The sequence below is a fragment of the Solanum lycopersicum genome, chromosome 9, assembly GCF_036512215.1.
Source record: "Solanum lycopersicum chromosome 9, SLM_r2.1".
Taxonomy (NCBI): domain Eukaryota; kingdom Viridiplantae; phylum Streptophyta; class Magnoliopsida; order Solanales; family Solanaceae; genus Solanum; species Solanum lycopersicum.
Window position 1 is genome coordinate 49939731 of NC_090808.1, and position 72089 is coordinate 50011819.

Genomic DNA, 72089 nt, shown 5'->3' on the forward strand with positions numbered 1-72089 from the left:
CTTGTCCACATTGATTAATTCTAATGATGAAAAAAAAGGATAACAAAAGGCAATGTGATTAATTGTTTATGTGTGATGTGTTGAGAAAGGGTTGAAGGCTTGTTGAATCATTGTTGATGTGACTTTATGTTTGTGTGGTTGTGAACTGTGCGATGTTATGAAAATGGTCATCTCCTCATTATTTGTGTGAACTTGTCATCTGCATTATTCTGAGGCATTGGTTGCGACAAGTGTTATGTGCATTGAGAAAAAATGAGTACTTAAGAGGATATACCATTTCGAGGGACGTATCGCGTGCTGCGATGGATACTATATTTCGAGGAAAATATCGCGCGCCGCGATGGTTACTATTATCGAGGGTCGTATCGTGCGCCACGACAGATGCATGGATAGATATGTCCCCCATGAGTCTCGGATTGAGAGCAACGGGTGTGTATCACTAGGTCAGACATGCATCATTATACTTGATATTGCATTCCATAATATTGCACATACTTATCATTAGTGAACTTGATATTGTGTTTTGTTGATCTTGTGATTGCCTTTTTACGAAACTTGTAATTGTTGAATACTGAGCTTGTTATTGAGGATATGTAATTTGTTGAAGTATTGTGATTGAGGATATGTAAATTGTTGAAATGTTGCTATTGAGGATATCTAATTCATTTAAGTGTTGTTGTGGAGGATATGTAATTTGTTAAAGTATTGTTGTGGAGGATATGTAATTTGTCTAAGTGTTATTTTATTGAGTTACGTGCTATGTAAACTGTGAGCTGTTAGGTTGGACTGATGTTTATGCAGGTTGTAGTTGTGGAGGTTCGGTTGGGGGTGGTAGGAGTACCCGTATTTCATCCCCTTAGCATGTGTTTAGGGATTAACTTGCTGAGTACCGTGTGGTTTTAGTACTCACCCCTTGCTCCTACAATTTTTTGTAGGTTAATAGCAGGACCTTTATGATATATTCTCTTCTTTTCTGAGGCTTCCTCGATATTTGTGAGGTAGTTGTTAGTCATCTCAGCATCTGTCCTTACTCTTGTTTATGATTTTGTTCTACTCTAGAAACAATATCATATGAAACTTATATTTTCTTTTGATTCAATTATAATACTTTAGAGGCTTGTACACGTGACAACCAGGTTTTGGGGTATACTGTAAGTTGATAGTAAATTTTCCGCATTTTATTGTAATAGTTGAGTTTTAGGCTGACTTGTCTTGGAGGGATAAGACGAGTGTCATCACGTCCATTTTTGGGTCATAACAACTTACACCCTATCCGAACCTCCACACTACAACCAGCGTAAACCAGCCCAACCTACCAGTTTACAATTCACTAAGCACACAACTCAATAACAACACTCTAACATATTATAATTCTCAATAATAGCTCAATATCCGTTAGTCACATGTTTTACAAAAAGGCACTCGCAGTATCAACAACACACAAATTTAAATTTATCAATGATCAAAATGTGTAATGCCGTGAAATGCAATGTCAAATACAGTGATAAATGTCTAACCTAATGATACACACCTGCTGTCTCTCAGTCTGGAACCCATGGGTGACAAATCTGTCCATCCATCCATTGCGGCGCGCGATACGATCCTCGATAAAAATAATCATCGCGACACACGATACATCCCTCGAAATATAGTATCCATCATGGCGCACGATACGAGCCGCGAAATGCTACATCCTCTTGTCACATAACACTCATCACAACCATATCTCAGCACCAATGGAAATGACATGTTCAAACAAATAATGAGGAAATAATTATTTTGATAACAAGGCTCAATTCACAACAATGCAACCGTAATACAACATCAACTAATAAGCAATAAGCCTCCAAATCATTCTTAAACATCGCCATTAGGAAATACATGAATTTCATACGCTTAACAAGGTTTTAGAAATTCACTTGTCTTAGACAATCAAATAATCACTCTGGGACTTGATTATTCTTTGTCCGTTGAGCTTTCAAATCAATGCTATCTATTCAAGTATATATTCACAATAAGGTTTCGAAACTAAAAGTACTCATATTTCTATATGTTTAGGCTTGACCCAGAAACTTATTCAAACAAAACCTCAAGTTCTTAAGATTCAAGCCTGGGATTAAACTTCAACTTCTCCAATAAAATGATTTCAACACCATTTTTTTCCCAAAACACAATTATGTTATATTCCAGCCCTCAATTTACGTTTTATGATTAACCCATAATCACTAACAACATGTAGAAATTCTTATAATAATAATACCAATTATGTTAGCATTGTTTTGGTCCCCTTTAAGTCTTTAAGTCGCCAGAACGTAACATACAACACATCATATAGATTATCAATTACCAACCTTCAAATCCCTATACTATCAATTGATACCCTAAAATATATAATAATAATGATAAAAATATAATAAGCATAGCGTTGAACTCACTGCCACCTTCACCTTACTATCACTACTACCACTAATTTAATAATAATAATATATAATCACTACTGCCACCTTCTATTTGTTATCACTACCACTATACTAATTTAATAATAATTAAAAAAAAAAACTAATGATTGCTTCCAATAATTCCAACACCCACGAATCACACACTAAATCAGAAAACATTAACTACTCTGTTAAACCCAATTCTCAATTCATACAACACTCCCTCTTGATGCAGAATCAATTCGATAAAACAATTACGACACATTTGCACTACTAATTGTTACCTGAAGATCAATTTTTTTTTCTTTTTTCTTTCCTTTCCTCTTTTGTGCTTCCTCTTACGTAAAGTTTCTGGCTCCCTTTCTTTTCTTAATAAACTAGGGAACATAGTCACGCTTTGCACGATTGTTAAAATATGTGTGTTAGAATTGATTTTCTTTCTATTAATTATATGTCCACTATATTATATTGTTTGATCTTATCATTATTTCTTAATTTTATTGTAGGAACAAGGGAAAAATATATTACTCAATTTTGTTTCATATACAGTTGGTTTTACCCTTAGTTATATTATCTGGTCATTCATACCGGCGATCATCTATAAACTTGTGATATGTACTCTTCAATTGGATAAAAAACCTTAGATTAAATGAAATTACTCATTTAATAAGAAATAATTCATCATTCAATATTAACTCATGCCCGACCTCTAAATATCTAAACTCAAACAAATAAAATTCATGCTCAATTCATCTACGTTTATCTTGCAATGAGTAATAATTATAGTCATGATGACCGTACTTGAACATAATGGAAGTTCATTATATTTTAGTATTTAAACAAAAAAAAATGGTGAATGTAATGAATTATGCAAAGATTTTTTATTCTCCATAAAAATGAAATACAAAAGGACGTGCTATTTCATTAATATGCAATATTAAAAGGTAAGCAAAATATTGGCAAACTCTCAACTACATATTAGCCTAATTTATTAGATTAAAAGTAATACCAAAATACATTACTATTATTTCTTAAAATTGACGAGTAATGATAGAAAGGTAAAATAAAATCTTTCATATGATAAGTTGTGACTATTTATTAACAAATCACACAAAATGGCGATATTCATATTTCTTTACACCTTTTTATTATCTTTTTTTATTGCAATAAAAATTTAAAATAAAGAAAACAATCAAAAAAGAAGAAAAGAAAAAAGACAATATAAGATTGATAATTAATATTATATCAATTTTTAGAAAGAAATCAACTTAACAAAACAAAGCAACTTTCTATAGTTCTTTCAATATCCTAATATTTTTATTGAAAGAACATGTAATTTTTTTTTCTGTTGGACATTTTTTATTATTAATTTAATTAAATTTATTTTGAAATACAGAAATAACATAAATAAATAAGTAATGAAACATATATGATAATTTGAAGATATGAGCTATAACCTACTTTTTGTTTCTAATGTCTCTTTTTGATATTTATTTGTTGATATGAATTGTGACAAACGATTTGATGAATTTATCACAACGGATATTTGACTTTTCAATTTCTCCATAGTCTAAAATTAATTATCATTTTAATTTTTTTTTCATTTTTCTCTTTTCATTTATGAGTATGACATTTCAATTGTTCATTATTAAATTCAATAATCAAGATGTAATTAGACTATTATTTTAATTTTAAAATTAGAGAATGTCAAAAAAATTAGTAAAAAAGAAGAAAAAATATAAATGGTACCCATAGAGACGTTCTACATAACCAATATATATATATATATATATATATATATATAAGAGGATATTAATGTATTCTAAATTTTGTAGGAAATATTTTTCTTACTAAATTTGAAATGTGCTTTTCAAAACTTATTTGCTTAATTAATTATGTTTAATTAATATAATATTTACCTTCAAAATTTAATTAAGACATATAACTATTATCTAAGTGTATACTTGACGAAATAGAGAGAAAGAATGATAGATTGAGAAGCCATATCCTATTCAGACAAATAAAACGAAAAAAAATAAGAAAAAGGGAAGAGATAGGACATATTAAAGAGGTCACTGTTAATTTTGTATGTTAATGACTATACAAGGTTGCAAGGGTAACGGAGATGTTTGGATATCATTTTTAAAAATGATGGACATTACAATATTAACAATTTAGTAATCAGCTACCTTTACAAAACTAAATTATCATGTATTTTGTAATGGTGAAAAACAATGAAAATATGAGGCGTTTGGAAGAGATAATTACTCTCTTAATTAAATGTCTCATTATTCTTGCTCGTTGGGAATTCATATACAATCAGAATACAATGTGGACACCCAATATAATATAGAAAATCAAAAAATATAGATAAATTATAAGAACATTATATAACTTTGCATGATAATCAAAGTTGACGTTGTTCTCACCTTCACAATATTCCATAATAATTGATATAATTTCCATAGGAAGATCTTATCAATTCATTTTGAACTTTCTGCTAAAATTAGACTATATAAAGTTAGACATTTTTTCCATTAACTATTAAAATAGTATTAGCAAATCATCGAATCAAATCCAAATAAATTCCAAAGAAATTTATAAAGATGATAAAAGATTAATGAAAATATACTATATAAAGTTAGACGTCTTTTTTATTAACAATTAAAATAGTATTAGCAAAGCATCAAATCAAATCCAAACAAAATTATAAAGAGAATGAAAAGATTAATGGAAAATTAAATCGTAAAGTACCAATTTATAGGACCATAACATTTTGGATGTGGAAAACCATTAGTTCTGAATTTAAAATTGTAAACATTGTCACCAATTATTATAGTCTTAATTCAACGAAACAATTAAGAGCTAATAATCAAAATTAAAAATTAGAATTTTGAACGATCTCTTTCACAAAATTTAAATAATTAAACCCATTATTTAAGGAAACATTCAAGAGCTGCTAATACGTTCTCTTTCTCAAAATTTAATTAATTAAAATCCATTAATTATTATAACCCTAAATTGCGGAAATTAAACAATGTCTTATTAAAAATCAATTTACGTCGATAAATAGAGGGAAATTCTCCAAAAATATGAGTCCATTCATTAAGATGAATTATTCAAAAAACATTTCATGATATACATAGTATATAAATATTTCTGTCCTATAAATAATTTGACCTTTAAATTTTTTTTATCAAATTATATATTATAAAACTCTCGTAAGCCAAAAAAAAAGAAGGAAAAGAACATATATCTTTACATTTGTATAAGTATTTTTCTTCAAAACTATTGATCATGACCAAGTAAAGAGTGTAATTAAGATAACTAAAAGAGTACTCTTTTATCACAATTCTCTATAAATTTAGGAAGAGCATATATGGGAAAACAATTATATATGACTATTTATGGAACAAATTATAGATGAAGGACTATTTATGAAACAAAATGAATTATTATTTAAAAATTATACTTTAATTTCGTCATTACATGGAGTCATTTTTTGATAATGTTTTCCTTGACAACTCTATAATTATATTTTCCATATTTCTCTTTCTTTGTTATAGTGTTTTTTCCCTCCTAGTATGCCTTGTAATTCTCATTTTTTATCATTTCCTAATTTTATGCACAATCCAAAATATTGAAATTTTCCTTCAATATCGTCAATTTTTGCCTCATATAAATTTAAAATATTTCAATGCATCGAAGATGGACAACATACGATAAGAAAAATAGCTACATGAAATTGAAAAGTAAATCAAATTAATTGTAGATTATGGCTGAAAATTTCTTCAAGTTTTAATCCTGCTACTTCTTTCTTCTGTCTTCTTCTTCATCTTCTTCCAACCTTCGAATATCAACAAAATGTTATATGCTAAGAAAAATTCTGGTATTTTGAAATTTATCAAAAAATATTTTTTTATATAATGTTTGTTGATCAAACATTATTACATGAGCACAAGACTGTTCCGGTGCTAATACTTCGAACTTACAAAATAATTTTTGAATTGCTATAGCCTCCTATCTTTTTGGCCTCATTCTTATCATCCTTCCTACTTCTTGCAAAAAAATTTAAACTTGTTTCATGTAAATGTGAGAAGGTGAATGCATATTATAGGCCTATTTATATAGGAGTAGTTGTGTTTAAAAGTGTGTTTAGTAGGAAGGAAAACATTTTCTGAAAAATGTTTTTCAATTTTTGTCATGTTTGGTTGGGACAAATGTTTTGAATTTTTTTTTTTTTTAAAATCAACTCATTTTTCTCAAAATTAAGGAAAATTCTCTTGAAAAATGAAGGAAAACATTTTCCAAAACCCTCCTTTATTTCAAAGTACAATTTTTTTTTTGGGAAAACGTCAATTTAAAAAAAAAGTATTTTCAATTAAAATTTTATTTTTTCACCCGATCTTTAACCTCATCTCACCCCCACCCACCACCGGCCACCCCCCAACCCACCCCCTCTCAGAAAGATTAATTTTACTTTTTAAAAATATTTTCAATTTTCAATTTTTATTTTCAAACTCCTACACCCCTCCTGCCAGTTGCTACCCCCCCAACCCCCCCCCCCCCACCCCCCAAAGAATTTTTTTTTTAAATATTATCAAGTTCGAATTTTTATTTTTTCATTCCTATTCCCTCTCCATGCGCTCCACCCCAAAAAATGATAATTCTGTTTTTAAAAAATATTTTAAATTTCATAAATTATTTTATATTCTAGTAAAAATAAAAGATGTCTTTAAAAAATATTTTTGATCCATAAGTCAAACATTAAACATAATTTTCGGAAACTATTTTCTACTTACCAACCAAACATGAGAAAATAAGTCAAAAATCCACTTGTTTTCCAAGAATACATTTTCTAGGAAGACATTTTCCATAGAAAACATTTTCTTTCATACCAAACGCACCCCAAATCTTAATATTGCAAAACTTTTTGAATTGTCTTATCTAGTAATAGTGAATAAATAATAAAATTGCAACTTAAAAAATTCATTTAAATAAAAATAAAAGTCATTTATGGGGTGAGTTATACCTTTTAATATAATATAGAGAAGAGCAAAAGTTTTGAATTAGGATAGTAGAATAGTATTTTTTTGAAATCGTAATTCTCTTTCAAATCCCAATTACTGTATATATTTCTCTTTCCCTAATTGTAATTAAACCTTATTTTCCATGAAGGGTAACTTTTTCTTTGGTGATTTTTAATTAAAACTTTATTTTCCATAAAGGAAGATTGTCTTTTCATTACGATGCAATTAATGCTATACATATTAAATATACTATTATAACGCATATTGTATTTATTATGGGATTTTTTTTTTAAATATTGAGATGGTAGGTAAATAGGAATCCTGTCTTCTAAGAGGTGCCACATCACCGTTTTGAGATTCAGCTTTATATATATATATATATATATATATATATATATATATACACACACAGAGAGAGAGATTGATTCAAAATTTTCAAAATGACATTTCGTGTGATTACATTATCCATCACTAAAAATCATGTTCGTCCTCACACATAAGGTAAAAGAAAGTACCTGAAGCTTATAAAATTTGAGGATATTTGGCACGCATATCAGAATCTATCTCTTAAGTTGCCTATCCCACTGATCAGTTCTTCCACTACACCTTCACTGAAGCAATCTGCTTAGTCTTACGCTTTCAAACCTACCTATCCAAGATAGATATAGGCTCCTCCTCAACTGTCAAGTCTGGAACCAGCTCCACAGAATTGAGTGAAAGCACATGAGATTCATACGAAATATACTTTCGAAGCATAGAGATATGGATTTTAGGATGAACTGCGGATAAAATAGGTGGCAAGGCCAACTTATAGGCTACCTCTCCCACTAGAATCATAATCTCAAAAGATCCAATGAATCTTGGGTTAAGCTTTCTCTTCTTGTTGAACCGCATCACACCCTTCATGGGTGACACTCTAAGCAAAACATGATTGCCCTCCATAAGCACTAAGGCTCTAACACTTCGGTCTCCATAGCTTTTCTGTCGACTCTGGGTTATCAACAGTCTATACTGAATTATACCAACTTACTCTATAGCATCTCTAAGCAAGTCTGTATCCAAAGAGTCCATCTCCACTCGAATCGAACCAATCGATCGGAGATCTACACCGTCTTCCATACAACGCCTCAAATGGGTCCATCTGAATATTGGAGTGATCTGTTATTGTAGGCACACTATGCTAAGGACAGATATTGATCACATCAAGCACCGAAATCGATCAGAAACACTTGAATCATGTCATTCAGTACCTAAATTGTTCGCTTGGACTGACATCTATATGAGGGTGAAAAGCTATACTCATATCTAATTAAGTATCCAGACCATTTTGTAATGACTTCCAAAAGTGAGAAGTAAATAGTGAACCTTGGTATGATATAATAGAAACAGGAACCCATGTAATCGCATAATCTGATTAATATACAGCTTGACTAACTTCTCTGTCGTATACTTCACCCAAAACAAAATCAAGTGGGAAGAATTGGTCATCCTGTCAATAACAACCCAAATATAGTCATAACCACCCACTTTGGTAGGAAAACCCACCATAAAGTCCATAGTAATATGCACTCACTTCGAAGTAGGAATAGGCATCCTCTATGATACACCCCCGGGTCGCTGGTGCTCAAACTTGACCTGCTGGCAAGTCAAACACCTTGAAAAAAATTCTGAAATATCCCTGTTCATCCCACACCACCAGTAACGTTGACTTAGATCATGATAAATCTTCACCACTCTCGAATGGATGAAATATCAAGAACAATGGGCCTCCTTAAGAATCAATCTAATCAACTCTCCCGTCTTGGGAACACAAATTCTACCTCTGATCTTCAAGACACCATCAGAATCTAGGACAACCTCCTTGGCTTTCCCTCTTAATACTTTGTCTCGAATGAGAAATAACTTCTCATCATCAAACTGGGGAGCACGGATCAGTTCGATTAAAGAAGACTGACCCTCAATAAAAACAATCATCCATCATTATCCTTTGAAATATGCAACTTGACAAGAATATTAGCTAACATTTGAACATCTCTGGCCAATGGTCTCTCCTTAATACTAGGTGTTGCAAGACTACCCTTTCTAGGAGTCTTCTTACTAAAAGCATCGTCCACAACATTGGTCTTCCCCGGATGATATAGAATGGTCACATCATAGTCCTTCAACAACTCAATCCATCTACGTTGCCTTAAGTTTAGATCCCTATGACTGAAGATATATTGACGACTCCGATGATTAGTGAATATCTCAAAATGCACCTCATAAAAATAATAACGTCATAACTTAAGTACAAATACCATAACCGCTAACTCCAAATCATGAGTACGATAGTTCTTCTCATGGGACTTAATTGTTAAAAGCATAAGCAATCACTTTCCCCTTCTGCATCAACACTTCACCCAATCAAACTCCTGAAGCATCATAATACACTGTAAATTCTACACCCTCCTCAAGTCGAGTCAACATAGGAGTCGAAGTCAACAAAGTCTTGAGCTTTTTAAAGCTCTCTTCACACTCATCAGACCAATGAAAACCCATATCATGTCGAGTCAATCTAGTAAACGGAGCTCCAATAGAAAAGAAACTCTGAAAAAATCATCGGTAATAGCCTGTCAATCCCACAATACTCCGAATCTCAGTAGGTGAAGTAGGTCGCGTCCAGCCTCTGACTACCTCAATCTTGGATGGATCTACTCTAATACCGTCCTTGGACACTACATGTCCCAAGAATGCCATAGAACTAAGCCAAAACTCATACTTTGATTACTTGGCATACAAATTCTCTTCTCTCAACCTCTGAAGTGTAATCCTCAAATGTCAAACATGGTCCTCCTCAGTCTTAGAGTATACCAAAATGTCATCGATTAAGACAATAAAAAAGAATTCAGGTATGGTCAAAACACCCGTTCACGAAATTCATGAATGTTGCAGGGACATTAGTCAACCCAAATGATATCACCAGGAACTCATGATGTCCATACCGAGTCCGAAAAGATCTCTTAAGGATATCTGATGCCCAAATCTTCAACCGATGATACTCGGACCTTAAATCAATCTTAGAGAATAATTATACTTTTTGTAGCTGATCAAAAAAGTTACCAATACACGGAAGATGACACTTGTTCTTCATTGTTACCTTGTTCAACTGTTTGTAATCAATACACATCCTCATAGTCCTATCTTTCTTCTTCACAAACAACACTGGGTCACCCCAAGGTGACACACTAGGGTGAATAAAACCTTTACTCAACAAATCCTACAATTGATTCTTCAACTCTTTCAACTCTGCTAGAGTCATACGGTTAGTTCCCAGCTCCAAATCATAGCAAAATCAATATCCCTATCTGGAGGAACACCTGGAAGATCAAAAAGGAATACATCGGAAAACTTCTAAACCACGGGAGGTGGTTCAACGCTAGTATACCTAATAAAAACTAAGTAAGAAAAACACTCTCTCGCCACCAATCACTAAGCACATATAAAAGAGATGATTTTTTGAGGATAAGAACCAACAACACCCTCCCACCCAATCCTTGGAATTCCAGGCATTGCTAAGGTCACAGTCTTATCATTGTAATCAAGGACAACATGATAAGGAGAAAGTAAATTCATACCCAAGAAAACATCAAATTCTACCATCCCTAGAATGATTAAGTCTACCCAAGTGTCATACCCATCCAAAGAAACAAGATAGGATCGATACACTCGATCCACCACTAAGGGCTCACCCAGAGGTGTAGAAACACGAATAGGTACAGTCATGCTATCACATATGTTATCAAGTTAAGAAGCAAAATAGGTAGAAAAATAAGAGAATGTATACCCTGGATCAAACAATACAGACGCAGGTCGATGACATACTTTTATGATACCTCTAATAATAACATCAGAGGTCTTCGCCTCAGGTCTCCCCATGAAAGCATAACACTGGCCTCTTCGTCCACCTCCAGGGTGGTACCTCTACCCCCTCTCTATTGAGCTGCAATACCACTAATACATACTACACATCAACATGGACACGATAAAGATAATGCCTCCATATTTTCAAGGAAAACACCATGGCCGCTAACTCAAGATCTTGAGTTGGGTAGTTCTTCTCATGAACCTTGAGTTGCCTAGAGGAATAAGCTATAACCTTACCATGTTGCATAAGGACAAAACCTAAACAAATTCAATAAGCATCATAATATACTACAAGCCTTCGGTACCCTCCGGTAAGGTCAACACCGAAGCGGAGGTAAGCCTATCTTTCAACACTTGGAAGCTTCTTTCACAAGACTCCAACCACTTAAATTTCACATTCTTTTTGGTTAAGGTTGTAAAAGGAGATGCAATAGAGGCAAACCCATAAACAAACCTTATATATTAACATGCTAGACCCAAGAAACTTCTTGTATCTGTTGGAGCCAAAGGTCTAGGCCAATTTTTGATCGCTTTGTAATTTCTTGGATCGGCCTCTAGTCCCACACTAGAGATGATATGACCAAGAAACGCAATCGATCTTAACCAAAATTCACATTCTCTATACTTGGTACAAAGTTGGTGTTCCTTAAGAAATTTCAATACCACCCTCAAATGGTCCATATGATCACCCTCATTCTTCGAGTATACCAAGATATCGTCGATGAAAATAATGAAAAAAGAAATCTAGGTTGTTTCAAAACACCCTATTCATTAAGTTCATGAAACCCGTTAGGGCATTTTTCAACCCATATGACATTACTAGAAACTCATAGTGACCATACCTACTTTGAAAAGCCGTTTAAGGTAATCTTCACCTCTTACCCTAGTTGGTGTTAACCCTACCTCAAATCAATCTTAGAAAATTAAATCTCACCTTGGAGTTGATCAAATAAATCATCAATCCTAGGAGAGGATACAGTGACCTTATTGAGTTGTCGATAATTAATATACATCCTAAGAGACCCATTCTTTTTCTTGACAAACAACACCAGAGCACCCCATGGAGAAATACTAGGACGAATGAAACCTTATCTAACAAGTCCTTGAGTTGAGCCTTAAACTATTTCAATTCGACCGGAGCTATCCGATAAGGAGGAATTGAAATGGGGTTCGTATCTGATAGCAATTCAATACCAAAATCAATTTCTCGTTCGTGATGGATTCTGAGAAGATAATTAGGAAAGACCTATGAAATTCCCTCACTACGGGGACTAACTCAATGGGAGAAATTTAGAGTCTAAATCTTTGGCTGTTACAATATGGTATAAATGCCTTTTAGAGATCATCTTACAAGAAATAATACGAACTCTAGAAATAAAATTTCCACCCTCCACTCTAAGACTGGTTCATTAGGAAAATTGAAATTAAAAACTCTAGTTCTACAATAAATGAAAGCAAAACAATCATGCAACCAATCCATTCTGAATATGACATCAAAATTCACCATATCAATTTCTATTAGTTCAACATAAGTAACTCTATTAAGCAACATTGTAGAACATTTTCTCTACACCCTCCTTGCAACCATTGAATCACCTACCGGGGTAGTCACCATAAAATGTTCATTAAGGATATCCAACGAAATATCAAATTTTCTAGCTACTAAAGGAGTAACAAAAGACAATGTAGCACCCGTATCAAGTAAAGTATAAACTTCAATAGAGAAGACTTGCAACATACCTGTCGCCACATCGGGAAAACTCTCTTGTTCACCCTTAGAGCGAAGAGCATAAAAGTGATTCTTTCTTAGAGCATCCACATTAGAGCCACTAGCTTGAGCTTTCCCACTTCCTTTCTCTTGCCTCTTCACATTAGGGCAATACCTAACCTTGTGACCACTTTTTATAACCCAAAGAAATTGTTCGTCCCAACTAGAAATTCACCGATATGCTTCTTGCCACACTTTCCACAAGTAGGCTTCTTTCTCGGTGAACTAGTACCTCTTTCATTTTGAGACCTAGAGTTAGAAACCTTATTATCACGAGTCTTGGGGAACTTAGAAGAAAATTGGTTGGAAAACATCTTCTTGAACCTAGGCCTGTCTTAAATTTCCAACCTTCCCCTTGAAGAACAATTTTAATAAGACTTGGCCCTCTTGACCTCTATATTCATCCTCCTTAGTCTACCTTAATCCACTTGTTGGGCATGAACCATTAGACGAGAGATATTTAAATTATCATGAATCATAATTAAACAACATTCTTATACCATGTCTCCGGACACTCTCACAAGAATAAGACTTATCTCATACCTTGAGTTAGATACCAAGGATGGAGCATACTTCGACAATTTAGTAAACTTCAACGAGTAATCAGGTACACTCATACCTTCTTGACGAAGGTTGATGAATTCTTCCACTTTATCCTCCCTATATTCTCCAATAAAGAACCTATCAAGGAAAGGCCTCTTGAAAATCTCCCAAGTTACCGGACCACCTCTTAGCACCCTATTATCCCTCCTTTGTGTGTACCAAGTTTTGGCCACATCTTTTAGTTGATAGGCTGCCAACTTGGCCTTCTCATTCCAAGTCATACCTATAGAAAATAAGATCTTGTAGACCTCATCAAGAAAGTCTTGGGGGACTTCACCCGCATCTGACCCGAAGAACATAGGAGGGTTCATCCTAGTAAAGTGTTTCGAACGAGAAGCCATAGTGCTAGAGTATTGAGGCATACGGGGTCCAAATTCCTAATTCACTTTTTCTGTCATAGCTTGGACTTGAGAAGTTATGACATTAGCTTAACAGGTCATAGCTTGAGCCAAGTTGAGAAAATCCGACCTTATCTCTCCATCCATCATAGGTGGAGGAATAACTGGAACTTGATCACCCATATGAACTTGCTCAAGTGGAGGCACTTGATTGTCTTGAAGAGGAGCTTGGCTGTCTTTTGCTCCCGCATTAGCAATCCCTTCTTCGGCCCTTCTTGCAGCTTTCCTTCTAGTAGTTATACTTATAACAACTATACTAGGTTTAGGTGAAAGAACACATAATGTAAGACTCTAGTGACACGAGCTAGGAATAACAAGAAGATGAGAATTTCCTAGGTATCACATAGTCTCTCATTTATAAGTATGACGCGCTTCACAATTATGAATAAACATCTACATAGACGTGGTTTTAATGAGACATCGATCCTAGGGATATTAAACATCATGCTCTGTTACAAAGTTTTCCACATCCGATAAGCACCCTCTAGACATAACCAACATCTTCATCCTCGGAGAGAACTAAAACTAGCCTCTTAGAATTCGTCATTTTATTCATAGGTTAAAAATTCTGAAAAATTAAAACTTTTCATCTTCATCTACATCATGAGGTTTACGTAAACCTCTTTCTTACACATCATATATATACATAGGGTGTTTAGTTAGACTCCTTTCATAAGAAGCTTACATAGGCTTCTAATTTTATGCCACATATACAATTTGCACAATATAGTCTTAATATGGATGTCTCATATAAAACCATCTAAATAGAATAGAACAATTCGGGCATAACCCTTACACAAATGTATAATTGATACTTGGGGCTTACAATAATTTCTCGAACAATAAGGGTGAAATGAATGTCTTTGGACTATAACAAGTAACATAGGTAAAGTGATAAAGGCATCATGCTCATATCTTGAGTACATACCCACACTTAGATAAATCATTTAAGTCTTCGTTGCAATTTGTCCATGGATCCTTTAAAGATTGAAAGCTAAAATGTTTGGGAAAAAGGGAGAAATATGGGTTCGTAAACCACTTGTACTAAGTATGGAAACACATGCACACATAAACTTAGAAATCATGCTAAAGGGGACATTTGATCAAAAGTATGCAAAGTTACTTTGAAAATCCTTATTCACAATCAAGAACCCATATAAGATAATAATCACATAATCCTTAAGTCAAGACCATGTACAACCAAGACCAACATCATCAAGTATAGTCAAGTTATAATAACCTTGTTAAGTAAATGCCCAAAACAACTCCAACATAATGTCATAACAACAAAAAATGTATAAGAGTTCATGACATTACAACATATGCAAGACCCTTACTCATAACCCCCCTTAAAGCCTATAAGTACAATGACCAAGTAAAGTCCCATAACCTTACTCAACCAAGTAAAACAAACAAAGAATTACAAATATTTCCTAACTTCACATAACATATTATAAATAGTAGACATCAACATATTTAGCAATATAGACCAATAGCATGTTCATAAGTGAATCAAACATCATATAGGATCATCAACATGTAAATTCAATATATACATAACATTTAATTTATAAGCACATTAGAACAACCTTCTAGGACTTTCCTCAAGGCCAACTAGCACAATGTGTAGGTAGAGTCACATGCCCCTACCTAGACAAAGTCAAAACCCTTGAGTCGCCCTAGTATGTATTTACATCGTTACTTTATTTTACTTTCAGGAACACATGCCTTAACCGGCATACACCACAAGAGCTCAATGTGGAATCTGGTGTCATGAAAACCCTACATTGATAGAAAGTGGTACATTTGTTAAAGTAGAGCCAACATGAACATAGTATCTAGGTGTATCCACTAGCTAGAATACCTATGGAGGCAATATAGTTCAAGAACTAGGAAACACTTTTGATACCAAGTTTATTCCGTAGACATTATATATCTATCTCATGAGTTCAATAGTGAAACTATCTTCCCTAAGTGGGAAGAGAAACTCATCACTACTAGTTCAGTCGGTGCTAAGCTAGAGTTCTTTTTGAAATGTCTTTCTTTAACAGTCAGAACTTAGTTTAGGTCATAGGGGACTTCCCTTATATAGTCATAGTAGTTATATCAGTAGGAATTTTATGATAATTCCCTTTAAATACAACCCTCATATGTCATATTAGCACATTAACATTGTCATATCATAGTAAGGCACATAGTCAATTCATACCCAACCTTATATCATTACATCTTAGTAAATAATCTCACAAGTCACGTAATAAGGACATTTCAATTGCATCATTCTATGAACCATACATAATCTAATCATAAGTTACACTTCAATTGAACTTCATCACCAAGTACAAGTCATCATAATTGAAGTAAAGGTTTAAGATCACAAAGACTTACCCAATCTCCTTCACAATCCATCATTCCATGGTTTTCTATCAACCATCCAGTTCTACCTAACGTGTAATATCATCATACAATAGTATATAACACAACTACTAAGTCAATTGTAACAATACTAATCAATTCAACAAGATTTCATAATCTAGGGTTAGGGAATGGGGTCAAATTCATCATCCCTACCACATACAAGGTATAATCATCAAAATTTAACACAATTAAGCAATAACATCTCATAATATAACCATAATAACAAATAGAAATGAATAACCACAAAATTGAAAAGATTAATCCCGGATTAGGAAGAAACCCATATGAAATTCATCTTTTTGAAACCAATTTTGAAAGAACCCTTTGGGGAAAGGAATACCAAAGGTGAAAGGTTCCCATATCTTGATATTTCTTGAAGATAGATGGATGAAACTGGTGTTCTTGAAGCCCTACAACCCTTTACCTTGACCTCCTATGGATTTTTTCTTTGGGAGAGAGAGAATGTAGAGAGAAGGAAGAGTGATTTGAATTTGGGAATTGGGAGGTGCTAAGTTGGGTTTACGCTTAGGGTAGTTTATATAGTCACTTAACTAACTTAATTAACCACCACTTAACCACTAATTAAACCCCTAATTAATTAATTAATTAAATTAAATCACTTAAACTTAATAGTAAAATTGCATGCCTTACCTATGAGACCCCGACCTACGGTCCGTAGATCAGTCAACGCCCTTGCCCCCACGGTCATGCACATCGTCATTTGTGTCAGAGTCTATGCATTTTGGCCATTTTTGAAAATATATAAGTGTTGGTCGACGGAGGCATCGACGCCATGTCACCCATGTGATGCCCGTCGTTGTCAAGCGTAGGTGTTGCTGTCTTTTGACAGCTTTTTGGTCATTTAGAAGGGTCCTCTCCAAGGACCCTTAGGGTTGTTCTTGGGGAGTCGTACCTGACGTTTCAACCTCAAACATATTATAATATATGTTTGACACCTTCTTACTAATTTTGTCAATTATTGACTCCTAAAACACCGTGAAATAGGCTAACACACACTAGCACCTCTTCCACAAATCTCCGGATGTCATGGACGTTCCCTGACATCTTGACTTCAAAACTTCCTAAATGGATAATAAACATTATTTTAGGTCTTATAACAATGCTTCAAGTCTTAGGTACTCATGTGAGTCTCTAAATTAGGTCTTGAACTTTCAGAGTGATACAACGACCCCTCTAAGAAGTACACTGCCACATCACGTGATCGGGATGTCCACAAGTAAAGCACAATCTGACTTGGGAAAGCTCTGCGGTCCCTGAAAACCCACTATAATTACTTCACCCTCTAGGTCGCTACTATGAACCGTACGATCCCTAACCCAAGCTATAAGAGCCTCAAGATATCTCACCACCCTCAAATGTCGGCACATATGCGTGAACGGGTCCTTGATGCTGAAATGAACCACTCCCTCTATGTAATTCCCTGCCTCTAGATGAGGCACCATGAAACTGACCTGATGTACGAGCCAAGGGTCCCCAAACTCCTCTCTCTCCATCATTTTTTCTTCTTTGGTGGCGCTCACAATGGACTAGAAAGAAGCCCCCTTTCTATATGCTCTAAACACAGCTGATCTGATAGAGAAAGTCAGCCCCCTCACAAATCTGTGGATGCTCTTTGTTTCATCTAGAATAATGTCCAAAGCATGCCTAGAAAACTGTAAAAAAACGCGCCTCATACTCTTTAATAAATAAGTCGTCATGTCTCATATTCTCAAACCTCAAGCGACTCTCCTCTCTCACGCTCCAAGCGATAAAACAATAATGGAATGCACTAGATAACTTCTCCCAAGTCATTCGAGGAGATCCAATTGTAAAAGCCCTTGAATAAGTCATGCACCACTGTTCCACTAGCCCACACAGCTGGAATTTAGCATATCGCACCCCACTTTACTGAGCTAATCCAACTACCTCTAGCAACTCTCAGCACGTAGCCAGGAACTCATGAGCATCCTAGTTCATCTTTCAGAATCTCTCATACCGACGCTGCTCATCTTGTTTCATAACAACCAACGGTGCACCTTGATCCTCAACTGCTGGTACAAGATCATTCTCAACCATGAGATCCACTGATAGCTTCCCCACTACATCCTGAATAATTGGAGATCCCTAATGACCTTGGGCCTAAGTCGTCTCTCTACGTTGAGAGTCATGTGATGTGGCGGTCGCACGACTACCTTGAGTAAAGCTCTCAAGCACACTTATCACCCTCAATAATGTATCCTGAAGAAAAGGTGTTACTGAAGGCTTTGGAGGAACCTGATCCCCCTGTCATCAATCCGAGGCTCTAGAGAAACCTCTCTAGCATGACCGCTTACTGGTGCGGCTCCACGACCATGACTTATGGCTAGTTACATTCCACGAGTATGACCTCTAGCTCAGGATCTACCCCTACCCGTAGCTGGGGCATCAACAACCTCCTCGGGAAGTGTCTCCCCTCTACCACTAGTAACATTAGATCTAGTCATCATCATCTATCAAAATAGTATGCAATAACACAATACAAAAAATAAGTAACCACGCACGATGAGAAAGAATGAACAAAAGGAAGTTTTATAATAGTCCCTATAGCCTTTAAGAGATAAGTAGAGACGCGTCCGTACTGATCCTTGAGACTACGTAAATCGTTTTGTATACACATGAGACCTATAAACCTGGGGCTCTGATACTATTTTGTCACGAACCAAAAATGGGTATGATGACACTCGTCTTATCCCACCAAGATAAGTCAGCCTACATCCAATCATCAAGTTAAGTGCGTAAATAAAACAAAGTCCAATAACAATTCAACTTAATTTATTCCCCGAAACCTGGTTGTCACGTGTACAAACCTCTAATGTAACTACTAGTATTGAAGTAAAACACATAAATCTAAAATGACGTTATATTTCAAATAAACAAAATCATAAACAGGAGTTCGCTGAGATGCCAAATAGCTACCTCACAATTCTCCACAAAAAGCCTCAGAAATGAAGAGAATGGAAGGTATCACAAAGATCCGGGCTCGTAACCTACAAAAATTTGTAGAAGCAAGGGGTGAGTAAAAAATCACATGTATCCAACAAACAAACTTCTAAACACAAGATAAATGAACAAAATACATGTACTCCAAAGGTATTCACAATAAGATTTCGAAACTAAAAAAAAACTCATATATCTATATTTTTAGGCTTTACCCAAAAACTCATTCAAACAAACAATCAAGTTCTTAAGTTTCAACCATAGGGTTAAGCTTCAACTTTTCCAATATAACAATTCCAACACCATTTTTTCCCAAAACACTATTATGTTATATTCCAACCCTTTATCCACATCTTATGGTTAACCTATAATCACTAACATCACGTAGAAATTATTATAATAAAAATACTAATAATGTTAGCATTATTTTTGTCCCCTCAAGTCTTAAAGCCGCCAGAACGTAACATACAACACATAACATAGCTTATCAATTACCAACCTTCAATTCCCTATACTATCAATTGATACCTAAAATATATAATAATAATAATAATAATAATAATAATAAAAACATAATAACCATAGCGTTGCACTCACTGCCACCTTCACCTTACTATCACTGTTACTACAAATTTAATAATAATAATAATATATAATCACCACTGCCGCCTTTAATTTGTTATGACTACCACTAGACTAATTTAATAATAATAATAATAAAACTAATGATTGCTTCCAATAATTCCAAGACCCACGAATCGCACAAACTAAATTAGAAAACATTAACTACTTTGTTAAACCCAATTCTCAGTTCATACAAAATTCCCTCTTGACACAAAAATCAATTCGATAAAACAATCAACTAATTGTTACCTGTAGATCGATTTTTTTTCTGCTCTTGTGCGTCCGCTTAAGTAAATTTTCTGACTTCCTTTCTTTTCTTAATAAATTGTTTATTAAAAGTAACAAAATCCACTAACTTACTTTTAATACATGGTATTGACATTCAATTTTAGCCAAACATTTTTAAAATTCGTGACTATTTATTTAGTGTAATTTTTTTTTTATAATTTTAAATAAATTTATCGATAATTATTCTTATTTATTATAATTTAGAACTTCTTATTAGTTAATTTTGAAACTTGCATCTTTACATATCGTTAGTTACATTCATTAAGTTTTTTCTTTAATATTTTGAACAATCTTAAAAAAGTATATTCAAATACGGATAAAATTTGCACCGATAATTTTGGGCTACAATCCAAGCCCACACATTTGGACTCATCGCATTTTTTCTATCTAGATTTAGATTAGGCCAAAATAGGAAGTAGTGAATAAATAATAGATTCGAAAAAGGATCAAAATTATCCTTTAACTATTTGAAATAGAGCACATATACCCTTCAACTATGTTTTGATTCAAAATTACCTTCATGTCTTACTATGGAATAACTTCTACCCTTCTATTTAATGGAATAAGATGTGGCATTCAAACTTATAATTATGATGCCACGTAGAAGCCCACCTAATAACACCCACCCTACCCATATGATTCAGTCTTCCCCCTTCACTTCCACCATCAACTCGACAAACTATAATTTCTCCGGCACAATTTTAGCCCCAACTGACTTTGTTTTCTCCTCCAAAATTTGCACATCCCCGCCAGACCCTTCTTCTCTTCTCATTCGTTACCACAGTCCGAAAACCCCTCTCACTTGGTTCAGCCTTTTATCCAATGTCAATGGCTTTGAGATTAGCCCAACTTTGTTCAATAAAAATTGTCTTTTCTTCTTCAAAAGTTGTACTAGAAATATATCGATTTCTTGGACAAAGAATTCAATTGGGTTTGTTAAAATCAGGATCTCCCTATTCATGGAATCGATGGTGTATTGGACCAAAAAATCTCTTCTTGATCACACAATCAGAGCATTGAAAAGACGATGATTTCACTATTGTTGCTATTGCGTGAACCATCAAACGATCAGAGTTGTATATTTTTTCTTCTGTTTCCATTTCTTTCACCTTCAGATATAGCTTTATTCTCACAACCTGATGATTTTTGTTACGATTACCCTTACCATATTGTTCTTTGACGATACCGATTTAGGAGTCTTGCTAGAAATGCCAAAGGTTTATGATTTTGCAGATCATTGCTCAGAACAAGCCTCTAATTGTTAATTTCATCTATGACAATTTATCTACTAGCAGCGTTATTATTGATAGTACGGCGTTTTATAGAGTTGATGGTGTAAGTGAAGGGGGAAGATTGAATCATTTGGGTAGGATGGGCGTGATTAGTTGGATATCTACGTGGCATCATGATTAAACTTTAAATACCACATTTTATTCCGTGAAATGAAAGGGTAGATGTGATCCGATAGTAAGATATGAAGGGTAATTTTGAATCAAAACATAGTTGAAGGGTATAAGATATGATGTCTTGAGTTTCAAGTCATGATTTTATTTTTAAAAAAATGTTAAAACTTAACCTATAAGTTTATATTTTGTAAACCATCATTTCGAATTTTGCAAAAACACTCATGTTTTGCATGAAGAGATTATTCTATCATGTGATAGAACTATATTAAAGAATAACTAACTACTACTACTATACTATTGACCATTAAATCAATATAAAATCATGAAGATTTGAAAGTTTGTAATCATAAAATATATATTTATAAAAAAATGATAAGTAATTTATCGACGAGGCAACTTAGACTATTTCAATATCAAATCATGATTTCACATTGCATAACCGAATCGTCCATATTAAAATATTTAATTCAATGTGGTATGTATATTGATTTATTTACTTAATTCAATGTGGTACTAATTAATCATATATTACATTTGCTGATATGATTTAAATATATATTATGAATAAAAGTTCATTTTTTTATTTATTCATGGATAACTTTCTTGTACTGCAATTAGTGAATATCTCATCTAAAAGGTTAAATTCTTTAAAAATACTTATCTTTTATTTAGTTAATTATACCAAACACTGCTACACACAAGTCTAATCATTTACTAAGCTAAACTCGAATATAATACAATTAAAGATACAACAGATTACTACTTTTTCTTTATTTGTAAATGTAATAACAAGAAAATGTTCACCTATTACCATATAGGACAAACAAACTTAAATATAATAGGTCATCATACATTTTTCAAAATATATAGAAAAATTTGGAATTTTCTTTTATTTTAAAAAATGCTTGTGGGAAAAAATTATTTATGACTTAAGCAATTGAATTTGTGGGTTTTAGTATAAATAACCACTTTAACGAAATAGATATGTAGTATCAACAAAGTTTCATTTTAGCAAAAATATTTATAGCCATAAAAATATATAGTGATAATTGAGTTAATGTTATTGCATCCAGAATAGCTAAAACCTTTAATAATTTTTGCATAGAGTGTTAAATATAAATACTCATATTTATTATTGTGGCTCAAATATCATATGACGATAATTATATTATCATCGTTAAATAATTGTCTCGCAATCATTAATTTATCATATTTAACTAAGGTTTGAAAGTAACAAATTAAAGTCTAAGTTTGGGATATATTCATCTTAGCAATAAGATTTTCCTTCTTTGTACCCACAATCAAATATTATCATTACAACATTATCAATATTCATGTTTCCTTCTTTATTATATTTGTTTTTTTTTTTTAATTTTTGCCACTTATAACCAAGCACAACAAAACCAATATAATTATCACCACCACCAAATAAAAAAACTCCAAAATTTCTTTAACAAGATAAAAAAAAAGAAAAAGAAAAAAGAAGAAAAAAATTTGATTCCTTTAACAAAATTCAAATCAATTTTTTCCAAATCATAGGAACGATGCACAAGTACCCCCTCAACCTATGCCCGAAATCTCAGAGACACATTTATATTATACTAAGGTCCTATTACCCCACTTAATAGGTAATAGTATAAGTGTGCCTCTATGATTTAAGACATAGGTTGAGGGGGTACTTGTGCATTTTCCCCAAATCATAAAAAAAGATATACTTTATTGAATTGTTGTTGTGTTCAAAGATAATTAAACGTTACAACTTAAATTAAGAAGTTACTAAGAATCCACGTAGAGAACACCAATTTTTTAATATAAAAGAATCTAGAATTTTTCATCAACTTCATTGAAATAAATTCAATTTGTTATGAATTTCATCTAGCTAGACTTCTTCTTTTTTGAAGAATATCAAGATTCAAAATGGAGGAAAGCAAAGCTTGCACTTAATTTAAATATGCGTCTTTATTTTCTAAAAAACACTTGAAGAAGATTCACGAAATGGTGGCGGAGCCGGATGGAGGTCTTTCAAAAGTGATTGATTGCCTTTGACGATCCCTAAAAAATTCTGACATGACGTTGATAGGCCCAAACCCTCTCCATCATCGTCTAGGTATTGTTTCTCTAAACATCATAGCTTCAAAATTTTCAAGCTTCAAAACATACTGGCTCCAAAATGGTACAAAATTACACTCCATCCACGTATTGGCTCCAAAATGCCCTTCTCATCTACCTATTGGCTAAAATATACCCTTGTTTTATCCACCTTTGGGTTCAAAATTATCCACTTATTTAATTTTTTTAAAATTAAACTCTTTAAATATTTTTTAAAATACTTGGCGTTCAACTATTGGTTATAGTTTCATTTATTAATATAATTCCTAAATGAACCCACTACTCACTAATTACAAACTAAAACCCACCCAATTAATCATCCAATTATAATTTAAAAATCGCCATAAACACTACCAAAACACGATGAAATTATAGATTACTGAAAAATGACATCAAAAATTATTCGAGTCTGAATCGCAGTCCCAATTAAATTTAGGTTGAATCACTTATTTAGGACGACACTTTCAATAGAATTCTCTTTCAAGATTTAATTAAAAATTTATGATTAAAGGTAAAGAAGTAATACATCCCTAATTAATTTATTCATTTTTTAATTATAATTTTATAAATATTTATGATTTGTTTATAACCTTTAATATATTATTTTGAAAAAAATTTACATACGAAATAACATCACATAATTGAGACGTAAGAATAATTAAGATGAACATAGTCAGACTCTTATGTTTATCGGTAATTTTTGTTTAGAAACTTGAATGTATGATAATTTACTTCTATAGATATTTTTACCTCAAATTTTTAAAAACACTCAATTGGTAGTAGCTTTTCTGTTGTTGCATTAATAATGTGACAGATTTATTAATTTAGAGGGGTTTAATTAATAATGAGTGAGTAGTGAATTGATTTATAAATTATAATAATAAGTTAACTTATAACAAATAATTTAGCACCACGTATTTAAAAAAATATATAAATAATTTAAATTTAAAACCGTTAAATAAGTGGTCAATTTTGAACCAAAAGCTGGATGACACGGCTATTTTGGAGCCAATAGGTAGGTGGGAAGGGTATTTTGGAGCCAATAGGTGGATGGAGGGTAATTTGTACCATTTCCTATACTTTAAGGGTATTTTAGGCCCTTTTTCGATTGAATTATTATTATTTTTCCATTTATTTAGATTAATTTTATACAACATTAACCTGATTTCGAGTGAAAAAGAAATTGTACTTTAAAGTTGTGGTGAAAAATAAAGAATTGTGACGAAAATTAAAGAATAAAGAAAAAGAGGCTAGTGAGTGCGGTGTGAGTAGAGGAGGAGGGTAGAGTGAGAGAAGAAATGTTGAGGGTGGGCATAAGGAAAATTTTGATGTTTTTGATGTTTTTTTTTTTGACATATGTTTATATTTTTTTGTCATGTTAGTTTTAATAAATAAATAATTTTGTCTTAAATAGTAAAAGTGTGTGATATATAAATACTCCCCATGCTAATTTAAACGTGTAATTGATTTGTCCGAACAAGTTAAGAAAAAAATCTATCTTTTTTTAACTATTTGAAACATGTGATATCACGTGGAAATTATGACATAAAATATTGTAAAATAATAAATAAAAAAAGTAAAAAAATAAATTAATATAAGAAACTCAATGCTTTACATTATTAAATTATATGAATCAAACACATGAGAAAAAAGAAACCAACATATTAAACAAGCAGAGAAGACATAAAGACTTATTATAAGTAAGTAATCCTTATTCCTTAGATGCACATTTTTTCTAAGGGCCTTATTCTGCATATGTGTTGTTAATTTAGTTCTTCAAGAATTTGGGAGTGATGCCAATTTCATCACAAAAGGGGATAATTTTATCATGGCTCTTTTTCCATTTCCATCCCATGATCTTGTTTGCAAAAATTGAATCCTCTCTCTTTGGTAAGGATCCAACCTTATTCTCAATGAAGAGAGCTCATATTTCTACACATGATGATCTCACGAATCACATTTGACCTATAAAAAAATCAAATCAACAAGTGAGAGATATATGTGTTGAAAAAAAGTATGATTGATCTTTGTGATTTCAACAAGTATCGTGGCTAGGATGATTAATAAAAAGGATAGGACTCTCTGCCCCATCCTCTAACTCCACCTCAACTTTTTTATGAAAATTAAATTGGCAATGACCAGCAACGCAGATGGAGGGTTCAAGGGTTTCACGTGCACCAGTAGGACAAAATTCATCAACACCATCAAGTACATAGCCATTAGATCTAGCTGCAAAGTTATCCGTACGCTCAAGATATTTCACAAGAAAGTTCTTGTTGTTGGTAGAAGCCTTAAGAAAGAGAGTAATCAATTAAAGGGGAGTTATCTAGGAAACTAGTCTAGCGGTGAGGGAAAATAGGCAAATTAGTTAGTAGATCATATAGATGGGAGGAATATTGAGTTGTCTGCTTACTAGGGCTGCATTGATTGATCAAATGTCATTTGAAATTTTTCACGACCCCAAAATCACAAGTCGTGACGGCACCTATGTTCCCAACTGATAGGTAAGCCAACTCAATACTTTTATCGATTCAATTCAATGTTTTAAGTAGAAAATATGCAAAACCATAATATCTAATCACTAAGTTATTTACAAGTATGAAATGCGGAAACCACAATCTCTACCCCAAGATTTAGTGTCATGAGTACAAAATCTTCTAAACTATGATAAAAGTTTAGAACTAAATGACAAACCTAGATGAGAAAAATATCATGTCTAAATAATAAATTAAAATGATAACGTCTAAAGACATAGAAGGTGGTGTGGGCCACTGAACAACTAGTAGCTCACCACAACTCCACGATAATTCAAAACTCAGGTTTGAAAAATCCACGATATGCACTTGAAATTGAAATCCAATCTGCACCACAAAAGAGTGCAGCAAGTGTAGTATGAGTACGAAACCACGTGTACCCAGATATCACATTGACCGACAACGAAGAAGTAGTGACGGAAGTTTATATAAGAAAAATAAATTCTTTAATTATAGAAGTCTATATTACAATTATCAGTCAAGTTTCATCAAATACAGGTAATCAAACATCAAGTAACTTTCAACCACCAAATATACATGCTACTCATCAGAAATACATCGAGAGTTCATGACTCATGGGGGACTCGCGAGGTCCATATACTGACGCAGATGATCTTCATGTGTCTGTGCGGACGATCTCAACACACTATCATATAATCAACTAATCCCCAGCACGGACGATCTCCACGTGCCCAACTTATAATCATAATCAATTACTCACACGGACAATCTCTACGTGCCCAAATTATAATCACAACTCGATCTCAACACAGACGATCTGCACGTGTTAGACCTTTACTCATACTCAATCTCATGTGAATGCAAATACACAATATGATATCAATTAATGGGGATGATACAACATCTCAATAAATCAAATGTCTTTGTGACATATAATCACTTCAGTCATCACAATTACACGGGTTAAATAAAGGAACACAACCACACACAAAAATCCAAGTCACTAAATACTTCAGCTAATACCCATATGCTTTGGCATTCTCAAATTACAGTATACATATTATAGCTATAGATTTTCCCTTTTATAACATTGGTACTCGTATCAATGCCCATCAAATCATTGATACGAGACGCCCACATCTTTCGCCCTTATCCCTTTGTATATTTCATTTTTAATCTTTAATAAGGAAAACTTCCTTCAACAAGTCTGAAAGTCTTAACATACCTCGAATGGTGAACATGTGTCATAAATCCTCAAGATTATGTCCTTCCCTTTCGCAAAGCCTCAACACGTTCACAATCTATCACATATGCATGTTTCTTAAGTAAGTCGTTATATAGAAATTCATATTGATATACATCTAGCCTAGATCCCGGAATCATTCTAAAATCATAGAGCACGAATCTATAGTCAAGTTTCTAATCTTGTACCAACCAATATACCAAGTTTCATATTTTCTAACTTTCAAGTCTATGACTAAGTCCTAATTTCATAAAATATCAAAATTTTAATAGTATTGATTTAATACAATAAATCTAATATTTAATTACTTGTCTTAATATATCAAAACCTAATAATGATGTAATGAGAATAAAGATAATTCAACGAGAAATCATATTCCTACCTTGGATGATGAACCAAGGTGAAAAACATAACAAAACTATACTAATCCATCATAAATAATGTCCTTAATAATTAACACTATCACTGAACATCAACAACATCTTAATACTACTTGCCGTCAATGCTTGTTGTGACTAAAATTTTGTCTTCTTGATTGTGGGGCCTATTTTAAGTCAATTATTTTACAACAGAAACACTTAATGGCTAAAGCCACTTCCACCAATTAATGCTAATGTACAAATATATATATATATATATATATATATATATATATATATATATATATATATATATATATATATATATATATATATATATATATATATATATATATATATATATAATATAGCATCTCAAAGATCTCTTGAAAAGTTGAATTTGATATAATGGCCAAAATATAAATGCAAACCAAACTAATTCACCAAAATTAATATCGTGGTTGGTCAAACAATTGAACTCCTCTAGATTATGAATTTATATTACTATATTAAATGTATAAATCAACTTATTAACCAAAAATAATAATAATATAGAATCTCTACTCAATAATAAGTCAATATTAAGTGTAATTCTAAAGAATTTTCATAGAACCGACAATTTCCAACAACACCCAACAAGTTTTTCCTTTAAAATAATAGTAAATTAAAGTATATCTACTAATTAGGATTTATTCTAGTAAGACAAAAAGTTGAACCACTTTACCTGAAGAATTTTTTGTTTAATTGTTGTCAATGTTGAGATCGACTTTTCTTCGAAAATATCAGCCGCAATGGATTTGCGTTAGAAGCAAAGAAGAAAATAAGAATAAAATTTTTAGTTAATTTAATTTTATACCTGGGCCAAATAAGGGTTTTAAATGATTTTCAGATTTTGCCCATTTACTATATATCAATAAATTAACCATTTAACGAATTAATGTTGATTAATAACCATAGTTAAACGAATTATTCAAAATTTCGATTTAATATTTTAAGGAAGGACTCTATTACGAAAACCGAACGTCTAGTGCTCAAAATGACATAGCGGGTCGTGACAAAATTAGTTACTAAACCAAAACTTTGTACTTTATTGAAGTAATTCATGATTTTTGGAGTACTCCAGATATTAATTGTCATCTACTTTCTGTTTCTGCATTATCAAGTACTTGCTTTGTAAATTCATATATGGAATTAATTCTATCAGAGTTTTTACAAGACTAGCTAAAAACTATTTTGTTATCGATTAACCAGGGATTACTGAAAAAAATTATGTACCTAATTTTATATTTTCTAGTATGAAAAGGATGACATATTTAGTACTCAATAAATGACTAAGTTAATTAATAAAAATACATTTTCTATGTTCATAAGTTGCCGTCCAAATTCACATAAAATTAAGCTGATATTTTTCCTATCTCTTCGCACAACACAATATACCATATATTTTTATTAATTAAGTTTGATATATGTATTGATAGTTGACCTGCCAACAGATATTGTGGGAGATTACTCTCATCATTATCAGAAAATGTTGCTTTAGAGGTAAACTTGAAATAGGATAAAATTTCTTATTAGCAAAAATTCTAAATCTATTTTTAGTGGCTTCTTTAGCGATAGAAATTGAAACATGTTTAAGTTGAGTGATGTGCTTATATTGGTGTTCAATGTTGAGCTTATCGAGCCTTATGTGTACGTTTTTCAAAATCATTATTTAAGATAGCGAAATGATATTTTTTTATACAATTAAAATCATGAATAATATTGAAATTGTGATTAATTTCAATTTACTTCATCCTGGTTACCGGCATCTGGATCAACGAAGCACCGCGTGCTGATCCTGTTTACCTCTGTCTGCATCATAAAATGATATAGACTAACTGACATCAGTACATTGAATGTACAAGTATACGAGTTGGAATGCTAAGTACAATTATAAATCTTGAAATTAAGTAAGGAGGAACTTACCTTTGCTCTGCTCAAGTCATAATATAACGACTCAATGTAAAGCATTACGAAAATATGCAATATATAAATATAAAACTGATAAAACTGTGCAACTCTTGGTTCATTAAAGATATAAAAATAGTAAACTCAACTTTACTTACATATGAAAGTTTTTGTGGAAGTTTCTCTAACCGCCAACCACCACTATGAGCCTAAGTGGTGATACTATGTCTTGCCCACGCTACCAAAACTGTCCTATACTTTGTCATCGCATAGAACATCCTCTACCTAGTGGATCCACTAGCTAACCTTACGTGATTATCTAAAAAGTATGATACCTTAATACCCATGATGGTACACGGCTTACATGGGGACTTGAGTTATCTGAATTCTCATACTCACATCGGTGCTCAATACTACTCCCAAAACATACTTTAGCTCATAGTTTTAAATAAAACTTCATTCCTATGGGTTGAGATAATTTAGTGAACCCTTTAGCTTTAAAAAACTCCTTTTGGAAACAATGTTCCCCTCTTTTAGTTCAAAACTCTTTGAAACATCTTAGTTTCCTTTTTAACTTAAATGTGAAACATTTCACAACCTTTGAGGAGTACTTAGTCCCCTTCATAACTTTAGAGAAGTGAACTCAACTATTGATCTTTACTTAACTTGAACCTTTAACTTATAGGGAATACTTAGTTTCCTTATACCTTTTTGACAAAAGAACTCACCTTTTACTCTTTTCCTTAAATTGAAATTGAGCCTTAAAACGAAGTTAAACATTTAAGTAAGACACTGAGAAATTTATAACCTTTCCTTTTACTCACTTCATAACTTTAAACTTGACTTCTTACTTTCTTGACTTTGATTCTAACTTCCCTTAAATTTGAATTATGGATTCAAGGTTCATGATTTGAGTTCTTGGATAATTTCTAGGTGTTTAGAAATCATTTGAAGTGATTAGAATCACTGAAAGATGGTAATGTGCCTTTGAAAGACTTAAAAAGGCTAAACTACAAAAACTGAATGAAAAACACTAGGTTGGGCGTAATGCTGGCGCGCTTCGCCAGTCCTTGCTTCACTGAGGACATTTTTAGTGTACTGTAGGTGCGCCTTTCCCACCCCTACCGAGGTGTGTGTGACGACTTTTTCAACTCGTTTTTGCAGCTTCAGATCTCCAAAACTTCCTAGTTCTTTCACTAAATGCTGGGAACCCTTAGTACTATCAAAATTTACTAAATTCCGCTCAAAATACCTCAAAAAAACAAGAATGTCACCAACAATGGCAGCGAACAATCCAATCAATAAGAAAACAAAACTTTCCTTCAAGATCTTGACTTCTAACTTGAGATAACCCATAAATTTGCTGAATTTAGTAAATTGGTGTGTAGGTGTAGTAACCCAACACAACAACATATCTCACATACCTGATAGGGATCACCCCCGATGAAATCCATGCAACGAATTCTTGGCCTTCTTGCGTCTTCTACTTCCTTCTCCTCTTTTTTCCTTTCTTTCAAAGCCCTAACTTATTTTCTAAATGTGTAAACTGATTGGGATCAGTTTAGGTATCAAACTTATTACCCCAAAAACGTAATTAATAATTTATTTAGGAAAAGACCAAAATACCCTTAACAAATTTGAATTTGGACTTTCCCTTGTCTAACAGTTCAACTTCCAAAGGTCATATATTCCTTATATGACCTTGGAATTTAGCAACGTGGCTTCGTTGGAAAGATCTTCCCAAGAGATTTCCATAAATATAAAGAAATCATCCAAACTTCTCTTGAGATGGAAGTTATGATCATTTGAAAATTACCAAAAAATCACTTTTAAAATCTGGAAGTTTTCTCGATTTCCTTACTTATTTTCAAAACTAATTATTCTTGGTTTCTTAGCTTATTCTTAGTTAATTTTGGTTACGAGATGTTACAATATCTCACCCTTGGGAACACTCGTCCTCGAATGAGAATTTTTTCACTAAGCTAAGGGTAACATCATTTCAGCACTCAACAAACAAAAGCAAGTAATAACTTGCTTATACATATCCTTAGAAAGAGATAAGAAGAGAATTTAGTACCTTGATCTACATTCTCTCCAAATTCAAAGAGATGTGCATATCTCTTCTTCATATCCGTATCAGCTTCCTAAATAACTTCTTTAATGAATTGGCCAAAGGACCTTGACTAAAGCAATTTCCTTTGTCTTGAATTTGCGAACTTGATGATTCAAAATCTGAACTGGAATTTCTTCATAAGATATGTTGTCCTTAATTTCAACATTCTCTGTTGTTACTATAAATGAAGGGTCACACAAGCTCTTCTTCAACATAGAAATATGGAATTCAAGATGAACTGCTTAGAAATATGGAATACAACATGAACTGCTTCAAACTCTTGGGGTATCTCCAGCTCATAAGTTACATTACCCACTCTCTTGGAGATTCTGTAAGGACTAATATATCGGGGTGTAAGTTTCCCCTTCTTACCAAAAATCATAACTCCATTCATAGGTTAAACCTTAAGATACAACCAATCATCTACCTCAAACTCTAATGGTCTTATCCTAACATTTGTGTAGGACTTTTGGCGACTCTGTGTCGTCTTCAAACTTTCTTGAATTACATTTACCTTCTCCATAGCTTGGTGAACTATATCTTGTCCTATCAACCCTTCTTCACCAACTTTGAACCACTCAATAGGAGATCTGCATCTTCTCCTATAAAGAGCTTCATATGGAACCATTTGGATACTCGAATGATAACTATTGTTATACGCGAACTCAATGAAAGGTAAGTGATCATCCCAATATCCCTTAAAGTCGATCACACGATCTCTCAACACATCTTATAAGGTTTGGATAGTACGCTCTGCTTTTCCATTTGTTTGAGAATGAAAAGCATTACTCAAGTTCACCTATGAACCCAAACCTTTCTGGAAAGATTTCCAGAATTGCATAGTAAGTTGTGCACCTCTATCTAAAATAATGGATACTGGAACTCCATGAAGTCTTACCACTTCTTGAAGGTACAACTTAGGATAATCTTCGGCCAAATAGGTAGTATTTACCGGCAAGAAATAAGTTGACTTTGTCATTTTATTGCTAATCACCCAAATGGAATTATGTTGCCTTCGAAACCTTGGCAAGCCTGTGATGAAGTCCATATTAATCATACTGAGCTAAACCTTAATGCTTTTGGTGTTCCACTTTCACTTTGTGATAATTTGAACACTTGCCAACAAACTGAATAATATCTTTCTTCATGTCTTCCCACCAATACACCTCGTTCAAATCACAGTACATTTTGGTGGAACCCAGATGAATTGAATATCTGTACCAATGAGTCTCCTCCATGACTGTCTCTTGGAGTCCATCTACTTTAGGTATACATAATCTACCTTGATACTTCAACACACCATCTCCACATTGCTCAAAATCCAATACTCTTTGGTTATGGACACTTGCCTTCAAATCAAGGAAAATAGGGTCTTGATCTTTCTTCTCTTTCACCTATGACACTTATAATGATTCAGCCCCATTAATCACCATTATGCCTCCTTCGTTGGAATCCATAAGCTGACTCCCAAAATTGCAAGTCTGTGCACATCTTTTGCCAACTACATTTTTTCTTCCTTGACATGGGGTAAGGCATCAACATCCACATTTGCCTTACATGAGTGGTAATGAATACTAATGTCATAATCTTTGAGTAATTCCAACCACCCCCTCTATCTAAGATTGATCTCTTTCTAAGTGAACACCATACTGGAGGCTCTTATGATAAGTGAATATATCCACATGAGCACCAAACAAATACTGATGCCATATCTTCAAAGCAAACACTATTGCAGCCAATTCTAAGTCATGATTTGGATAATTTTTCTCATGATTCTTCACCTGTCTAGAGGCATAAGCTATAACCTTGTCACTCTGCATTAACACACAGCACATGACAACTCTTTATGCATCACAGTACACCATGAAGACTTGAGTACCCTCTAGTAAGATCTAAATCGAAGCAATAGTCAATCTCTTTTTCAACTCCTAAATTTTTTTTCACAAGCTTAAGACCATTGAAGATTGATTGTCTTCTAAGTTAACTTGGTCAAAGGAGAAGATATAAATGAGAATCCTTCAGAAAATCATCTATAATACCCAACCAAGCCCAAGAAACTCTTTATATCTGTTCGAGATTTGGGTCTAGGAAAACTCTGAACTACCACAATCGTTTGAGTGTCAAGTCTAATACCTTCACCAAAAACAATGTGGCCTAAGAATGCCACATACTGAAGCCAAAAATCAACTTGGAGAACTTGAAATATAGTTCTTTTATATCTCAAAGTCTAAAGAACAATCGTCAGGTGAGTACCATGATGTTCTTCATTCCTTGAATAAACCATTATGTCATCGATGAAGACGATAACAAACTGATCTAAATAAGTTTTGAACACTCTATATATAAGATCCATGAACGCCGCAGGTGCATTTGTCAAACTAAAGGACATAACCCAAAATTAATAATGACCATACGTTGTTCTAAAAGTTTTCTTGGGAATTTCACATTCCCTTAGTTTCAACTGATGATAGCCTGATGTGAGGTCAATCTTGGAAAAGCAAGAAGCACCCTGAAGTTGATCGAAAAGATCATCTATCCTTGGAAGAGGATATTTATTCTTGATGCTCACTTTATTCAACTTACGGTAGTATATACACATTCTAAGAGACCCATCCTTCTTCCTAAAAGCAAGATCGGAGCGCCCCAAGGTGAGCCACTTGGACGAATGACACCTTTGTCGAACATATCTTTTAATTTCATTTTATCTCTTTGAACTATGTTGGTGTCATTCTATATGGCAGAATATAGATAGGACAAGTATATGCGACGACGTCTATTTCAAACTTTATCTCTCTTTTAGGAGGGACTCCGGGTAGATCATTAGGAAAGAATTCTGGAAACTTAATGACTGTAGGAACTGACTGAAGAATAGGTACCTCAACACTTAAGTCATTAACTCGGACTAAGTGATAGATATATCCCTTAGAAATTAAATTCTTTGCCTTAAGATACGAAATGAAATGACCCTCAACACTAGATTGCTGAACTACTAGCCCACTCTATGACCGAATCGCTTGGAATTTGAAACTTGACGACTCAAGTTACGCAATCTAGTGATGTATAAAAAACATGGATCCAATCCATACTTAGAATGATATCTAAGTCTACCATGTCCAATTATACTAGATTAGTCATGGTGTTCTTATGATTGATAGAAACTTGACAATCATGATAGACTCTTTCCGCTAAAATAGACTCCCCAACAGGCATAAAAACACAAAAGGGTTCACAAAGCTTTTTAGGGAGAATTTTAAACTGATTTGCATCATAAGGAGTTTCAAAGGATAAACTTGTTCCTGAGTCTAATAAAGCATAAACATAAAAAATAAAGATTTTGATCATACCCGTAACAACATCTGGAGAGTTCTCTTACTTTTGGCGGCTAGTGATTGCAGAGAGCACTTTGCCCCTCCACGTGTACAAGAAGTGGCTCCTCTAGGTGCAACTTTATTTGGCGGAGCAAGTGATGGCTCTATTACCCAAATTTTGCACCACACTGCTTGTCCTTGGGGCACTCTCTCATAAAGTGACCCTCTTAACCACACTTTCAACACTGTATCTGGCCATCACGACAATTTACTGGGTATTGTTTACCACACTTAGTACATGCATGATCCCTACTTCCTCCTTGTGCCACACTACCATGAGACTGAGTCGGTCTATCCTTGAAGTGCTGCGAGTTCTAGCCACTATACTCACCTCGATTTCTGAGTACAAGTGCACTAGCAAATGATCGTGCATGCTCCTTTGGTTTCTTGAATTGTAGTCTACTTGAAGCACCATTTTGTTGGCCATACTCTTTCTCGGTCTTTGCTTTCTTGTTTTGGTACTCCTCTATGTCTTTCAGATTCTCTTTTTCAACTTTTTGCACATATACCATCATCCTAAATATGTCCATGTCACCTAATAATATGGCAACCCTACCTTCCTTACTTGAAGCATGACCAAACCAGGCAACAAATAAGATCATTCTCTCCCCATGTCCTTCACCATCCCTGGGGCATATTGAGACTCATGAACACTCATGGAGTCTTGATTCATAGTAAGGAACTCCCTTACCCTTGCTTCCTTCAGTTCGCGATAAAAGAACCTCCCCAAGAAGGCTTTTTCAAAACAAGCCTAACTTGGATGTGGTGCACCCTCAGCTCTACCTTCCTTTCATTGATAAAAAAATGTTATATCTACATCCTTCAATAAAATGCAGCCAGTTAGACCCTCTCAGCATTCAACACATGCATCACCTTAAATACCTTCTTCAACTCTTCCACAAAGTTCTCCGAATCCTCAGTAGTGCTTGATCTGGTGAAACCGGGAGGATTCATTCTTACAAAATTGTGAACCCTTGAGGTGTTGTCCCCCTCCTGTCGAGATCCTCTATGGGGCCTGACTTAGGTAGCAACTACTTGAGTTAACATCCGGATAGCTTCTCAGAATTCGGCATTTGTAACCTCTCCTTCGGGTTTGCACATCCAGTGCATTCAGATTCTTTTGTTCATCAACATTCCTTCGGGCTGGTCGACTTGTGACTGATCTTCATGGACGCAGGATAATCTATAAGTACATGTAAGAACAAATTAGAGAGAGAGACTTTAGAGATAAACTTTTCTCATGAAAAGATCAGGAAAGAAGGAAAATATTCGTAAATGTTGTAGCCTTTTAATGATGACAAACACTCTACAAACACAGATTTATAGATTTCTTAGTACTTTTGAACTTTGTGCTCTAATACCAAGTTTTTCACGCTGGAGCCTACATCCTAGATGTGGCTGGCACTCGAAGACCATAGCTGGACCCAAAGCGAACTCATGGTCTAGCTTACTTAACTCAGCAGAAGAGTAAACTCAACTTAAACAAGAATAAAATATATTTAACGAAATACTTCATATAATTAATCTGACAAAATGGCATTTAAGTATCCATAACTGAAAATATTCAAAACTATACTATTAAATGTCTACGAAACCTATAAAATGTCTGAGATGGATGTTGGGACAGAACCCACAACATCCTAAAAACTAAACTACTACATCAAATGAAATAGATGTCCTCCTGAATGCAACGAAGCTCACCACTTACTCTATACCTAAATCTGGATCAACGAGCGTTGCGTGTTGATCCTGGTTACCTACGTTTGAATCATAAAATGATGCAGGTCAACTGGCATCTGTACATTGATTGTACGAGTGTGCGAGTTGGAATGCTAAGTACAATTATAAAGCTTGAAATAGAGTAAGGAGGAACTTACCTTGGCTCTACTAAATTAATAATATAACAAATCAATATAAAGCATTACGAACATAAGCAATATATAAATATACAAAACTCATAAAATTGTGCAAATCTTGGTTCATTAAAGATATAACAATAATAAACTCAACTTTACTTACATATGAAATAAATATGTTTTTTGTGGAAATTTCTCTAATCGAAAACCACCACTATGAGTTTAAATGTTGATACAACATCTTGTCCACACTGCTAGAACAGTCCTATACTTTTTGTTTCCATAGAACACCCTCTACCTAATGAATCCACTGGATAACCTTACGTGATCATCTAAAAAGTACGACATATTAATACCCATGATGGCTACATGGTTTACATGGAATTTGAGTTATCTGAACTCTCATTTTCACATCGGTGCTCAATACTACTCCCAAAACATAGTTTAGCTCATATAAATAAAACTTCATTCCTTTGGGTTAAGATAATTTACTGAACCTTTTAACTCTAAAAGGCTCCTTATGGAAACAATGTTCCCCTCTTTTAGTTCAAACTCTTTTGAAACTTCTTAATTTTCTTTCTAGCTTAATTGTGAAACATTTAACAACCTTTAGGGAGTACTTAGTACCCTTTATAACTTTAGAGAAATGAACTCGACTCTTGCTCTTTACTTAACTTGAAACTTTAACTCTTAGTGAGTACTTAGTTCCCTTATACCTTTTTGAGAAAAAGAACTCAACCTCTATTCTTTTCCTTAAGTTGAAATTGAGCCTTAAAATTAAGTTAAAATGTGTAAGTAAAACTGAGAACTTTGAAAACTTTTCGTTTACTGACTTCATAGCTTCAGACTTGACTTCTTACTTTCTTGACATTGATCCTAACTCCCTTGAATTTAAATTATGGATTCAAGGATTATGATTTGAGTTCTTGGATGCTTTCTAGGTGTTTAGAAATCATTTGAAGTGATTAGAATCACTGGAAGATGTTAATGTACCTTCGAAGGACACTAAAAGGCTAAAATATGAAAACTGGACAAAAAACGCTGGGTTGGGGCACTGCTGCCGGGCCCTAGTTGACCGAGGCCATTTTTTGACGTACTCGTGCCTGCCCCTACCCATGTATATTTCACGAATTTAACAACTCGTTTTTCCATCTCCAAACACTTCAAACTTCCTAATTCTTTCATCAAACGCTGGGAACCCTTAGTTCTATAAAAATCTAATGAATTCCACTCAAAATAACTAAAGAAACAAGAAGCACACCAACAATGGAAGACAATAATCCAATCATTAAGAAAATGAAACTTTCTTTCAAGATCTTGACTTCTAACATGAGATAACCCATAAATTTGATGAATTGAATAAAATGGTGTGTGGGTTATGTAATCCAACACAAAGTATCTCACATACCTGATAGGGATCACCCACGACGAAATCCACGCAACGAATTCTTGGCGTTCTTACGTCTTCTTCTTCCTTCTTCTGTTTTCTCCTTTCTTTCAAAACCCTAAATTATTTTCTAAATGTGTAAACTGATTGGATCAGCTTAGAGCTCAAACTTATTACCCAAAAAACGTAATTAATAATTGATTTTGGAAAAGACCAAAACACCCTTAACAAATTTGGATTTGGACTTTTCCCTGTCCAAAAACCCAATTTCCGAAGGTCATATCTCCCTTATATGACCTCAAAAATTAGTAAACTTGGCGTCCATGAAATTATCTTCCCAAAAGCTTTCCATCCATATAAAGAAATAATCCAAACTCCTCCTAAAATGGAACTCATGGTCATTTGAAAATGACCAAAACTCACTTTTGAAATCTTAAGAAATTTTCCAGATTTCCTTACTTTTTTCAAAAAATAATTATTCTTGATTTCTTAGCTTATTCTTAGTTAATTCTTGTCACGAGATGTTACAAGAGTGTCAGAAGATGTTGCTTATCTGGCTTGAGCAAGGTGTAACCTTTTGATAGCTTTGCCCTTGGTTTTGGTATACATCTCAAAACCAACTTGGCTTCTCATCTTCATCCTTTTTTATCATCTTATTCTTCCTTTTTCTGGTCTCATGTTTAAAGTACATTCTAGTTGGTTAGTCAGTATTTACGGTTTTTTTCTCATATTCTTTAAAAATATATTTATCCCATGACTTCTTTCTCTTGTTTCTGTCAGCATATTTGTTACTATACACCATGTTTTGAGTAGCTCTAGCCATAATGGATTCCGCCAGTACAATTGAAATTCTCGGAGAATCAAATATTTGTGTAGGTATATGATGGAGATGACTAGTATTTTTGGTGTTTGATAATTGCTTCGTCTTCACATCCCTTTGGGGTTACAGTCTGGTAAAGAGTAGATGCATAAACTTATTATCAAATGACATATATATTTAAATCTTTAAGTATATGGTGAAATTTTTTTATTAGAGAGATAATGGTCTAAAACCCTTCAAATTTATACTTGTATTCCAACTAGACACTACAAATTTAAGGGTATCCTATACCCACCTGAACTTTATATTTTTCTATTTTCTACACACTTAAGTGCTGCCCTCAACACATAAACCAAACAAATAGTCCACGTGATTGCACGCATGGGTCCTCCCACCTCTTCAACTCCCAATTCATGTTTTTCCCAAATTTCCTCTTAACACGTAAAAGACCTGAAAAATATATACTTTCTCCTCTTCATTTCCTTCACCATTTGCATATGAATTTCTACAGATGATCGAAGGAACCCATACTAATCTTATTCAAGTTTTCATTTGCCATTTTTAATGAATTTTGAGAAAATTAAAAATTTAAATTAGAGACCTAAATAAGAAATTAGAGCACATTACAAATCCCGGATTCATGATTTCAAGTATAATAACATTAACAATAAGCCCTACTAAATTTTGAGAGGAAATCGTGTTTTTTTTATTATAAAAGGAACAAGGGTTAATGTGGGGAAGAAGAAACAATGATTTATTTAAGGGTGGGACAAATGATTGTTGGAGAAAGAGGTTTTTTTAAATTAAAATTACCTTCTAACGTGCCTAGAGGAGGTGAGAACACCTCCCATGACAGGTCAACACTTATGTGTGTAGAAAATAGAGAAATATAAAGTTTAGGCGGGTAATACAAAATAAAACTTGCTTGGCTTAGAGGCACGTTAATACGTTTCTTGAAGATAGTTGGAGTCACTCCCACGAGCAATCGGAAGAATAAATAACAACTCTATCTTCGGGATTCAACTAAGACACAAAACAAGTAGCATTAAAGAATGTTGCTCTTCTATTCTTGAATTGGTGATTTCACCTTTTGATCAATGTCTCACAAGTGTTTTCAAGGGAAAGTACTTTTTGTTTTAAATGTTCAACCAAAAGAAACTCTATTGATAGGATAACAAGTTTTGCAAGAAAAGATTTTTAATTAATAGAATTTATTAGGTTCATGAATTGGAAACAAAAAACTTATCTTTCAAAAACCCATAATGTAGAATTAAAAAAAAACTTCTTGCAAATGTTTATAACATAGAATTAAAGTAAATGAATGTTACAACTCACATTCATGTATTTGTTAATTCAAAACGGATGAATTTGTTTCAAAATTAATTGAAACACTAACTCTTCCAATTCCACACTTGTTTCAAGAAATTTTATCTTTGAAAAATCCAAAAAATATTTATTAATCTAGCAACATGCATCAATAATGTTGTCTTTTGGACTTGAACCATTAACTAGTGAACATATTTTGAACCAAGTGCATCATTGAATGAAGTTAGAAAAATACTACACGCATATCACTATGTTCCGGTGAAAATCGAAATCCTTTGACACCTTACGGCCATGTGTCCTGAATTCTTTTTAGCCAAGTGATTTAAGATTTTCCTGTTAAAATCTTACTGAAGCAACCTCCACTTCGCACTTAGTGCGGTGAATTCATCAAGAGTAACTTTGCATAATCCGACCAAATAGTCTATGAACTCCATTAAGAGAAATTAATCACATCCGCCTTTACACATAGTATCGGTAAATCTATGAAGAGTATTCCTACACACTCCAATCGAAATTGATTTATAGACTTATTAAGAGAATATAATCTCATCCTTCTCTTCAGAATATCGAAAAAAAATATGCTATAAATGATAATAACTAAAGAATATATTTAAAGTAAGTAATTGTTTTTTAAAAGAAATTCACTCAAGTAATTAATCCATGTAATTTTTAATAGAAGAAAATAATAGTTTATATCTTTAACAATGATTAAATGTTCGAGGAAACTTACCAATTTTTTAGTATTCTAATATAATAAATAATGGGTAAATTACTTTTATGACTGTTACAAGGTTTTTAATTGATTTTAGCACTTATACTTATTGTTATAATAATATGTTTGATCTCTATTAGTTTTGGTTACTCACAGAAAAATAATACTTACTACAATTTTATTTTTTATTATTAATGTAGAGATCTTGAACACACATAATAATTATTCTAATGTTCTATGAATAATAATGACAAAAATAATTTATGATCCATTTATAAAAAAGGAATTTTTAAAATTTGAATAGATCTTATTCTTTCTTCTTTTTTTTTTTTAATTACAATCATTATTATTGTTATTATTTGATATTGTTGTTGCTATATAACCACATGAATTCCAACTAATTTGCTATATGATGTAATAGTTTTTTTAATTTCATAATACCAATAATCTAGTTATTTTAACGTCGAAAGTTAAGTTTGATAGATTTTTATTTTTAAAAATAATTAATTAAGTCTCTTAATAACAAACCAGTTTGATACTTTTATTTATGAAATCGAAAAGGAAAAAAATAGATTGCAGTATCCATTAAATAATTTATTTGATTATAATTCAAAGAAATAATATTTATTTTATAGTTGTAATTGTTGAAATTACACATGATGTTAAGTTTCTGCTGCACTTACTTTCAAAAAAAAAAATTTAATGGGTCTTTCATTAGTTATACTTACAAAAAGTGATTAGACAATTTTTTTACAAATATATCATATACTTTTGCATTCAATCAAATGATTTAGAAGGAAGATAGATTCTATTGGTTTGAACATAACATTACAAATATCAGTTCGCTATAAATACAACTGATACTTTGTGTTTGAAGAATATGATTAGATATTGAGAAAATAGAGAAGTTAAATAAATTGGTTGCGAAATCTTAGGGATGATTTAGGATAGTTGATAAATTTTTGAGTCTTTATCTTTTGATTATTCTCATTTATTGGTATTTTATATTTCTTCTTCTTTTTTTTTCGATTGACATTTGTCGAAAAAAAATTTACCATTATAATTTTAAAATAGTTTCATCTTAACTTTATTGGAAAAATAATTCTAGTTTCTCAAAAAAAATATTCTCTTGATTTATTCCTTAAATAAGTGTTTGATATGCTTATTATATCAAATAGGGGAAAGACGTTTTTAGTCACTGTGTTATTGCCTAATTCTATTTTTAGTCCTTGTGATATTTGACTATGCACATTTAACCTTGAATTAACTAAGCTGAGCGATTTTGATCTAATCACTAAGGAATGTTAACTTTATTAACAGGTCTTTTATTAACGAAAAGGGCAATTCTGGTATTATTAAGTATTTGCTATCCTACTTTATTTATTGTCTATTAAAATAATTCTGGTTCATGTGTTAGCATACTGTTTGAACTATTGTAGTTTGCATTTACTTTTACTTTTTTTATTCATTTTTAATTTCTCTTTCTCTCTCTTAGAATGACATGAAAGTATATCAGTGTGTTGTTCTCTCCCTTCTTATCTCTTTCACTCTCTTAAAAATCAAATGGAGAGCTCCTAAAAATTGGTTTACCTAAAGGAAAATATATGATGGAGCTCATCTTGGAATAATTTTTGTTTCAATTTTTGAGATTTCTTCACAGTTCTTCGCAACTCAAGATATGAGCCAAGTCTTTTCCATTTTGCCTTATCGATTCGATCAAGCGATTTTGGTTCTTCAACTCTACATTTTCACTTATATTTGCTTAAGCTTTCAAATTCAGGTAATATACTTACATAATTAAGGTTATATTTTCTTCTAAAGTATAAATGATGTGTGTATGACAATTCTAATTTAGTTGATGTGATTGAGTATGGGTGTGATGAATTAGTTTGGGGGATTTATTTTGCCTAAATCTATTTGTATCCCATTTAAAGTTGTTGTAACCGCTTTTTAAGATGCTGAAAATGAAAGGTCTGAGCCTGCAGGTCCAATAATTGCTTTATCTCTTGATCTTTAACTGGATCTTTGTCGTTTACGAAGGTATCTTTCCCTTTGTAGTATTGAAGATTGATTAATAGTGAACTAATAGTTATTAACATTCAAATGTCCTATCTCACTAAAAATAAGTAAATGTGCTCGAGTGAAATTATTTATCTTGATTTTGAAGAGACAATATGCATTTCAAAGTGTTGGTACTATAATTGCTTGTAAAGTGTGATAGTGAAATAAACTTATTCTAGATATTAACTTAATGGGTTGTTTGATGTAAGATTGTTATATGAATTTTGCATTAACTTAAATGGTGTGTAAATGCGGGAGACGAAATCAATGGCTATGATATCGGAGTCAGATCCCGGGCTTCATATCCAATGAAAGCCAATAAGAAAGGTATTGGAGAGAAGCACGTTCCCATTACCCTTTTCAGGACTAGAATCTATGATGGTGAGTGACTTTATGCAGATATCATTGACAATCTGATTTCTCAAATGGAGCTATGTGTTTGAGAACATATATACACCATGCCTTAAGTGCATTTCAGTTGTGAACTTATTTTTATGGAGCTTATAGTCTAACTACTACTTTTTTTATATGTTATGGGAATCGCGAGCTTCATTAATCTATTGTATGTTATAAGACAAACTCGTTGTGAAAATGTTTTAAGTCTACTCTTTTTTTCCTTAAAAAAGTGATAGGAGTTTCCTTCTTGCTCAAGGTTTGAAGAGTACTGAAAATTGATTTGTTTGCATCTCTGATATGGGAGATGAGCAGCCAGGAGTTGCAAAGAAAAGCAGCTGTAATTTTGCCGAAAAACCTACATAATCTTTGACTATTGAAGAGAATAATCATGCATAGATGAAACTTCCAACATTGAAGCGTGAAGATAATGGTTTTCATCCTGCTAAGTTATGTGAACAGAATGCTTTGGGTATGAATAATATAATGAAAGTGGTTCTTTTGAGACAGATTCTGCGGAAGATACTAATGACGAGTTGGCCACAATCTCAGGTTTCTCCCTTTTCACTCTTGTACAAGCCACCTTACATGTAGATGCCGAAACATAAATTAGGAGAGAGAAGGTTCAAGTTTTAGTCTGTGAATATACTCCAGTGATCTTTTAAAAAATATTTATATATGTAGAAATATAACAATCTTTTTATTGTTAAAACAATGAATTGATGCATGTGATCTTTTTATAGCCATCTGCAAAAGGTTCAAATCAAGAACTAAACCAAATTGTTTAAGTTACATCTAGTTTTAAAAGGAAACAAAAACATGTCACCAAATAAACAACTTCAAAGTCAATAGGAAAGAGAACAATCTAAACTCATGCACCCATTATCATGAGAAAATGTTTGGCTTGTATTCAAGGAACATTTTTCTTCTTAGTATATGCTCTATTTCCAACTCTCTTGCTAGTTTGAGAAAGCGCACCATGTAAGCTTGACAATGGGTAAAATTGTTTTCCCATTCTCTGGATGAAATGTTGTCTTGTATCTTCTCTAGAATGCTCATTAATTTATTTTAAATGAATGAGAACTCCTCATTGGGATTTGAGGTTGCGCCCTTGGCTTGTTAAGTTGACTGGCCTATAGTACACAATAAAATAAACTAAGTTAGTGAAGTTCAATACAGACAACATAAATAGACAATGTCAATGATAATTACGATTTGTTTAGTCACAAATGAGAAGTTAGACTGTACTGATGTCATACTATCAATAAGAGTGCTTGAAACCTACATTGAAATAAAATTTTTAGTAATGCTATTCTTGATATATAGTGAAGGGAATCAACTTATTTTGAAAACTTACTTCTGTTTCATTATAAAGTGTAGATGAACCTTCTTTGTTGACTTCCTGGTGAACTTGTTATTGTTGAACCTTCGATTGATTGGTTTTTATAAGAATAAGAAGTTTTCTACTATTATGTCCTGTTTTTCCACACAATCCACATTTCTTTTTATTTGCCTTTCTTGACAATTTTAAAAGGATAATATTTCCAGAATCTGATTCTTTTTGAATTGTCTCATCATTTCCTTACTTTCTTAGTTTTCTTGGTCTATCTGGCTGAGCTTTATATATGGGTGGCAGTGGTGGCTCTTTCCCGTCTTAGACCATTGCTCAGAGTTATTAATTGACAAAATATATGGATAATAACTCTTCATATACTACTCAATCATGTAATAGTCATGAACATACTTTTCAGGTTCATCCTTCTTAACGCATATAGCTGTGATTGAATGATTACAAGGTATCCCCGTTAAGTCCCATCTCTTACAAGGACATGTCCTCTCTTTAAGATCAACAGAGAATAATCTTAGATGAATGTCCTCAATTTGAATAATGAAATTCATCAGATTTAATGGCAATACACTCAACAGCCTTATGCATATTTTTCTCTGGCTTCAATAAGATTTGTGGGCAGATTATGTGTCTATGGTTTATCATTTAATCTCTATTATTCTGAAGTCTTGACATCATATAAATCCTTATTGGTTCAAGCATCATCATGATATGTTGGTCTCCTGCTGGTAGAAGTACGCTTTTAAATTACTCACACATAGTATTCAATAACATGTCACACTTTGTGAATGAATAGAAAAAGCTCTTGACCAGTGAATGGGCGGCTTATTCATGAACCACTTAGGGGCATCTATATCTATCTTTGACATTTCTTCCATATGCTTGGAAAATTCAGGTTCTATAGTTGCCCTAACAGCTTTCCATAGGACTTTTTTCAATGCTTGTCCTCCAAACCCTTCAGCTTTGTAATTATTATGCAGATGCCTCACGCAAAACCTGTGTGCAACATCTGGAATTATCTCATAAAATGATGGAATTATCTCATCAACCCCTATTATAGGTCAACATCCAGCTAAGAATCCTTGTCTGCAAGCTGCAAAACACACATAGAGTCTTTAAAATCTTTTCTATCTTTGACCATTGTTGTTGGATATCATCCAACTTCAAAATACATGTAGCCTTGAGTTACTCCTTAACTCTGCAAAATAGTCCCACAACATATCGAATTGTTCTTCTCTAGTCGTTGTAATCAGATCTAAGGCCTTCTTTTTTGCGCTATAAGATTGATGCCTATCGAATGTGCAACTATACTTCCTCATCACATGAGCTTGAAATTCTTTCACACCCCAACTTGGATTAATTATGAACTCATTTTCATATTTCTTAGCCATAAATCTAGAGTCAAAGGTTTTGTTTTCTCTTTGTTTGCCATATGAATGATCAGGGCTATTGTTTTGATCATGAAAGGTTCATCTTCATTAGCCTTTGATGCGTATATAAACCGTTTGCAGCTTGATACGTTACAAATTGCTCTTTCCCTCCTACTTCCATTTTTCTTGAACTTGATGTCTTTTTTCATCATCACAGCACGCACTTCCACTGCCCATTTGAACTCTTTACTACTACTGAAAATCATATTAAGTGTAAACTTGAAATTTGGATCTTCTAGATCTCTTTTTGCATTAAAAATGAATCTTTTTGAATCATGATCATCTGAATCTCCTTGGAAACTCATTAGTTCATCATCTGATGCATCACAAACATCTTTTTGACTGTAATGAGTATCTTAGCCATGTCGGAGGCAACACCTAACTCATTAGTATTTTCTTTAAGTCGGTTGTCTCTGATTTTTTTTTCATTAGCACCAATCCACTCACAGTAGAGTCGACAATTTTATTACAAATCTTGTCATCTCCTTCCAAGGAAAAATAAGAGCCATGAAATTACTCATATTTGTCACTTGTGGCATCACTTCCCTATGTTACATCAACATCTACCAAGATCTCTTCACCTTGAAGTCAAGCCCCTTCAATATTAACCACATCGTAGGTCCATTGATCTTCATCTGTGTGTTCCACAAATATTTTCACCTCTCTACTGTCAGGAACTTTGTGGATAATATTGTTTATATCTATATCAGTTGACAAAAGTCCTAAGGTTATATCAAAATAAGGTCCAAACTTAAACCAAAATTTCACTTTTCTATCATGGACTTTCAACTTTTTCATACATTGTCTCATTTGAATGATAGAATTTTCACCTCCCTTACAGTAGTTGTAGTAGGCTATCCGTCCACCAACATAGTGTTAGATTGTGAAGTCTGATTAATACTCTCCATTTATTCTCTATAACCTAAAATACTCTTAATAATTAATATATATACCCCACTGCCGTGGAAGTTTACTCACGGGGTGTTACCCGGAAGTATTGATTTTTCTCTTTCTCTCTCTAGATCTCTCATCTTTTTCTCTCTAAAGTTCATGTGTTCTTCATTCATCAAGTGTGTGTGTGTGTGAATTCGATCCTAACAACTGGTATCAGAGCTAAGGAGATTTAACATGATCACTGAAGATGGATAGTTCGAAGCTTGGAATCAAGAAGTTTGATGGATCCGATTTCAGTTTCTGGAGGATGCAGATCAAAGATTATCTGTACTAGAAAGATCATCACGAACCGTTGACCGGAATGAAGCTGGAATCCATGACGAAGGAGAAGTGGAAGCTCAAGGATCGCCAGACTCTAGGGTTGATCCGGTTGACTTTGTCAAGAAACGTGGCGTTCAACATCGTGAAGGATAAGACTACGTCCGATATGTTGAAGGCACTATCAAACATGTATGAAAAACCATCGGCGATGAACAAGGTATATTTGATGCGTAGATTGTTCAATTTATAGATGTCTGAGAATGGATCTGTTTTTGATCATATAAACGAGTTCAATATGATTGTGAGTCAAATCAATTCTGTGGATATTAATTTTGAAGATAAAATTAAGGCATTGATTTTGATGTCATCTCTACCCGAGTCTTGGGATACTGTTGTTGCTGCGATTAGCAGTTCCCGTGGATCTGAAAAACTGAAGTTTGATGAAATCCGTGATGTTGTTCTTAACAAAAGTATTTGCAAACGAGAAGTGAGAGATTCATCGGGCAGTGCTCTCAATATTGACCAAAGGGGGAGAAGTAAGATGAAAGGCCAAAATCAACATGGTTGATCAAAATCAAAGAATTGAGGAAAATTCCCAAACAGATCAAACGTGACTTGTTGGAACTGTGGAGAAAAAGGGAAATTTTGGACGAGCTGTACAAATCCAAAGAAGAAACAGAATCAGAAATCTGGAGATGACAATGATTCTATAAATTCAGCAGAGGACATTGGGGATTCTCTAATCCTTAGTGTTAATAGCCCGGTTGAATCATGAATTTTGAATTCTGGTGCATCTTTTCATTCGTCTCCAAGCAAGCAAGTGTTCCAAAATTTCAAATCTTAAAATTTTGGAAAGGTGTATCTTGTTGACAATAAAGCCTTAGAGATTGAAGGAAAGGGGGATGTTTGCATAAAGACTACCTCAGGAAACTAGTGGACATTGGAGGATGTCAGATATATTTCAAGGCTCAAAAAAAATATGATCTCTGTTGGTCAGTTGGATAGACCGGGATATGCAACAGAGTTTGGGAAAGGTTCGTGGAAGATTGTGAAAGGTGCTATGGTAGTAGCTGTGGCACAAAATCTGGAACCTTGTACACCACTGCAGGGTGTATTAACATGGTCGTTGTTGCTGAAGGTGCTTCCGGTTCATGTCTGTGGCACAGCAGACTTGGACACATGAGTGCTAAAGGAATGAAGATGTTGGTTGCAAAAGGAGCATTAGAGGGCCTGAAGTCTGTTGATATGGGTCTTTGCGAGAGTTGTGTTATGGGCAAACAAAAAAGAGTAAGGTTCACAAAGACTCCGGAGAGCCAAAGAAAGTGAGGTTGGAAATGGTCCATACAGATGTTTGGGGACCATATCCATTATCATCACTTGAAAGATCCAGATTCTATATTACCTTCATTGATGATTCCAGCAGGAAGGTATGGGTTTACTTCTTGAAGCATAAGTCAGATGTGTTTGCAACTTTCAAGAAGTGGAAAGCTAAAGTTGAGAATCAAACCGGAAAGTCAAATGCCTAAGGTCTAATAATGGAGGAGAGTATGACAAATCAGAGTTTAAGGAATTTTGTGCAGCTGAGGGAATCAGATTGATGAGAACAGTTCCTGGTAAGGCAAGGCAAAATGGAATTGCTGAGAGGATGAACAAAACTTGGAATGAGCGTGCAAGGAGTATGAGGATACACTGTGGGCTGCCGAAAATATTTTGGGCGGATGCTGTGATCACAGCTGCATACTTGATCAACAGGGGACCATCAATTCCTTTAGGGTTCAAGATTCCAAAGGAGGCGTGGATAGGAAAGAACTCAAGTACTCACACTTAAGGACTTTTGGTTGCACTGATTATGTTCATGTTGATCCAGAAAAGAGAGACAAGCTTGATGCCAAGGCGGTGAAGTGTTACTTCATAGGCTATGGTTCTGATTTGTTTGGTTACAGGCTTCGGGATGACAAAAACAGAAAGATCCTGAGCATTGTGATGTGACATTTGATGAGTCTGTCATGTACAAGGACAGAAAGCAGAAGGTTCTAGAAATTACAAAGCAAGCGGGAGTTGAGGTTGAGTTGGAGAGGAGTAACCCTAGAGATGTCGAAGCAAATACTCAACCAACTCCTACTGAAGAATCTAAAGTGGAGCAAGTTACACCTAAGCAGGTGTTAAGTATATCATCCAGAACCACCATGGCACCAGATAGGTATTCACCTTCATTACACTATCTATTGCTGACTAATGAGGGGGAACAAGAGTCCTTTGATTAGGCCCTATAGGTGGAGGATTCGATCAAGTGGGAGCAAGCCGTGGAAGATAAGATGAGGTCACTTGAGAAGAACGACACAAGGGTATTGACTGAGTTACCTGCAGGGAAGAGAGCTTTGCTGAACAAGTGGGTGTTCAGAATCAAGACTGAACCAGATGGCAAAAGAAGATTCGAAACTCGTTTAGTGGTTTAAGGATATTCATAAAGGAAAGGTATTGAGTATGCTGAAATATTTTCTCCTGTTATGAAATTAACCTCTATTCGAATTTTGTTGACTATTGTTGCATCGGAGAATTTGCATCTAGAGCAAATGGATGTAAAAATAGCATTTTTACATAGAGATCTGGACAAAGAGATCTATATGCAGCAACCGGAAGGATTTGTGGTTTCAGGCAAGGAACACATGGTGTGCAAGCTCACCAGGAGCTTGTATGGACTAAAGCAAGCACCAAGGAAGTGGTACAAGAAGTTTGACTACTTCATGACCAAGAGTGGATTCTGCAAAGCTGAAAAGGATCGTGTTGTTACTTCAAGAAATACACTGATTCATAAGTCTTTCTACTCTTGTATGTGGATGATATGTTGATTGCAAGATCTAGTATGAGGGAGATTAATAATCTTAAGACAAGGTTGTCTGCAGCGTTAGAGATGAAAGATTTAGGTCTAGCGAAGTAGATTTTGGGTATAAGGATTTCTCGGGATAGATTTGCTGGCACTTTAAATCTATCTCAAGAGTTGTACATTGAGAAGGTGTTGAGAAGATTCAGGGTTAATGATGCTAAGCCCAGGACTACTCAATTGTCAAATCACTTTAAATTGTCAAAGGAGGAGTCACACAAGACAGCCGAGGACCGTGAGCATATGTCACTTGTTCCATATGCTTCAGCAGTTGGAAGTTTGATGTATGCTATGATATGCACTAGACCTGATATAGCATATGCAGTGGGAGTTGTTAGCAGGTACGTGGCGAACCCGAGGAAAGAGAATTGGGAAGTTGTGAAGTGGCTTCTGAGATATATGAGAGGTACATCCAGTACTTCACTATGTTTTGGCAAAGGCAATGTGACTCTACAAGGTTTTGTGGATGTTGATTTTGGTGGGGATATAGACTCGAGCAAGAGTACATCCGGGTACATTTACACCATAGGTTGAACAACAGTGAGTTGGATGTCCAGACTTCAGAAATGTGTTTCTATTTCATCTACTGAAGCTGAGCATGTGGAAATAGTTGAAGCTGGGAAAGAGATGATATGGCCGGAAGATTATCTAGAGGAATTGGGCAAAAAGCATAGCTAGAAGATTCTTTACTCAGATAGCCAGAGTGTCATACAGTTGGTGAAAAATCTAGTCTATCATTCGAAGACAAAGCACATCAGAAGGCGGTACCATTTCGCTCGCAGGGCAGTGGAGGATGGTGATATGTGTTTGGAGAAGATAGAGGGTGCAAAGAACCCGGAAGACATGTTGACGAAATGTGTTGATGTTGGGAAACTGGGTTTATGAAAAACCTCGATTGGTCTTCTGTAGTTGTTGCTACAGATGTTGCGGTGCGGTAAAGATGTTGATTATGAAGAGATTTTTTGTGAGAATGTATTTTTTGGATGACTGAATCAGTCTCCAAGTGGGAGAATTGTTAGGTTGTGGAGTCTGATTAATATTTAATGTATTGTCATATATTAATGTTCTCGCGGTTCAACCAAATTTTAGGTTGTACTATTTATTCTCCATTTATTCTTTGTAGTTTAAAATACTCTGAATAAAAAATATATATACCCCACCGTCGTGAAAGTTTACTCACGGGGTGTTACCTCGAAGTATTGATTTCTCTCTTTCTCTCTCTAGATCTCTCATCTCTTTCTCTCTAGTGTTCTTGTGTTCTTCATTCATCAAATGTGTGTGTGTGGATTCGATCTTAACACATAGTTCATCTCGTGATTGAACACCCACTAACCATTATAGTGCAATTTAAGACCGTATATTTCTGGATCTTCTGATAATAAAAAATATGATATTTAGTGTTAATGTAACAAACATCACCAATACAGAAAATACAAAAAGAAACATATAAATCCAACAACAAAATGTAACTAGTCATTTCAAGATCAAATATTTGTTGAATTTGAATTATTAAGTAATTGTGCAACTAATGTCCTTAAAGAAGGAGTTGTCAACTTGTACTTTTTTGTATTGCTATTTAACTTTTGAAAACTTCTTTTTATATACTTTTTTTCAAAAAACATGAAGGTGGGACAGTGTTAGGAGTGAATTAGGCCTTGACTCTCACTTGAATATTTCATAAAAAATAAGACTTTGAATATTGACATAAATTTTAGCATCCACTACGAGGGGTGTGAATGTTGTAACTATGTAGCAAAGTTGAGATCAAAATGAGAGAGTTTATAGGACTCATTCTCCTTTACAAATTGATCACTAGGCATTGTCCAAAGTAACCAGAACACCAAAAAGAATATGTTCCTGCTATAATCTAAAGTAAACTTTTCTCTTTGTGTGTTCTCCTATATTAGCCATATTAGCAGTACTAGTATTCACTTTTATCCATATAAGTAGTACTAGTATTCACTTTTATCCATATAAGTAGTACTAGTATTCACTTTTATCTATAGTGAGATGAAAATATTTCATTGTATAGCTCTAATAAATAGCATCAATATAAAAAATGTGAGTAATCATTCAAGTTTAGAATATATATTATAAACATGTTAATTTTTATGCTTTCTAATACTAGTATAACGCAACTGATTGTTGATCAGTAATTTTGCTTTTCGTCGTAGTTTGTTGATATTATTTGTTTTCAATCTAGTACTAAAGACCCATATACCTTTAATTATGTATATTAAATAATATATATATCAATATAACTACAGAGAACATCTTCTAATTAGTTATAATGAGTATGTATTTATGTATTTATGTTTTGATTTGCCACATCAATCTTAAATCTTTTTCTTGATCAATAATTATCAAAGTTATAGAATAATTAAATAGATAGAGTATTTACATGTTGGTGTGAATTGTAGTCCATTCTTATAACGCAATTTCATCGTCATTTTTTTTTAGGAGGTACAATAAGCAAACTTTGAATGCCCTAAAATTGTTCTCACACAAGAGAAAATCAACCAAAGAGAAGTTATCATCAAGATATATGAATACTTTCAATTATTCATGATCTAACCATTAATTTTCATCAAAGCGAAAGAAGTATGAAGATAACATATGATTATGAGGCAAGGATGCGACAGAAATACTTTTAAATTTTTGTACAATTAGGTTTTTTCAAATATTTTACCTAATAGTACCAGAATTGTCCTTTCCGTTAGTAAAAGATATGTTAACAAAGTTAACGTTTCTTAGTGATTAGATCAAAATCACTTAGGCTAGTTAATTCAAGGTTAAATATGCACAGTCAAATATCACAAGGACCAAAAGTGAAAAATATAGGTAATAACACAGGGATTAAAAATGTCATTTCCCCTATCAAATATAATCAAATATTATTCTCTACACAAAATCACAATTGACATAATTATTGGCCAATTATGGTAAATGTTATATGTTGTTTTAATAGCATTGATTGGCTAGTAAATTGCTTTTGATCTAACGTTAAACTTTTGACAATTGACTCACTTTCATTATTGTCAATAACTCCTAATTATAAGCCTTTTATTGTCTTGTCTTCATAACCGGTGGAGGATTGAAGCTTTTCTACAATGTTTCTCATATTTCCATTATATAAAATCCTAAAGTGTTGAGGGAGTAGTAGGTAGAGAAGATGAGAGCAATTGAAATTCCCCTTATACTGGGTTTTATATGAAAAAAATATTTGTTAGTTTCTGGCTCCTAATTTTTATTCTAGAAGAGATTGTTGAATCTTGGAGGATACACTCATATCCGGGTGATATATTCTTAAGGACAGTGTCATTCGATACTCCTCGTGCTATGAGAATAACCTAGAAGAGTTTGTGGCGAAGTAAGCATTGGTGAATTCGGTAAGTGTTCGTGATGAAGATATTTTTTGTAAGAATTTACAACAATCTTAAGGATATTTATACTTTAGCTTTACAAAAAATACTACTAAAAAATTTGGGGAAAATAAAAAAAATGAAAGGAAAGGCAACAAGTTGGATTTGGATGTGTATGGAGGAAAGTTCAAGTAATAAGGTATGTGATATATTATATGTTCAGATTTTAATAGAATTTGTGTTTGATAAATTAAGTAATCATACTGTCAATATAGAAGAAGATTTGGAGAATGATAATCCCTCTTACTAAAATATAAATTTGTGTAAGCGGATGATATAAATTATTGTGGTCATTTCTCAAGCGAATCTTGTAGCTAATATGTGAAAGTAAGAAATTGGGTGTTAGATTTTTTGTGTTGTTGAATACATTTGTGCTAACTAAAATTTATGTGTCTTACACCCAAATTGGAGAAGAAAAAATTATATATTGGTTATTCTAAAACCATGCAAGTTCTTATATAGAATGGAAAAACTCTTCTTATTAAACTACATAGTAAATATTGACACTATTTGAGATGGTACATGTTTTAATATGTGTACTAGATTGATGCTTATGCATTTATAAAAATAAAATAAAATTTGAATGAATATTTATTTTAATATAATATGATGTCAACTTCGATGGTATGTATTTTCAATGTTTTATTTTTCTATGCTTTCAGGGACCTTAGATTATCATTTTTGTGAATATTTTCTGTACATATATAAAAGTGTTTGTAGACAAATAAAGAGATGAAGTTTTTGATATTTAATCTATAAATTTGTATGTTACAAATGAGAATTATATTAAAAGTTTATTCCCCTACTATGAAATTTTTGGAAGTGTAGGGGTGTCTTGTGAAATGGATTGTGATATATGATTCTGTGGACCAATCTAAGTTTATTTTTATTATATGTTTTTGTAATATTGCATATACATTAGTGATTCAATGCAACATTTATAGTTGAAAATATATATATATATATATGATTTCGTTTGGTTATTAATGACTTTTATACTTTACTAAAGGATACAATTGTGCCATGTGAATCTAACAATTCACTAGTAATTATGAGTTATTTTTTTGTGGTGGTGCCATAAAATAAAAATCAACTAATAGAGTTGTTGCGGAAACTAATTGGTGCGGAAACTAATTGGTGATAAGACCAAGTAGTTAAGATAATTTTTAGTGTGTATTTTAATTGGAATAAAATTAATTTTATGTGACTAAATTAGAACATGTGTTTGCGATATAATTTGATGAGAATATTATACTGAAATGAACTATTTATGTAAATAAATAAATAATGTGTAGTCGAAGGTGAATCTGATCAATTATTGACTAATTAAACATCGAGGGGAGTAAGACTTAAGTCAATTTGAGAAGATCAGCAATGATGGTACCCAACCTATGTGATTAGATATTCCATGAATTAGGTCCATATGAGTAACAACAAGTCATTAGTTGATCAAGTAAACACTGTAAAGTTATGTCCCTCCTATGATGTGTGAATATATAGTGTAATAATTTGCAAAGAAAAGTGAGGCAAAGTTAGAGCTCTTAATCCAAGTCAAATCCTTTATAGGTGGTGTATTGCTATGCAGAATACACTTGATGATTAGACTTATATGAGTGTGAACTGGTGCCGCTTCTATGAAATTTTGACAGATTTCTAGAGCACTCATGAATACTAGGACACGTGCATGGCTTCTTAGTGCAAAACTGTGATAACGACAAAGATTGTGGGAGTATAATGTGATAGAATAAGACGCTAAACTTATAAAAGACTTATTCGTTCATAAAAAATTCTAAATTTCACCGATTATTCTGTAAGTTTAATCTTGTTTTATCTAGGTCTGACTCAAAGTCTATGGACACCAGATTTGATGCATTAGACTCATAAGTGAAAATCCATCAAAAACTTTTCATTTCATTTTATTCCTTAAAATATCTTTTGAGATATGTAGGAAATTGTTGGAAAAATAATTCTAGTATCTAAAGAAAATATTTTCTTGATTTATTCCTTAAATAAGTATTTGATATGCTTAATATATCAAATATAATCAGTTATTATTCTCTAAACAAAATCACAATTGACATAATTATTGGCCAATTATGGTAAATGTTATATGTTGCTTTAATAGAATTGATTGGCTATTAAATTGCTTTTGATCTAACAATAACTTTTGACAATTGACTCACTTTCATTATTGTCATTAACTCCTAATTATAAGGCCTTTTATTGTCTTGTCTTCATAACCGTTGGAGGATTGAAGCTTTTCTACAATGTTTCTCATATTTACATTATATAAAATCCTAAAGTGTTGAGGGAGTAATAGGTACAGAAGATGAGAGCAATTGAAATTCCCTTTCTTCCATTTATATTATGCTGGATTTTATATAAAAAAAAAATTTGTTAGTTTGATTCCTAGTTTTTATATTAGAAGAGCTAGTTGAGTTATGGGGGATACACTCATACCGGGTGAAATATCTTTAAGGACAGTGGCTCAAGCTATGAGAATTTCCTAGAAGAATTTGTGATGAAATATAAGTTTTGGTGAATTCAATAAGTGTTCGTGATGAAGATACTTTTCGTAATAATTTATAAAAAAATTAAAATAAATTTGCATTTATATATTTTTTATTAAATATTGTAATTTAAAATTAACTTAAAATTCTACTTCAACCCTCCTTAGAAATCACTTATAATCTTATCCTCGAAAGCACCTCCTTAGATATTTATCACTTATAATAAAAGAAAAAATATAATTTATTTATTTTTTAATTTTTTAATTTAAATTAATTATTTTATTATAAAAATATATTTATTTATTTATACAAATAAATATTTTATCAATGAAAGAAAATTTATATAAAAAAAACTCTCAATATTTTTTTCTATTTGTTTTTCTCACTTTTAATCATGAAATCATAATTATTATTTTTTACATTTTAAGTATTTTTATTTTTGTTTTTGTTTTTTAATTTATCACTAGGAGTAACACATGACTTTCCCCTCTTAAATTTGTATTTTTAATAATATTCATAACTTTCATAATTTTTATGTCCATAACCTCCAAATTAAATTTATAAGTTTATGATGTATGATAATATTTTTTTACTTTGCCTATAAATTCATATTATTTTCATGAGGATTCACATTCACAATTATCCATCTCTAAATTAAATTTATATGTTTATGATGTCTTATGATATTCTTTTATTTTGCCTAACATTCACAATTATTCTTTCTCTTTTCATCATATAAGTTTGGTTTGTAACAATAAAGAAGTATACGAAGGTAATAAATATTTCATTGCAAATTTTTAATTTGTATTTCCTCTATTTTTGTCTATATAAATTCTTGTTTGTTTTGTGAATAAAATAAACATGTAACAAAAAAAAAGAACATAAAGTTATTAAATATATAATTCTCAAGTTCTTATATTTTCATTTCTTTTATTTTATCTATACTTGTTTGTGAATTAACTAACATGTGGATAAATTGTTAAATTACGATACCTTAATTACAAAGTGAAAGATATATGATATATTTATTGTACAAATCCAAAATATTTAGATTACACGAAAATTTCTATTTTCCAATGCTACAACGTAAAGAGCGCTAAAATTTTACATTTATTTTTTCAACTTCCATTTTTGATATGTACCAAATATGAAAGGCATCAAAATTTGCATTTGTATTTCTAAAAATAATTCTGTAATGACTTTCACCATATATTGATATTGTTTTTAAATAAAAATTACTGATTATACTATAAATTTAGATAAATATAAATATAGAAAATAAAGAAAAGGGAAGAGCAAAAAAAACTACTATTTAGCCACTAAAAAGAAGGTGCTTTCGAGGATAAGATCGGTTACTTATTTTTTAAAATTCAAATTCATATTTAAAATTAATTATTTAAATAATTTTGATATTGTTTTATTAATTATCAGAGTCGCCACTTGGAATTGAGTTTTGGTGTTTCAAGTCACCTTATTTAAATCCCTAATCAAAAGGAAATTTGACTCTATTTTTTATTGGTCTGCGAACTAGAAATTCGGGTAAGGAATTCTGTTGACCGAGCGGAAGGTGTTAGGCACCCCTCGAGTCCCGTGGTTCTAGCACGGTCGCTTTATTGACTTTGATATGACTTGAGTTAATTTTGGATATTATATTTTTTAAACTTAATAATAAATATGTTTTTAAAAAAAATTTATTCTCTCATTTATTTTAAACCTTTTAAAAATCGTCTTATTTATTTTAAATCTAGTGAAAATTATTTTATTATTTTTGGTGTGTGTCCGTTAATTCAAAATTTGAAACATTCATATTTATTTATATATTTATTATTTATTATTTATTATTTATTTATTTATTTTGCTTTTAAATTTTTTAATATTTTTTTCATGTTATTATGGGGATGAATTTATTTAAGTGTTTAATAATTAGGAATTAGAATTTGTGTAGGAAAAAGATTTTTAGAGTTGAAGTTAATTTAGAATTGTATTTTTTAAAAAAATTAGATCTAAAATAAGAGGTAAATTTTATGAAATTTATAATTAATTCTAGCAAAAAAAAAAATCTAAAGAGATTAAGACAATTTCTTTTTTTAAAAAAAAAGTTTTTTTTATCCTTTTATTTTACTTTTTTTCCTTTCATTTTTCCTTTTGTACGTTTTTACTTACCCATTTTTTTTAACAACATTCTGTTTCTTTTTATTATTATTATTTTACTTTTTTATTTTTTAATTAGCTCTGTTTTTCTTTTGTTTTTCTTTTTTTTGGAATATTTGTTTTACTTTCTTTTAGAAAGTTTATTTTAATTATATTTAAAATAAATAAAAATAAATAAATTATAAATTAGTTTAATAATAAAAAAATTATAAATTTATGGTATTTGTTTTAAATCTTCAACTTTTAATTAGTTTAAAAATAATGGTAGAAGAAAAAATAAAAAAATAAAAAAAGAAAGAAAAAAAAGAAGAAGAATCCTAGATTTTCAAATTACCTTCCCTCAAACTCCCAAAAATTAATTTTCCTATTATTGTTATTTAGTAGGATAATTATTTAATTATTTCTCAACCATAATTCCCTCAATAATATTTTAAATTAAATCCTAATCTCACTCTATTAGGTTCCTTTTAATTAGCACCAGACTCTCGGTCAAAAGAATTATAAAAGACACGTTCAGTAAAAAGTTCAGTTGAAAATACAGAGAAAGATGTAAAAAGAGAGAGAGGGGACAAAGGATACATAGAGAAGACACAGATACAGAGAAATACAGATAGAGAGCAAATAAAAAGAGTGAAAAGTGAGTTTTATCTGGTAATCTGAGGTTTTGTTCGCGGTTTCGATCTTGCGGCTCTTTAAAGTTAATTAACAATTATTAACTTTGGAAATAAGTAGATCTTAGCAGTTGTTGTTGTGGTATCAATTTTCGCAGCGAGGTAATTATAAATTCTCACGTGATTTAAATAATATTATTTCAATGAAAGGTTGATTCCAATAGCATGAAATACTTCAAATCACATGTATTATATTGATTATTGTTACGTTATTATTATTATTATTATTATGTTTTTTTAGATAGATTTTGCAACTTATGTCGCTTCATGATATTGAATTGTTAAATTTAAATAGATTAATATATCTTTCCGTCTATTTTCACTTTAGAAGATATTTATTGAATTTATTGTAGGCTTGTTAGATTAGGATATATAAATAATTAGTAATTTTTTTATCTAAGTAGAATTGTAAATTTCATCTAGAGATTGATGATAAAATAGTGATAATTACTATAAATAATTATAATAAAAAAATAAAATTTGAGAAATTGTATAAAGAGAACAAAAGAATAAAAAAATAATAAAAAATAAAAAATAAAAAACAAGAAAGCATAAAACAATAAAAAAAACAACGAAAAAAAGAAGGAAAAATAACATATTTTCTTTTTAAAAAACACAAAATAAAAAAAATAATAAAAAAACGTGAAAAATGAAAAAAGAAAAAAAGAAAACAAATAAAAAGAGAGAGAAGTAGAAAGAAAGAAAAAAAAAAATAAAACAAAAAGGGTAAAAAAAAAAAGAAAGAAAAGAACGTAAAAAAAATATTTTGGTAAAAAATTAGGTGTTAAGAGAAACAAAATAACAATATCTCCTTTGTTTCTCTCGCTACACAATTCTAAATTGTAGCATCATATTTATATCTATCAGATATTTTGCGTAAATATATTTACCAAAAAATAAACATAAATGTTTGCTCTTGAATTTTAGCAACCAGTGCAGTTATATATGTATTTTTCAGATTTTATTTTTCATGTTTTATTTTTCTTACCCACTTAAAATTAGTTTTTAAAAAAATTTCACATGACTACGTATATGCAGGCAGAAAAAAGTAAATACTAATTTATTATGAGCAATGTTACTTGAAAAAATATAACTCACAACAAAAAAAGCATAAAATAATTTTATAAAAACTATTCATAGCCTTTTTGCTCATAAAAATTACGTCATTGACATACATTATTATATATTCTAAATGTCTTTTTATGGAAACATCAATTGATTTGAATGTATCAATGAACATTTGCAAAAATAAATTGATACCACAATCAATTTTGGAAGTATTTTATAAAATTAACTAAAGTTAACCATTAAAAGTATATTTTGAAATAAATAGAATAAAATAAAGCACAAAAAATTATAGATATTGCATGTTAAATATAAAAAAAAAAACATATTATTAGTTAGTGGTCAATGATAACAATAAAAAACTATTATTTTGATAAATCTAATTGGAATTGAGTTTAGTTTAGAAATTTAGAAACACACATAATATTTCACATATAACCAAGTAACCAAAATTAATTTGTTATATGTTCAATGCGACTTCTCAGATACTGAATATTTTTCAATAATTAAAGGTATAATTTTGCTTTAATCAGTTATCTTAATTACACGAATTCATTCATCATTATCTTGTCCTTTTACATATGTCAATATTTAATATAATAAACGCAATAAGATAAAATGGGGTAAAGTAAAACTAAAAAATCTATCTTAATTTAAACAAAAACAAATCAATTTAACACATGTAGGAGATGAAATTGATAGTTCTTAATTTGCTAAAAATTGGGGTAAAAAAAGAAGCGTGACTTTATTTATTTTGTGGTATAGCTATTTTAGAGTGTGTACTCTTATAATTTTGTTTGTTAATTTTTTTTTTTGAATTTACCATTTATAAATTAAAAATACTTGGAGTTATGAATTATTTCAAGAAAAAAAATCAAATGAAATTTTTGCATAAAATGTTATTTCCTAATTTTCTATTATAAAATTTTAAAAATTATTCGTATGCAAATAATTTATAACAGTAGTGTATATACTATAAATGATGTGTATATATATTGTAAATTATTTTTTAATTTAAATAATTAATATGAAATTCTTACATAAATCAAATAAAAGAAAGAAGAAAAGGTATAGACATGCATTGATTTATGGTTACACATTTTTAGGACTCCAACACGAAGGACTGATATGTAGTAAACTTTAAATTCTTAAATTCTATTTGAATATACTGTTCATAAGTAAAAGAAAAAGCATTGTTGAATCCATATCTAGAGAATGCTTTGATTGTTTTTCGATTCATTTATCTCTAAGAGAACTACTTGATCTAAGAAGAACTACTTGATCAAGCGCTTTCTTTTTTTCCTTTAGAGTTTTATAATAGAGAGAGTCGGTTAATGTCAATTTAAATAATATTTATATTTACAATTAAACATGGGAATGGTACAATTATATTTTTGTTGGATTTTATTTTTAAAAAAAGGTGTGAATGGAAAATGAAGAGTTGCGACTTTTATGAAGAGTTGTGACTTTTATGAAATGTTGCGACTTTGATGAAAAGTCGTGACTTTTATGAAAAGTTGCATTTTTTATGAAAAGTTGTGACTTTTATGGAAAGTTGTGACTTTTATGAAAGGTGACGACCTTTCTGAAAGATTGTGACTTTTCCAAAGGTTTGTGACCTTTTCGGTAAGGCACAATAAGAACCTTTTCGCACTATCCTCTGTTTTCTATAAATTGAGGGATTTCCTCTCATTTTAAAAAGAATTTTTTATGAACTTCTTCTTCAACTAATACATTTAGTATTCTAAGTGTACTTTACTGCCGTTGAGTGGTTCGCTGACACCGGAGTTTTTGGTATCTATACTCTGGTGATTGAGATCATTTTACCCTGGGAGGTCATATTCCAAATCAAACCTCGGATACTAGAGGGGAATAATTTCCTTAAGAGGACACTGTGAATTCAGTGGACTTGATCTTTTTCTTATTAAAAATTTCTAGATTCTGGTACGTGTTTTACAAATTTTAGATTTGTGAATTAATTTCAGTTCTTCTATTCTTCACTGGTTCATTAAACTTGGTAACTTCGTGTTTCTGCAAAGTTTGTTGGAATCAGTAAGATTCATTAGACACATGTTAACAACAATTCTTCTTTAAGAAAAATATTTCGTATTTTTTTTTAAAAAAAAATATGTTTCTGATTCTAGTTTCGCTACTAGTTTTAATTTTCTAGTTGTGAAAATGTTCTTAAACTTTGTTTTTTCTTACAAAGATGTTCAAAGTTTTGTTCTACGTATGTTTGGAATACAATATGAACAACAATCTTAAGGAAATTATTATATTGTTAGTATTTTTGTATTCTACTGATAGAGAGAATCTGACTATGGAAGTAGAAGATAAATGCATTACATCTCCATAATTCGTTGCTTTGTTTAGCAAGGTCGAAGTGACAATGTAACAAAAATTTTTTTATGGTATTCTGTTTAAAGATTACCAACCTTCTTATTAAATTATCTAAGGAGGAAAATAGTTTCTAAGAGTTATCATCTTTGGTTTTTAATTTTGTTTTTTATAATGTGTATCTTTGAAAAAAGATCTGCAAACCGTATGTTGTGGTATAAATTTTATTTGCAGATATTGTTGCTTTTAAAATTCTTTAGTTTGCAAAAATGAGAGATACATATTTTTGTTTGATAAAAAGTATGTCAAATTGTTATAGTTCGAAGATTATTTGATAAGGAAAACATTTCTATGTGAAAGAATATGTGTTAATCTGTTTGGAGAAAAAAAAAACTTTTGTAGTTTTGTACTCCATGAGAAATGTTTGTGTCTGATTTTTGTAGACTAAAAACTTTTGTCTGCAATTGGTTTGAAGAATATGAAAACTTCTCATAATAAGTCAGTGTTGTACTTTTGATTTTCTATAAACTTCAATGTAACATAGAAATAAATTGTACAAATTTGTTTTGTCCTTATTGTTAATATTTAAAATACTAAGTGGCATGTCTATTTATGATAGAGAGAAAAAAAAACAGTGACTTAGAATTTGTGATTTTGTATTTCTATGGAATGAAGATTTGACATTGTGTAAACATTGTCAAAGAGAATTGCAACACTATAATTCTTTCATAGAATAATGTTTCCAACATTAAAATATGTGGAAAAACTATTTTCAAATACTTGAAAAATATTTTTGAGATCACATTTGAAATGTGGGGGTTATTTGCTTATGATTAGACTTGGTGTCTAATTTAACTTTGGAGCAAAAGATATGAAATTTAATGATACTTTTGTATTATGTTATACCCACAAAATTCTTGGAGTATATTTGATATTGTGGTTGTTGAGTTTCTCTATTACTAGTATATAGTGTGACTAGTATGAAACATCCAAATTATATATATACTTGTTCAAAATAATTGTGTTCTTTTATGAAAAAAAAATCACTTAAAATGTTGTGATTTTTCATGAAAAGATATGTCTATTATAATAAAAGTATTTGCATAGACATGAATATTGGTGAATAGTCATTTGTTATGTTTTTTGTAAAAATAACAGCTGGACTATATTGTCTTTATTGAACCCAACGAAACTTTGTTCATAGGTAGTTCTTTAACAATCACATTGAAAGTTATGGAAAATGTCCTTCTGAAAATGATATTTGACAATCTAAACAATGTTTATATCACACAAAATTGTAAGAAATAGGAACAAAATATTAGTGAGGAAAAAGCTACCTCGCGAAGAGCTTTTCAAACTCAATGTTTTTATTTGTTCTTACTTGCTTGAGTCAATGTTTGTGACATGAACACTTGGGGCATGTCAATTACAAAACCTTGTAAGAAAAACTGATCAACTTAGAAGTTTTGCCTAACTTTGAGTGCAATAAATAAAAATGTCAAGTTTTTGTGGAATCTAAGTATGTTGAGTATTCTTATAAATCTGTTGAAAGGAATTCTAATCCCTTAGAATTGATTTACACTGACATTTATGATATGAAGTTAACACCATCTCATGGTGGGAAAAAGTATTTGTTACTTTTATTGAGAATTGCATTAGAAATGACTATGTCTATTTGCTAAATGGTAAGGATGAAGCAATAGAAATATCTAGACAATGTAATATCGAAGTTGAAAATTAGTGTGAAAAATTATATAAGAAGTGATAAGAATAGAGAGTATAAATCTCATTGTGCAGAAATATGTTTGGAAAGTGAAATATCAAACTACTGCCATATTCACCTCAATCTAATGAAAAATCGAACGTTGAAAGAAATTATGGATGTATAATTTATAAGTTCGGTTTTACACAAAACTTGTGTGGAGGAACAATCCTTACTTCAAAAGGGATCAATAAATTTTTTTTTGTCCTTTTAGAAAGAAAGCGATTTTGTTTGATCAGAATATGATCTTTTCCATATGAAAAATGAAAAGAAAGGAAATACAGCTTGAAATATTTCAAAGTGTGGGGGTATCTAGTCAAAGTCCAAGATCCTATTCCTAAAAGAATTAAAATAGGACCTATGATTGTGGACTGTAAAATTAGACTTGACTAGTCTAGAGAAGGGTCTAAAAGGCCTAGGAAATGAAAAGGATAATGTACTTAATAAAGAGATTCAGAGGTTTAGTAAAATGTTAAAGGACATTTACTTCCTTCGAATATGATTTTGTAACATTTTCTGTGTCTTCTGTAGGCTCATCCTTTGGAAAGATGGTGTCAATATCTTCTTCAATAAAATAAACCTTTGGGTTCAAAATGAATCTTTAGAAAGAAAAATAATAGTTGATAGAACTGTTGAAAAATATAAAGCAAGACTTTGTGTCAAAGGCTTTAAAAAAATAAGATTTTGATCTTGTCGATATATATACTCATTAATAATTAGAATTACATCCATTCGGATGCAAAAATTATTACTGTAGTATATGACCTCCAAATTCATCAAATGAATGTGAAAAGAACTTTCTTAAATGTAGAATTGGAGGAAGAAATTACATGGAACAACCCGAGGGTTTTTTGGTACCTGGTAAATAAAAGAAAGTATGTGAACTTGTTAAGTCACATTATGGAAGCACCGAAACAATGACATAATTCAATCAAACCATGTCGGCAGATGGATTGAAGAATGATGGAAGTGATAAATGTGTTCACATTAAAATCATAAGGTCATTGTTTGTTATGTTGATCATCAATAATGCTACTAAATGTATGCTATAAAGCAAGTGGAATAAAAATTATTGGAGTTGCTAATGCGATCTTAGATATAAGAATTCGTAGAACTCCATAATGTTTAGCATTTTCATGGTCTCATTGCATTGAAAAGGTACTTAACTAGTTCAAATATTTGAATGTCAATATTGTCAAGTGTCCAATAAATGTGAGCTTTGTATTTCAAAAGAGTGAAAACAAAAGTGACTCACAATTGGATTGTTCTAGAGTTTTGGGAAGCATGATGTATATCATATAATTTGTGCGATCAGATATAGCATTTGTTATTTTAAGCTGAGTCGGTTCACAAGTGATCCCAAATAAATTCATTAGATGACAATAAATAGAGTTGTGGAGTATTTAAAATAATACTTAAAACTATGTCTTGCATTATAACAATATCTAACAATATTGAAAGATATAGTGATGCAAATTGAATCATCGGAAGAATGAAGTAAAATTCACGAGTGGATATGTATTTACTATTGGTAGAGGAGCAGTCTCTTAGAAATATTTCAAAAGAGACATGTATGGCTAGCTCTACAATGATCTTTGAGCTAGGTGCTCTAGATAAGGTCGGTAAATAAGTTAATAGACTCCGAAATTTCTTGATAGATATTCTATTTTCGCCCAGACCATTGGCATTAGTATGCATACACTTTCACAGTCAAGATGAAATAGGTAGGGCATGGAGCATGACGTATAACGGAAAGTCTCGTCATATTAGACATAGACATGATACTGTTAGAAAACTACTCTCTAGTGGAATTATCAGAATTGATTATGTAAAGTCAAAGGATAATGTGTCGGATCCACTTACAAAAAGGCCTAACTAGAGAGAAAGTTAAAAGATCATCTAAGGGAATGAATTTACGGCTTAGGACAAGTCATCATAGCGGTAACTCTATCTAGCAGACTGGAGATCCCAAGAGCTAGATTCAAGGAGAAAAACAAAGTTGTGAATGACGGTTCGGCATTGTCAATAAACTCAAATCCATTCTCATGATGAAGACAATGCTCAGGGACAAGGATACAACATTAAGACTTGTTAATAAGTTAATAAAGCTTAATAGTTTTAATGATTTGCTAAGTTTGGAAGAGTTGACCAAATAGTGTATCTACGCGATAACACGGTTAGAAATCACCTATGTGAGTGTGAAGTGTAAGCCACTTCAAAGAAGATGATTGTCAAAAGCCCATCTCTCTATACACTCATGAAACCAGGAGGTGTTCATGGCTAAAACGAACACAACCGTAAGAACCATAGATGGTAAAAGGTTAATTGTGTGACATATGGTTGTCTAAGTATACACCAAAGTTCGACGGTTCAAAGATATCACATCTACCGATTGACCGAGTATATCCGACATATGTTCACTACGGAAAGTCCAAGGGGAAACCTACTTATCCAGATGCAATTAATTCTTGCTTGTAAAGTACACATACTTGTTCGTTTCTTTGTCTTCGAGTCATTCCCCATTCATGCGGGGGATTGTTGGATTTTTTTAAAAAAAAGGTGTGAATGGAAAATGAAGAGTTGCGACTTTTATGAAGAGTTGTGACTTTTATGAAATGTTGCGACTTTGATGAAAAGTCGTGACTTTTATGAAAAGTTGCATTTTTTATGAAAAGTTGTGACTTTTATGGAAAGTTGTGACTTTTATGAAAGGTGACGACCTTTCTGAAAGATTGTGACTTTTCCAAAGGTTTGTGACCTTTCCGGTAAGGCACAATAAGAACCTTTTCGCACTATCCTCTGTTTTCTATAAATTGAGGGATTTCCTCTCATTTTAAAAAGAATTTTTTATGGACTTCTTCTTCAACTAATAAATTTAGTATTCTAAGTGTACTTTACTGCCGTTGAGTGGTTCGCTGACACCGGAGTTTTTGGTATCTATACTCTGGTGATTGAGATCATTTTACCCTGGGAGGTCATATTCCAAATCAAACCTCGGATACTAGAGGGGAATAATTTCCTTAAGGGGACACTGTGAATTCAGTGGACTTGATCTTTTTCCTATTAAAAATTTCTAGATTCTGGTACGTGTTTTACAAATTTTAGATTTGTGAATTAATTTCAGTTCTTCTATTCTTCTGTTCTTCACTGGTTCATTAAACTTGGTAACTTCGTGTTTCTGCAAAGTTTGTTGGAATCAGTAAGATTCATTAGACACATATTAACAACAATTCTTCTTTAAGAAAAATATTTTGTATTTTTTTGAAAAAAATATGTTTCTAATTCTAGTTTCGCTACTAGTTTTAATTTTCTAGTTGTGAAAATGTTCTTAAACTTTGTTTTCTTACAAAGATGTTCAAAGTTTTGTTCTACTTATGTTTGGAATACAATAGGAACAACAATTCTTTCATTTTAAACTTATCTTCATTTTTTTATTTTAAACTGTGCTATTCATTTCTTTAAGTGTTGTTTTTATCCTAAATTGCATCTACTTAAATGTATCATCCTATAATTGGTGTTAACAAAATACTATCAAAAAGACCTGCTACATTATATTAGATATAAAAAAATTATGTTCCTTTTTGATGATGTTACAACTAATTAAACAATTGCCACTTTCTCCTAATGCAACCATTCAAAACAATCAAGTCTTTTTAGTTGTAATGCAATTCACTTTTTTAATTGTGCTTGATACATGAAGCAATCTCTTCGCATCATTATATTCCCATATAATCAGAGATCTGTTTCTATAATGCAGAAACATGATACAAGGGTGAAATGAATTATGAAGTAAGTGATTTATGATTTAAATTGCAGTTGACACAATTAAAGAGTTGCCTAGGAGGAAGTTGTTAATTGTTAAATCTTATCTTAATAGCAATTCCAAATTTAATTTTGAAATAGATAGATTAGAAAATAATTAATTGCTCACAATTTTTTTTTCAAAAAAATAACATTTCTTTTTTTATAAAAAAATTAATAGCAAAAGAGACACCGACATGTATGTGCTATCACCTATCCTCTCTTTATCTCTCTATTTATCTCTCTCTCTCTCTCTCTCTATATATATATATATATAAAAGTAAATAATAAATTTCAATATTAAATATAGCGCTAACACATAGGCGCTATAACCTCTCCTATTATATATATATTAGTATACGTGCCCGCACATTGTGCGAATAATTTAAAATATAATAATTTTATAATTTAAAATAAATAACAAAAAGTATTATGCACTTAATAATATATTTAATACATTAATAGTACAACATTAATTAATGCACAAGATTTAATTTATTGTATTATTATTATATCTATAGCTATATTGGCTATGCTTTAGTTTTATAATTTATGTTGAATATTTTCTAAATATGCCATTAATTTTGTGTATATATATATGTATATTAAATTTGTGTAAAAGTATATAGTTGAAATTTTATCCACTAAATCATAATATGTGTGATTATGATTATCTTAAAATTCAAATTAAAAAAATAAATTGAAAATTGCATTATATATTTTATTTTTTTAAAAAAAAATGAAAATTGTTAAAGCAGATAATGCAGATAAATTATATAAATTACAATATCTTAACTCAAAATGAAAGATATATGATATATCATACCGAATTCAAAAAATTAAGATTAGAAAAAAAAAAAACTTTACATTTGTTTTTTCAACTTCAATTTTTGATATGTACCAAATATGAAAAGCAGTTGTATTTCTAATAATTCTATAATGACTTTTACCATATATTGTTATTGTTTTTTAAGAAAACTTACTGATTATACTATTAATTAGATAAATATAAATATAGAAAATAAAGATAAGGGAAGAGCAAAAAACTACTATTTAGCCACTAAAAATAAGATTTTTCCAGGGTTAGGTTAATTACTTTTTTAAAAATTCAAATTCATATTTCAAATTAATTATTTAAGCAATTTTGATATTGTTATTAATTAATAGAAAGAAAATAATAATCTCTCCTTATTTCTCTCGCTACACAATTCTAAAATAGCATCTAACATTTTTATATGTAATAATTATCTACCAGATATTTTGTGAAAATGTATTTATAGAAAAATGGGTTGTGTTTAGATTTATGTAAATATAAACATAATTGGTAGCTTTTGAATTTTAGCAACCAATGCAGTTATATATGTATTTTTAAAACGTGGGAAGTACTTTTTTTGAAATAAAAAATGATACATTTATTTTTTTTTCTTTGTTTTTGGATTAAAATAAAAATATTTTCACATTTAAAAATATCTTTTAATTCTAAAAAATTAGATTTAAAATTTCAGAACTTAAGTATTTTAAATCTAATATATATATATATATATATATATATATATATATATATATATATATATATATATATATATATATATATATATATATATATATATATATATATATATATATATATTACCCACTTAAAATAAGTTGTTTTTAAATAAAAAATTGACATGATGCAGAAAAAAAAGTACATATTAATTTATTATTAGTAATGTTACTTGAAAAAAACAAGTCAAAAAAAAAAAAAGCATACAATATTTTTATTTTTGATATTCACAGTCTTTTTGTTCATAAAAATTACATAATCAACATAAATTATATATTGTAAGTGTATTGCATCAAGAATATTTGCAAAAATAAATTGATATCACGATTAATTTTGAAAGTACTTTACAAAATTAACTAAAGTTAACCATTAAAATATATTTTAAAATAGATAGAATAAAATAAATCACAAAAAATATAGATATTGCATATTAAATATAAAAAAAACATATTATTAATCAGTGGTCCATTATTTCGATAAATCTAATTGGAATTGTGTTTAGTTTAAAAAATTTAGAAACACACATAATATTCATAAAAACCACATATAACCAATAATCAAAATTAATTTGTCATATGTTCAGTGCGGCTTTTAATATACTGACATTTTTAAATAATTGAACGTATAATTTTTTTTTTTAACAATTACTTAATTACATGGATTCATAATTGTTTTGTCCTTCTACATATGTCAATATTCAATCTAATAAATGCAATAAGACAAATTTTAAACTTACTACACTAATAAAAATGAGTACGTAAAAATAAAAATCTATCTTTAATTTAAAGGTAAACAATCAATTCAACATATGTAGGAGATAAAATTGATAGTTCTTAATTTACTATAAAATAGGGTAAAAAAAAAAGAGACGTGACTTTATTTTCTTTTTGCGGTATAGCTATTTTAGAGTGTGTATTATTATAATTTTATTTTGTTAATTATTTTTTGAGTTGACCGTTTATAAATTATGAATTATTTCAAGAAAAAAAATTAAATGAGAATAAATATAAATATTAATTGTAAATTGTGGCACAAATTTAGGCATGTTTTATATTTAAAATTAGTATTACTTTCGATAATTACCTTTTCATAATTTTTCCAAATTTTTGTGTAAAATAGTTTTTTCCTATTTTATATTTTAAATTAAAAAAATTATTCGTCTGCAAATAATTTGTAACCGTATGTGTATATACTATAAATTCTGTGTACATATATTATATATTTATTTTCAATTTAAATAATTGATATAAAATTTTTATAAAAATCAAATAAAAGAAAGAAGAGAAAGTATAAACATGCATTGATTTATGGTTGCATATTTTCGGAAATCCAACATGAAGCTTTCATATACATTTAACTTAAAATTCTTAAATTCAATTTGAATATACTATTAATGATTCAAAGAAAAAGTATCGTTGGATCCATATCTACATAATACTTTGATTGTTTTTCGATTCTTTCATCCAAAGAAGAAAAAAACAACAAATTCAACCATTATCAAAATAAGAAAAGAAAAGAACGAATTCGACGATTGTAAGAACAGACTATTTGACGGAGGACCTTTTTTTCCTTTAGATATTCATAATATAGAGAGTGGGTTAATGTGAATTTAAAAAATATTTATAATTTAAACGTTGAAAGTTATTTTTTTAAAAAAATAAAATGATACAATTATATTTTTTTCAGTTTAAACTTATCCTCATCCTTTTATTTCTACGTTATCTATTGAGTTTGAATGAAACTGAAATTAACTGTTTGAACATTTTGCCACGCTATTTGTATTTTTTTAAAAATATATAAAAAATTAAGTATAATTTACATAGATCTCATAGTGTAAGGACCTGAATTACATTCTATCCTTACTCTTTTTCAATAAACAAAATTCCCTCAAAATTATTGTTATCTAGAT

General features: G+C 31.4%; 2 long non-coding RNA genes across 2 annotated transcripts; one reads left to right on the forward strand and one right to left on the reverse strand.

The window, feature by feature from the left end:
* Window positions 1-26886: 26886 nt before the first annotated feature.
* On the reverse strand, window positions 26887-28903 carry LOC101244116 (uncharacterized). The gene is made up of 3 exons (XR_183107.4): window positions 28783-28903; window positions 27682-27757; window positions 26887-27273 (listed from the first exon to the last, which is right to left on the reverse strand). It is a non-coding gene; the product is annotated as an uncharacterized lncRNA (long non-coding RNA).
* A 14134-nt stretch (window positions 28904-43037) lies between these two features.
* Window positions 43038-44787, forward strand: LOC104649228 (uncharacterized). The gene is made up of 2 exons (XR_743198.4): window positions 43038-43367; window positions 44275-44787. It is a non-coding gene; the product is annotated as an uncharacterized lncRNA (long non-coding RNA).
* Window positions 44788-72089: the final 27302 nt, after the last annotated feature.